The following is a 71,760-nucleotide window of genomic DNA, read 5'->3' as shown; positions in this document are numbered from 1 at the left end:
TGAGGAAACGTCGAGGCCATCTACCAGAAAGTCCCCGTATCATGACAACATAGCATAAATACTTTTCTAATCTATTATTTGAAACTATTGGCATACTTGTGCAGGATAGATATATTGATATGCAGTTTGCGCACTGGTTATACGTGCAATTACACTTCGATATTTTCAGCCAGAGAACGAATAATTCAAGCAGGTACAGACCATGTTTGTAGTCCTTGTACACCATGTTGCATTTTGTGTTTTTTGGTGCTTGCATCATTTAGTGTTTATAATATGAACTACTTTGGATCATTAGCTGGTTTTCAAAGTGCATGTAGCTTCACATTTCTCAAGTTATGTTGATTTTCGGAGTGCAAGTGCCTTCGTATTTTTTAAGTTAAATGTTCGCCCTTGGTAACTTGAATTCGTGGATCAACCACTGCACACAAATCATACACGAATGCCAGTACGAATTAAATGAAATGTAGGGACTTACGCTAGCTCGTTGTATAGGCTCACTGCATCTCTGCTTGCGCTTGGGATGTTCCATGTACAAGTCCATGTTACCACTTGCTTGGATGTGCAGGCCTTGTGCTCCTTGCATCCACCTCTGCATTTTTGACACGATGAATGGTTGATCAAATAAGAGGAATCGACCTTGATGTTGTACCGGAGGACAGATGCTTACAAGGTTATACAGGTGTGCAGGATGTGTACCAGATCCCGTAGCACCGTCATGCTTCGCTAAAAAATGGATTTGCTTGTTTCAGATGATATCTCCAGAAGAAATAAGAGTTAAAGTCATACTTGCATAGGCGTGTAAGCTAAGAGAGCAGTGAAAGGATATCCAAAGATCGTCGGAACAGTGCACAAGGGAGTGATGTGTGGATACCTAGATCGGGCCGGCGTTTGGGCATGCTCGCCTAGCTAGAGTGCGGGTCACTTCAGAGCCATTGAGGGTGATGCACTGGCGTTGGCTGGCCGCGCACGGATGCAGATCTTGAGTGGCAGCGGAGCGCTACGATGCGGTGGACGAGACCGTTGGTGAGACCGTTGGTGAAGCCCCAACGGCCTCGGGGGGCGGAGGTGCGACGATGTGCTCGGTGAAGTAGCCCCGGTGACCTGGGAGACGGCGTCGGTGAAGCGCACCTGATGTGGTGGAACTCGGAGTCTGTGAGGCACGTCGGTTGCGGCGGCCGACGTTGTCGGTGGACCACCCAGTGCGGTGGACGAGGGCGTAGATGAGGTAGCTCCGGTGCGGTGGTGAAGCGCGACCGTCGTCTTCGTCATCGTCATCCGGCACAGAGGTGGGGAACGGTGGGGAAAGAGACGAGACGAGGGGCGATTCGAGGGTTGGCGGCGAATTAGGGATTTGAGCAATCTGGGAGCGGAAGGGGACGGTGGAGAAGAGAGATTTTGCAGGGCTGGAATTGGGGCCGCCAGATATTTCAATCCGAAACGTGGAAGCACGAACTTATATTGTCGTTGTCCTTTTTGGGGGGGGAGGGGGGTGGGTGGTTGGGTGCTACGCGTTCGTCCAACACACGCAACCACCCCGACAGGACTATGCTTCGGTGCCTTAAGGCACCTGCCTTTGTGTCCATGACATGTGGACCCAACAGGTGGCTGGCCTACATGTCAGTGACCCAAAGGCAGTTGCCTTTAAGGCACCGAAGCAGCGTTCACCCCGACATGACCCTGGTCTGCCTGGTGCTCCTACATTTGAGAATGCAAACGAATCTTCTTTCATTTGCAAACGAATCTGTATGTATTACCATACCCGTGTTTTCCTTGCAATAATTAGTCATTCGAAACGAGATACTCCATCCGTTCACTTTTTTAAGTCGTTTTAGACAACTTAAAATGAACTGTTTTGCACATTGTCTGAAATGTCTTCAAGGTCTTATAAAAGTGAACAGAGGGAGTACTATAAATTAATTAATGAGGAGTTATTTGAAAAAAAAACTCGAAATGGTACCCACGCTAACGTGGGTTAGAGTGTGTGTCACATAATTAGTTATTTGAATTAGAGTGTGTGTCACGTAGTTAGTTATTTGAATTAGAGTGTGTGTCACGTAGCGATCTCCAATTCTAACGTGGATTTCGCATTTCACTGTATCCACGCTACTTTTTAATACAAATTCATATGTATATGATGAACACCATGGTAGTGAGAAAACTTTTGGATGGATTAAAACATATGACCTACAAAATAGCACAACAAACTGAGTCAATGTCAACTTTTCGAAACTTAGTATGGCACGAATTCGAAATAATTACCCGTATGCCTGGTCCTCGGTTCAAATCTTACAATGTACACCAAATTGAAACATTGATATTAAGTCTCGTACTATGTACATTCAAATGTTGTTTTTGCCCCCCCCCCCCCTGCGCGCACAAACGCTACATACTTCCTGTATCGGTCAATCTTCCTCTCCTAACCACCTTAGGAAGCTATCGGTTTCCAACACATGTTCATTCTTTCTCTCCATGTTTCGATCTCTAAGTCTCTCAACTACACAACCCCTTTTTCCACTCTATTACCAAATGTATTTACCTCACACACCCGCCATTGCACCCCATGCCGAGCTCTCTCTCCCCCCTCTCCCTCTCACCCTCTCGCGCTAAATACATGCATTGCCTATCTAGCCCCCCCCAACCTCTCGTGCGCACGCACGCACGTTGTATATCCAGGTCACTCCCTCGAGACTGTCTCACTCTTTCTTCCGCACGGCGGGCCACACTCGCTCAATCTCGCTCTCTTTATCTGAGTCTCATTTAACCTCGTTTTCTTTCACACACAAATGATATATCTCCCTGTTCGGGCCTCGATCGACACACTCTATACTCTCTCACGCAGATTGTCTATCTAGGTCAGTCCATCCAAGCCGCCGCCACTCTTTCGACCTCATGGTGGGTCACGCTCACTCAATCTCTCTCTCTATCTCTCTCTCTCCATATGTCTCGATTGACCTCGCTCTTTCTTGGACAAAAATGATATATCACCATGTTTGAGCCCAATTCGACCTATTCACATTGTATACTCTCTCACGCACATCGTCTATGTAGGTCACTCTCTCCAACCTGTCTCACTCTTTCAATCGCACGGCGACCCTATGTGATCGGTTGACCTTGCTTCCTCCCACGCACAAAATATATCTACACGTCTGTGACTGGATCATCTCTCAAGCTCTATCTTACAGCCCTCACCCTTGCCAAAAAGCTCAATCGGACAATATCTCTCCAGAGCATATATATTTGTTCAATGAATGTCAGACCATACTCACTTTGTCTCTCTATCTATATGTCTCTCGATTGACCTCGCTTTCTGACACCATATCTTCCACACGTTGAAGCTACTACCTCTCCATCCCTCGCAAAGCCAGAGCTATTTACATCGCGAGGGGCACTCCAACCTTGGATTAATTTGTGTAGGCATTTGTTTCGGTGGGTTTAGATTATATTTTCGTAGCATTCGGCCCACAACTACTCCAAACACCGTTGCAACCCACGCAACTCCCCTAGTTGATTTCCCTCTGGCTCGGTCATCGCTCTCTCGCATGTCCTTTCTCGCCTTCAATGTCGCACCATGGTATTATTGAAAAAACTATGTTTTTCTCTTTAATTATTATAAATAAGCTACAAAACTACACACTGATAGTCCACTTGGAATGGAACAAATTTCGACCCACAAATTAAAGTGCTACACACACCGAGGGGCCCACATGTCATGAAACAAATTTGGACCCATATACAAATTAAAAAATAAAGGACGAGGATCGAACATGTGAACGGGCCTTCAAGCCGCACGTCAATAGGCAACATACGTAGAATAGCAATGTTTGTTGTACCCCCTTTGTTCACATAATATTTTTATATTACCATAGCCTAATTAATGGATAACATGTAATATTATTTTTAGTACTATTCGCCTTCACTTACTGGTGGGTTCCATGTGTGCTCTCTCTCTCTCCTCCCCTTCTGCGTTTAGACGCACGGGCAAACAGGAAGAACTCGCGGGCGATGTTGCCGTTGACCATATCTGGACGCGTTCACAAGTCACGGCACCAGTTTCACGTACTAGCAGCACTAGTCAGTGTGTACGTGCAATGCACGTTAATTTGGAATTATATTAAGTGCATGCGGATATTAACTACTAGGATATTATTTGTGTGTTGTCATGTGATTAGCACTATTTTTGGCATGAAATTAACTGCACGCTAAACGTGTTGAGCGCTCGACACTGAAGCAGTCTAGGTCGTTGGATGACAAGGAATACATGTGGCTTGATGACGTTTTATATTTAATTTGATACGACTCTAGCAGAACATTCAATCGATCAAACCATACATTTCGTTCAGTCTGACTCCGACTTTAAATTATATGACGATCGATATAAAATAAACAGAAATGATAAACGTTCGGATTTTAAGCATGGCAATCCGAACGTTTTTCATGGCAAATTTAGATTACGCGGCGGCGGCGGGGGCGTCTCGCGGTGGGAAGTGGCTCCTCTGCCGTGATCTGTGTGTCGTTGGCCCACTGACCGACGGCGACGACGGCGTCTTGCACCGTTCTTGGCATACTCCTGGATGTTGGCCTAGCTTCAAGGAAGGCCAAAATGTTCTGGACTTTGGAGCAAGTCAACTAGCGGGAGGAGGCGACTGGCGTTGGTGCAAGGAAGGGTCGACGACGGCCATCCATGCCGCTGAGGGGGGCACTGGCACCCGCGCGGGGACATGCGCTGTCAACGGCGCGGCGGAGACATTCATGTGCACGGGCACCGGCACGGGCGCGCACGTCAGTGCACGCGCAGGCGCATGCGCTGGCAGGTGCACAGGCACCGGCACGAGCGTGCGCGTCAGTGCATGCGCAGGCGCATGCGCTGGCAGGTGCACGGGGATGGGTGCTGGCGCAGTCGAGGCAACGAGAGCCGAAACGGGAGCGGGGACAGGCGTGGCGTCTTCCCGCAAGGCCAGTTCAAGCTCGTCCCAAAGTGCCTTATGTTCTTGAGACTCCGGCTGGGTGTCTTCCTCAGGAAACTGGAACACTAAGGGCAGACCATCGTGATGCGGCATGGCGTACGTTTAGGTCAGGCTAGTTGGAGGTAGACGACAGGAAAATCGGAGAGGAAGATAGGGGATTGTAGCGATACCGGGTAGTGCGGGGTTGATTTTAAACTGTGGAGCCGGTGACATTAAAAGTGGGAGTAGTTGGGACAACGGTGGGCGGCGGAGCCTGGTCAAAGGGCTCGCCTCCCGGTGAGCTTGCACAATGGTCTGCTCGCACGCCTCCCTGACAGCCGGCGCAGCGGTCTGCTCGCATGCCTCCCGTCGACTCACACGCTTGCTCGGACGGCACCTGCCGATGAGAAGCAGGGACTCGTGGCGGCATGTAAATGCCCACGGTTTCAATAGTGAAAGCGTTCGCCTTAACGTGACAGGTCTTTGTTCCAAAATACCTTGGCTCTTCATTTGTGCAACTTGTCATAAGCAGCTTGTCTCAAATTGAAGAAAAAACTTATGAAGTAATATTTGTGCCATATCACGTGACCATACTTAGTTTCAAGAATTTATGCTCACTTTTGGATTTTATGAAATTTAAGATCCAGGATTCGAAAAAATATCATAACATGCATCCTGCGATAAATTTTCGAGCCATACATCTGTCATGTTGTATTTCTTAAGAAAGGATTTGGTCAAATATTTTGCTTAGTTAGACTTCAGACAAGTTATATATGCAGAGTAAAAGGATAATCCCTCTGTACCAGTGCATTGCCTGATATATTAACTCAAGTACTAGGCACGAACAAACGTGCTCAATTCTGTGCTCATACTGGTGTAGTAGTAGTAGTAGTACTAGGCAATGCAGTTGACGGGTGACCTTGATGAGCGGCGACCGAGGGAATTGAATCGTGCTCGGCACGGTAGGTAACGTTGTCTAGTTACTAAAGCATCCCTCCGTTGTTCATCGGTAGTCATTATGGACCGGGGACATGAGGGGAATTTCCTAGGGCTGGAATTATGGACGCCAGATATTTCGACTTGAAACGCTGAGGCTCGACTGGTTGGGGTTGCCTAATGTGCGTACCACGCACGCCACCGAAGGACACGAGCCCGGTTTTTTTTAGGATCAACACGAGCCAAGGTCTGGCTGGTACGCCGTTGGGTCCTACCATTCGAGAATACGAAAGGAACCTTTTAAATTGCCGAATGAATCTATGTGTATTACAATACCCGTATTTTCCTTGCAAATACTAATCTCAACGTGGTAATTGATTTATGACGAGTTGTTGAATTAGAGTGAGTTTGTGATATAGTGATCTCAATGTGGATTTCACATTTCATGGTATCCCTAGTAAGTTTTCCAATGCAAATTCTAATTTAAAAGATGAACAATATGGAGGTGAGAAAACTTTGTATGTATCAAGCATATGACCACACACACACACACAGACACACAAGCACGAACACAACAACAATCCAATAAGTATAGTGCATCTATTTTTCCAAACCATGCATGTATGACACGAATTCAAAAATACTCCTTCTGTTCCTAAATATTAGTCTTTTAGAGAGTTCAACAAGTGACTACATACGGAGCAAAATGAGTGAATCTAGACTCTAAAATATGTCTATATACATCCTTATGTGCCAGTCCATTTGAAGCCTCTAAAAAGACTAATATTTAGGAACGAAGGGAGTAAAATGTAAGACATCCATGGTCCTCAGTTCAATATTTAAAATGAACATGAAACTGAAACATGAATATTAAGTCTAGTAGTACAGTACATGCAAATGTTGTGTTTAGGCAGAGGTATGATTGTCGGGGGTCAACCCCTCGACCTTAGATAAAATTGTGGAGCTCTATTTAGGGTTGTTTAGATTATATTTGTCCCCACCCTCCCAACCACCGATTGGTTGTGCACCCCCACCTCTCCTCCCAGGGAGAATATCATGTGCCCCCATACCTTAGATGCTATATGCTCATACGAGTTGCTTGGAGCTTGTAGATCTGAGATATAGCAGCTCACATGATGTGTCTTAATATTTTTGCGGGAAATCTTGATGAGTTTGAGAATTGCACACAATTTGTACAAAAACTACTTAGATGCCCTTTGATCCCGTATCCAACGACCTCGAAGCTCGTATCACCGTAGCATCTAAGATGAAGGAGGACATCATATTCTCATGTATGTAAGAATATCATGTGCTACCACACCTTAGATGCTTTGGTGATACAAGCTCTTCGGAAGCGTTGGATTTGTGACCCAACACCTCCTCGGTGGTTCGAATGGTTTTTTGCAGAAAAGCCCCAAAAGAGTTTGGCCACTGCTTACAAGCACAAAGACTGCTCAGATGCCATTGGATCTCAGATCAAACGACCTCCAAGCTCGTATCACCGTAGCATCCAAGCTGCGATAGCACCTTATGTTTTCTCGCACGGGAGAGTATGAGGTGCTCCCGCACCGTAGATTCTATGGTGATACAAGTTCACTATGATCTAACGGCCCATAGTAGGAGGTTTTAATGTTTTTTGCAATATACGGCTGATAGATTTTGGGAAATGCGCAGAAAGTACAAGTACTACGCATGTGCCATCAGATCACTGATCATATGACCTATATGCTCATATCACCGTAGCGGGTAATTAAGCTACGGGGAGCACCTAATATGAGCACCGGGGAGCCGTTGGATCGAAGATGCAGCGGCACACACGAGGCCTGAATGTTTTATTTGCAAAAAAACTTTGGAGAGTTTGGAAATTGCGCATAATTACAAAGACTACTCCCAAGCCATTGGATCTCACTTCCAACAGTGTAAAAACTCGTATCACCATAGTATCTAAGCTGTGGGGTGGATGTGATATTCTATGCCGCTGCCATTTTTGTTCGTAAACTTGCAAAATACGTGTAACTCGTGCCGTTACTTGTCTAACCATGCAAAGTGTTTGTTCAAAAAAAAACCATCCTACACTGAAATATCGGAACAACACACGGGGATCGCACTTGTCATTAATCAAATTTGGACCTAAAACTAACAAATCTGAAAGACGATATTCGAACCGGCAACCTGGATTACAAAGCGTAAGTCGATAGCCTGAAAAAAAGAATGGTTGTTGGCTTTGTCCCATAACTTGATTTTATACAGTACTTGCATTGAGTAGAGTAGAGGGAGTGCCTCGTCAACACGTGCATGACCGTTGTCTCACTTACTGGTGGGTCCCAGGTCTGCAATCTCAATCTCTCTTCTCTTCATCATCTAACCTTTGCACGGGCACACATGAAGAGCGGCGCTAGCTTGCCGTGGTGTTATTACAACTAAAAAAAGCTTGGAAAATAGAAGAATCGCCTAGAACAAGAGACGTTGTGGCTTGTCGAGACGGAGCTAACCACATCTATCCTCCGTGCCATGTTTGCATGATGAAGCTGTGTGGCTAGTGGGTGTTTTCGACCGACTGGCTGGGTCCCGAGGTCGAACCATAGGTACTACATCTGATACAGTATATTTTCACACGCACATTTTTCCTCCATGCCGAGACGTGGCACACCCTATCGCGCGGTTTCGGGGTCCTCCCGTAGTGCCGAAGCAAGTAAATGAGTCATCAAATCACGAAAGACCACTTTTCCCGCCGAGTACATCAGTGAAGCACGGTGGCTAGCTAGTTGGGCTAGTTTGACCGATTAGCTAGGCCGCTGCCACATTTGTTTTTTCACCCCTTTTTTAATCTACTTGCCGGCAGGTAAATTTAAATATCCACCGCGGCGTTGCTCAGGTGTTTGGGTACGACAGGATTTTAATTTTTTGATTGACGGGAGCAGGCGCGGTAGGATTTTTAATTTTTTGATTGATGGGAGCAGGCGCGGAAGCAATTAGTCACGATGACTCCGCCTATAAAAACCCACTGCTCCCTGATGTGAGAAGTCGTCGACTGGTGTTTTACCATGGTGAAAACCAAAAGATTCCCCGCTCCCTCCGCCTTCCCGTAGATTGCATTGCCTTTCAGCCATTTCGCCCCCTTTGCTTCCTCTCCCCATTGCTTCTACCTGGTGCCATGGCGGCGGCGTAGATCACGGAGTCCGAGGTGAGGCTCCTGACACAGGAGCTCCATGCCAAGGATGCGGAGCTCAGGGCCAAGGACGTGGAGCTCCATGAGCTCAAGGAGGAGAGGAGTGCCATGCTCCTCCGTTATGTGCAGGAGTTCATGGAGCTTCAAAAGCGGCAGGCGTCCACCACAAAGATGCTCGAGGCATCGGCGGTGTTGCTGCAGAAAGCGGGAGATACGATAGGCCGTCAGGGGAGCCAGCTGGAGCGCGAGCGGGCCGATCGTGACGAGGTCCAGGATCGCCTCAGCCACTTGGTGAACCAAGTTTCCGCACACGTGTTGCGGCTGCGCGATGCCTACCGTCGTGGCAGCGCGGCGATGCCGGCTGTCGGGCTAAACCCGTTCGACCACCCGGTCGACTTCAACGAGCTGCGGCTTCCTGACCTGGTCTCCTTCTTCACCTATATCTCCGAGGAGCTGAGCCGTCTCCGCGCGATGGTGGGGGCTGAGCTGGACAAGGAGGGGTTACGGGCTGCCGTCATCGTTGCCAGGCGAATCCTTTCAGGGCTCCATCACCGGAATCCATTCGTGCCATTGGACGCCGTCTTTGACGAGCTGGCTCCCGTCGACCGGGAGCGGGCTCTACGGACGGTTGCACCCTGCATCACCAATGTTGTGCGCCTCGAGAAGCAGAGGGACTTCGGTGGTGTTTAGGCGCCCTCTGCATGGGCATGTCCATGTCTCGGCGCAACATGACCGTTGGATCAAACTCATACGGTGCAGATCAGTCACTGTAGCACAAAGCATGTGGATGTGTTTGGCTGCATTCTCATCTCAATATAGTTGTTTCCTCTTCGTGTATTTTTGTCAACCTACTAGTGTGGACTCATGCACCCTTCATGCACTCTGCCAAACACCCAAAAGTGGGTTGAGAAGGGAACTTTTGCTCCCATCTCGTGCACCCTTCATACACCCTGCCTAACACTATTCGTGCTTCATATGGTTTATGTTTCGTGGAGTACTGTAGCACCGTACTTTCCGTGCGCTGTGGACCTAGTTCTGTTAGCATTGATCTCACCGTTCATTCTTGACCGGACAGTCGAAAAAGCGGTACTATGTTACATATAGGAGTAGTTGACATGTGCACAACATCATTTGTTATCGTCATATCTTACTACACTAGCAACAAGATTGTGTAGTACTGACGTATGAACCACTGCACATGCCTAGTAGTAGGAGCACTATGTATGTTCAAGTGGCTGCCGTGTTTCGCACTCCTCCGTCGTAAGAGTGGAAATGCTTATTGTAATCATTTTTTTTCTTCAGAAAAATAGGGGACACGCTCTACCGTGCGGACCCTCCTCCAGCCATGCACTAAATTACTCAGCTTCGCCGACGTGTGGGACAGCCAGCACCTGGGTCCACCAGCCATGCACTAAATTACTCCGTAGTACAGTGACGGTAGACTACCCCGATCGAACCATCGCAGTAATGCCCAATGAGCCGTCAAATCACAAAACCCCCTCCTTTCCAGCAGTAAGTTGGACGGACGAAGCAACCATCATTTCACTCTTCTCTCTCAGCTTCCTCTCTTGAAGAAAACCCCCACTCGCTTCGCTTCTCCCTCATCTCGTTCCTCCTTTCACTCTTCTCTCTCAGCTTCCTCTCTTGGATGGACACCGGAGCACCAGCCGACGTGATGTCTATGGCTCTGGCCAAAACCGTCGAGGCTCATGGTACGAAGAAGCGCAAGCACCCCGCCGAGACTACCGCAGACAAGCTCAAAGCCATTGCCCTGTCCAAGCCCCCCTCTCTGGGATCCCTCATTAAGCAAGTCCAGGTAATGTCTCTTGTTGACGATCTTTTTCTCGATCTTGATCGTGTTTTTTTCTAAAGACACTAGACAACTTTCTGGGTGATCTTGCATGTGATTTTAGTGTGCCAAATGACGGTTCTAAATTCCTCTTTTGACCAAAACATGCGAGAGGTTGACACTGATTTCTTGTAGACTACTTTCAACTACTCCCTCTGTCCCAAATTTCTTGTCTTAAATTTTTCTAGATACGGATGTATCTAATACTAAAATGTGACTTGATACATCCGTATCTAGACAAATCTAAGACAAGAATTTTGGGACGGAGGGAGTACTTTATGAACATCAATGCTACCTTTTAAGAAAGTATATTTGCCCTAGTAACTTGTGTTATGGATATTGCATGTAATCCCTCTACTCTCATGCCTTTGAAGACATGTTCTAGTGTCTTTGTTCCCTCATTTCTGTGCGTATATGTAGTCATATATGGAGTATAATATCGAAAATCATCTTATATTTCTGAACGGAGGTAGTAATAAAATATGGTTTCTGTTTGAATTAGAACCAGGTCCGCGGTGGAGATGAAGTTCTCAAAGTCATGTCGTGTGAACTGGAAGACCTGATGATGAGTTCTACTGCTGAACTATCCAACTGTTGTGTCCTTGTCGCCACGTGTCCTGAACTAGTGTTTTCCTATAGCATTGTTGTCAGGCGTGTTCTCGAGGCTGTACTTAACCACAACAATTTCCTGGTTGTGCCTTCGATTACGAATGGTGTGGTTCTTGTAAAGCTTCCCAACAAATCTGATGCGGCATGTCTTCATCATCATGTTTATGAGTGGAAAGACCACTCTGTTAGGTTCTCCAAGGTTGACAAGATGGTGATGGTGCATGTCGACATCTCACACGAAGTCCATGGCCTATTCAGTTATGCGGGGTTCATCCCGTAGGTCGGTGGCAAGAAATTGTCTGCAGAGTTTAGTTAGTGCAACTTTGCTTGTCTGTAGTAAGTACTATTGTTCAGTACTTGATTTGTGTTTGTGAACCCTGTATTGTTTATTAGTACTGTCGCTTTTGGTGTGTGGTCAGTCCTGAGAACGGTCTACGTTAATGTTTGTCCACTCAATTCAGTCTGTATATTTTGAAGTATCCAGATCATATTTTTTGTGAGGATGGTTTATCAATTATGAATACACTCCAATATCTGTATGCATTGCAGGGTTTATCGCACCCACCAGGATTTCCAGTCCCATGAATGTTCGGTCCATACGATGTGTCACGACCTTTGGACTGTCCTGCTTGTGGGAGTAGGCAGGGCCCCTGCATGCCACGCGTAGTTGGACGATCAATCTTCTGTTTAGTACTTCAACATAGTGATTTCCTGGTAAGGATTCACTCGTGTCACATCAAGTAAATCTTATTGATTTACTATCTAAAATCTTATTGATTTAATGTCATGTTTTCTTTCTTTTCCTGCAATTTTACGATGCAGGTTTTGCCATGTGACATTCATCACAGAAAAAACCGTTTGGTTTGCTCTACGATGGCTATTTTTGCAGGTTTCACTTCTTATGTCGTGTCAGTAACGAAGGCACTGTCCATCACTTATATTACTGGAAAAAATTGGATCAGACTGTTGTCTGAGTACAAGCTGAATCCCTATGATGAACTGCAGTTTGGTTTAACAAAAACGCCACAATTAGTCCTTCTCGCGTTTAAAAGAAATGAAGAAAAAAACTGGATCACGGTCACGGATCCTAGTCAAGTTAGAAAGCTGATCATAGCAGACCAGACACGATCGCCGCTGTCTCGCACAGATCGAGCACCGGTAGTTGCTCTAGCACTGACAGCGGCAGCAACTCAGTCTGATCCAGCTGAGGATTGGGCACCGACCGCGTCAGCGGATCAGTCTGATCTACCGGAGGATCGGGCATCGACACCGGCACCAGCTCTACAAGGAGCACCATCTCCGGCAGCAGCAGCGGCTTCGGCACCTGCACCAACACTTGCACTTGCATCTGCTCCGGCCCGTGCAGTTGCACCGGCAACAGACTGGGCTGCAGTTCGCACTTCATATACCAAAGTCCTTACAAAAACCGACATGTCCACCTTCTTCGTAAGCATTGGCTGCCCAAGTGCTTCGTTCTTTTTTCTTTCCATGTTGTTTCACATGATTCACTGTGTTGATCTAACTGTTTGGGTATGTCTTCTTGTTTGCAAACAGAGAATTCCTAGAGCAACGAGGGAGTCGTTCAACAATTCGGGCGACCGCGGCCAAGTTTCTCTTGCCATGCGCAGCCTTGGTGTGAATGAACCTGCTCAATATACCGTAAGTACAAAGGATGGTCACATGATGATTGATGATAAAGGATGGTCAAGGTTCAAATCTAAATCATATCTTGCAGTAGGGGATGATGTCAAAATCAAACTTTCTCGACAAGGAGAGCTGGTCCAAATCAACTTTGAAATTCTTCAGTAGCAGCACGCAACTGCCGAACTGATCTATCCTCCGAGAGATTTTGATGTAATAATCTGGCATGGTGAAATAAGTGTCCTGTGTGTATAAGTAGTATGACAGTATTATTTATCACATGGTATATTGTTGATAGAATTGCAACTCTGATTGCTGGTTAGGAACTGTCGTTCGATTTCATTCCAACAGCTGCCGTGCTTTATTCAATTTTGTGTATTCGCCTTGCGACAGCATCTAAAACCGGTGCCGTACCGATTGCTTGCAATATGAAAAGCGCTGAGGTAGAACACATGGGCCCCCAAACATGCAGGGTCGCCCTGCGGCCCAAAGTCCAGAACCGTGAGCCTATTTGAGTATTATATTCTCAGCTGAACCCCCATAAAAAAAGCTGAACCCCCATGTGCGTTGCAGAGGGAGTATATTTCTCGGCAAGGTGAGCCTATGATATAAAAGATTTGTATATTTCTTTACAGAGGGAGTATCTCTCTGTCAAAAAATATATTTATGTGTAACTAGTTACTCCTGTCTTTCTACTTCCTTTCGCTGATATGTGGGGCAACCGGCAATAGGGTACACGTGCCATATGCACAAATTAGAGTGCACAACTTCACGGTAGACACACCCCGGTCGTAGCGCCGCAGTAATGCCTAATGAGCCGTCAAATCACAACCCCCCCCTTTCCAGCTTTAGCAGTAAGTTGGACGGATGAAGCGGCAATATTTCACTGGGCCTGAATCCCCTTTGCTTGTTCAGAGAAAACCCCCTCTCGGCGATTGCATAGGGTTTTCTCATGGAGAACCAGGTACGAATTCTTCATCCATCCCGATAAATCCAAGTCCCTTGGTCGCAGGTAATCCTAGGATGGCAGCCGCCGCCGTTGATGCATTTTTCTTCCTACTGAATCTAGTGTGTTTCATTTGTAGTGCCCAAAGTGCGAGTACCCTACAGGTTTCTGCGCCCTCGGCGAGACGCCACACTTGTTCCTTCTCATCCTAACACAGCATTTTGAAACGCGCACAGTATGTTCCTAGAATCCTCTTTTCTATCCGGGAGGGTGGGGTTTTTTTGAACATGCTGTGTTCTCATATTATTTTTCCTGCAGTGTATTATTTGCTCTGCCAGAACACATGTACTCAAGATGCTCGGCCTTACCATAACTAAATACACTAGTTCAATGGTCACAGTGAAGACAAGCCATGGATATAAGTTCCGAGTTGGGTTCATGAACCAAGAAGATCGCTGCTTTTTTATGGCCGAACTTGGATAAACTTTCTCAAGTGTTACGGACTGAAAGTTGGCGCACGAATGTTGATGGAAATAGCAGAACTTGGCCTCATCTTCACTGCGATCTTCCACCCCGACGTTGTTCCAATTGTTCATCCATGTTAGTTTTGTATCTGGTTCTTGCTTGTTGCCTCGATTACTTCTTAATCCACCTATTCTGTCTAATTAATCACAATTTAACTTTAGAAGTAGCAACGAATCTCTCACGAAGATGCTACTTCTAACTAATATTTTCTTATAATTGGTGGCACGTGTAGGTTTTTTCAGAGTTAAGCAGTCTGCTCGTTTGTTACTCTATAATAACTCAGCTATTACTAATGGCACTGAAGTTGACTGGATCGACATCCACAAGTTCCTACACTTTATTAATCGTCTTGAGGTCCTTGTGGGGCGTTTCAATGGTGGAAGGCCATGTGGGATATGTGTGCCACTGCTGCACTCGTTGAACAGGTTCAACTGTGTCGAGAAACTTATGGTACGAGCTGTTTTCTGTTATATATGTTGTTCATAAACTATTGCTTATACACCGTTTTACAGCTGTGATCTTCTTGAAACAGGAACGGTCGAGTTCTATTGTTCCTATACAGATGCCTGACCATGGTCGGGTCAGACTTGCGCTTGGTCACAACATGATGTTTATGTCGACCTACTCAATTCCCCTTGGAGGTGAAAAGATACTTATTCATGGGTGGTCTCAAATAATGAAGGCCCGTCCATCTTGGAGAATAGGACAGAAGATTATGTTCATGCTTTTCCATGGCTCTAAAGTGAATATCATGTTTATTGACCACGTTGCGAGATGAAGCCGCTTTCAGAAGGTTGTGGATGCGCGGGGTGGCGCCTGGGCCTTGTCCTAGGGCTTGGCGGCCTCACCCTTGGTTAACTGTAGGCAAAGTAGCACTGTTCGAGGCGTGCTTACGGTTAAACCTGTATAAGTACTCATACTGCTTTCAGCTTTGGTTGTTAAGTGCCCCTGCTGGTTTCAGTTAAGGTTGTTAAGTACTCCTGTTGCTTTTACAGTCTGTCGTGTTTCTTCAGTCCTGTCTTCCTCCAGCCGCCAAAACCAAACCAACGCCGGCGGGGCCGCCTGCTTCCGCCTCCCACAGCTGGCGCAGCGCACGCATCGCCGCCCCACCATCCCCAAAATCGTTAACACCGATGTCCTCCGCGCGCTTTGGTGTGCTCGCCACGGCGCCGCCCTCTCGCGTTGTCGACATGGTCAACAAACAACAGGAATCGGCAGAAATACGTGGAGAGGATGACAGTAGGGGCCCACCACGTCAGCGTATGGAAAAATAAAATGCTTCCTCCTAGTGTTTTCCTGACATCTGGGACCCACGACATTGTGAGCGTATATAGTCAATAGACAAGAGAACAACACAAGATCGACTGACACCTGGGACGTAGCTACTCGAGCAGTATTTTTTTGTTTGGTATTGTTGAGACGGAGTAGGGTTTGAACTGGGCTGTGGTCCGTCTAGCCCAGGCTTATATTTTATGTTCACCATGTGACCAGCCCAACTTTTTTTTTCTTTGTGAAAATGAGCCTAGTTTATTTTTTTCTGAAGAATACTCAATCCAGGCCTACTTATTTTTCTACACCCTGATGGGCTGCAACTCTTTCAAGACGCGTGCAAATCTTGAAACTAATATGAAATGGGTTGTAAATATAAAAACAGATGACAAATTGGCAATTACTTTATAATTTTTGAATTTTTTCACATTTTCAGATTCCTATTTCACTGGGCATTAACCTAATTTAAATATATCTTCAAAGTACTTTAAATATGGCTCGACATTTCAGTATTAAAAATAGTTTGGAACCCACAGAAATATGCGAAATTGGCCCTGGCCAACCAAAAAAACGACTGCAATAAATTGCATAAGAAGTTGCCATGAGCTATATATAAATTATTAAAAAAAGAGGGAGTGGTCTGACTTGTGGGCTTGTTTAGTTGACGCGTATGCAAGATTTTTTTAGTTATTATATACGTCAACAAACGATTCTAGCAGACGTAACCGTTGGATACATCCAACGGCCATCGTGTTTCTTCAATCTCTGATCTTCTTGCTCCAGCCGCCAAAGCAGCGCCGGCGGGACCGCCTACTCCCGCCTACTCCCGCCTCCCGTGGCCGGCAAAAAACGTTCCCCCCGTTGTCAGCTCGGACCCACCGGAAGTGCCTCCTTATTACGCACAAAAAAATGAATACCCCCTGCTACCTGGGACCCACCTTGGTGGGAGGCTGACTTGTGGGCCTACTAAGTTGAATGGGACGGAGGCCTTTGCCAACTTTAGTCAATATATGAACGATTCTAGCTCCAGTGACCGTACGATGTCCATCCAATGGCCGTAGTGCTTCTTCAACCTCTGGTCTTCTTGCTCCAGCCACCCAAAGCAGCGCCGGTCGTGCCGCCTGCTCCTGCCGCCCGTGGCCGGCTGTGATGCCGCGGAGGCCTCACCGCCCCTACTACTCCCACCGCTGTCTAGGCCATCCCTCTACGCACCCACACCCCCTGTTATTCTGCGGCGACGGCAGCCTCACACCGCAGCCGAACGAGTGAACCCTCATACTCCTCTATGCGTGGGCATCCACTATTGCGTCTTTCCCGGCTCCGCGTCGTCCCCTTCCTAGGACTCGCCGTCGTCCACCGCCATGGTGCTCTCGGCGCGGCGTGGTCAACGTGGTCAAGGAATGGCTTCCATCGGACATGGATTTTACGTGGAGAGGCTGACAGCTGGGTCCACGACTGCAGCAAGGAAGTGCCTCCTTATTACGCGCAAAATAATTATTCCTCCATCTGACAGCAGGGACCCATCGGACGGGCCACCGTATTTCACGAAAAAAACGTTTCCCCTGACTGCTAGGACCCACCAACTACATCTTCGCACGCAAGGAAATGCGTCCAAAAAAAACGATTCGCCCCCCTGACTGCTGGGACCCACCTACTACATCTTCGCACGCAAGGAAGTGCGTCCGAAAAAAACAATTCGCCCCCTGACTGCTGGGACCCACCAGCTACATCTTCGCACGCAAGGAGGTGCGTCCGGGCAAAAAAACAAAACGATTCCCCCCTGACTGCTGGGACCCAGCATCTACATCTTCGCATGAAAGGAAGTGCGTCCGGGAAAAAAAGAACGATTCGCCCCCTGACTGCTGGGACCCACCAGCTACATATTCGCAGGCAAGGAAGTGCCTGACAGTCGGGACCCACCTGGTCGAAGCATACGTAGCGTTGTTATTCTGGTCGCGAACGTGTACGGACATATATATTGGTCGATGTAGAGGCGCGCATGTGTCGTAGTATAGGCGCGTACGTGCCGTAGTAGAGGCGCGCACGTAGCATGTACACGTACATACAGCAGCTAGGGTGCAAGAAAGAAAATATGGCCACGTACGTACATACGGGCAGGGTCTCGAACACCTACTCGCGCATACGTACGGCCAGGGCTCGTGTACATGGCTGGGTCGGAACGGAGAAACAGCGTCGTCGTCGTGTTCATGGGGAGGCAACGAAATGCGTCGTGTTCATGGGGAGGCAACGGAATGCTCGTGTTCATAGGGAGGCAACGGAATGCGTCGTGTTCATCGGGAGGCAACGAAACGCGTGGGAGCCAACCGGCTGGGTCGGAACGGAATGCGTGGTCGTGTTCATCGGGAGGGCTTGGACGAAACAGGCGATGGAAACGAGGCCTGGCGTACCGCAAAATGGAGGAAACGGCCTTGTGTTCGACCGGCCACGTTCGAAATGGGATCCTGTTCATCGGGAGGGGTCTGGCGTACCGCAAAACGGAGGAAACGGACCTCCTACGGTCGAAACGGGGGTCCTATTGATCGGGAGGGGTGTGGAGTACCACAAAACAGAGGAAACAGACCTCCTACAGTCGAAACGGGGGTCCTGTTGATCGGGAGGGGTGTGGTGTACCGCCAAACGGACGAAACGGACCTCCTACGGTCGAAACGGGGGTCCTGTTCATCGGGAGGGGTGTGGCGTACTGCAAAACGGGACTCCACGAGATACTGTTCATCTCCACCGTCGACCTCCTCCAGCCTCCACGGGCTACCGTCGACCTCCTCCAGCCTCCACGGGCTCCTGTTCATCCAGCCTCCATCGCGCACTACTCCACTGGCTACTGTTCAACCACCCCTCCACGAGCACCCCTCCACCGTCTACTGTTCATCCAGCCCTCCACCACACCATGGGGTCCTGTTCATCCAAAGGCAACGCCACCGCTCACTGTTCATCCAACCCCCCCCCCCCCCGCAACGCTCACTGTTCATCCCAAAGGCAGCATCGATCGGCTTCAGTTAGCAGCAGTAGCGAAGGATCGCTCGATCGGGTTCAGTTAACATCCATCGATCGATCACTCGGGTTCAGTAACGCGTAGCTTGCAGTGCAATCGCTCGGGTTCAGTTAGAGCCCAACACCTCGCTCGGGTTCAGTTAGAGCCAATGCCTCGCGCACACGCGCGTACGTGTACGAGAGAAACGTGCATCGCTCGGCCCCCGACCTCCCACCGTAACCGGGAACTCCCCGAAATTTTCCTCCCCCTCGCTTCTACCATGGTTTTCTCCGTCATGTACGGCCCAAAGAATGTTATGCAGCTGCGTCTCCGGCCCGCCCATGACGAAAAGCCCATTTTCTATCATGATTTTTTGTCATAGAAGTAGGAGCCCACCACATCTATGATGATACCGGGTTTTGTCACAATTATCGCCATAGAAGTGTCATATGTATGACAGAAAAAAAATTGTTCGGCCCAAAATGTCACGGATGTGTCTTTTTTTGTAGTGCATTGTCACCACAGATAAGCACATGCAAGACATACATCAAGTGTTCTCAAATCCTTAAAGACTCAATCCGATAAGATAACTTCAAAGGGAAAACTCAATCCATTACAAGAGAGTAGAGGGGGAGAAACATCATATGATCCAACTATAATAGCAAAGCTCGCGATACATCAAGATCGTGATGAATTAAGAACACGAGAGAGAGAGATCAAACACATAGCTACTGGTACATACCCTCAGCCCCAAGGGTGAACTACTCCCTCCTCGTCATGGAGAGCGTCGGGATGATGAAGATGGCCACCGGAGAGGGATTACCCCCTCCGACAGGGTGACGGAATGGGTTTAGATTGGTTTTTGGTGGCTACAGAGGCTTGCGGCAGCGGAACTCCCGATCTAGGTTTCTTTCTGGAAGTTCGGGTATATATAAGAGGTGTTGGAGTCAGGAACAAGTCGGGGGGGTCCCCGAGGCGGCCACGAGGTAGGGGGCGCCCCCCACCCTCATGGGTGCCTCGGGACTCTTCTGGCCCATCTTCGATACTTCGTGGGCTTCTTCTGGTCCAAAAATATTCTCCGTGAAATTTCAGGTCAATTGGACTCCGTTTGGTTTTCTTTTTCTGCGATACTCAAAAACAAGGAAAAACAGAAACTGGCACTAGGCTCTAGGTTAATAGGTTAGTCCCAAAAAACATATAAAATAGCATATAAATGCATATAAAACATCCTAGATGGATAATATAATAGCATGGAACAATCAAGAATTATAGATACGTTGGAGACGTATCAAGCATCCCCAAGCTTAATTCCTGCTCGTCCTCGAGTAGGTAAATGATAGAAACATATTTTTTTATGTGGAATGCTACCTAGAATAATTATCAATGTAATTTTCTTTATTGTGGCATGAATATTCAGATCTGAAAGATTCAAGACAAAATTTTAACATTGACATAAAAATAATAATACTTCAAGCATACTAACCAAGCAATTATGTCTTCTCAAAATAACATGGCCAAAGAAAGATATCCCTACAAAATCATATAGTCTGGCTATGCTCTATCTTCATCACACAAAATATTTAAATCATGCACAACCCCGATGACAAACCAAGCAATTGTTTCATACTTTTGATGTTCTCAAACTTTTTTCAATCTTCATGCAATACATGAGCGTGAGCCATGGACATAGCACTATAGGTGGAATAGAATGGTGGTTATGGAGAAGAAAAAATGGAGAAGACAGACTCACATCAACTAGGCATATCAATGAGCTATGGAGATACCCATCAATAGATATCAATGTGAGTGAGTAGGAATTGCCATGCAACAGATGCACTAGAGCTATAAGTGTATGAAATCTCAAAAAGAAATTAAGTGGGTGTGCATCCAACTCGCTTGCTCACGAAGACCTAGGGCATTTTGAGGAAGCCCATCATTGGAATATACAAGAAAAGTTCTATAATGAAAGATTCCCACTAGTATATGAAAGTGACAACACAGGAGACTCTCTATCATGAAGATCATGGTGCTACTTTGAAGCACAAGTGTGGTAAAAGGATAGTAGCATTGCCCCTTCTCTCTTTTTCTCTCATTTTTTTGGGCCTTCTCTTTTTTATGGCCTCTTTTTTCTCTTTTTTTTATTTTTCGTCCGGAGTCTCATCCCGACTTGTGGGGTGATACGTCTCCAACGTATCTACTTTTCCAAACACTTTTGCCCTTGTTTTGGACTCTAACTTGCATGATTTGAATAGAACTAACCCGGACCGACGCTGTTTTCAGCAGAATTGCCATGGTGTTATTTTTGTGCAGAAATAAAAGTTATCGGAATGACCTGAAAATCAACGGAGAATATTTTTGGAATATATAAAAGATACTGGCGAAAGAATCAAGGCCAGGGGGCCCACACCCTGTCCACGAGGGTGGGGGCGCGCCTACCCCCTGGGCGCGCCCCCTGCCTCGCCCTGGTGCTCCACCAACCTCAACTCCAACTCTATATATTCATGTTCGGGGAGAAAAAAATCAAAGAGAAGGAATCATCGCATTTTACGATACAGAGCTGCCGTCAAGCCCTAATCTCTCTCGGGAGGGCTGATCTAGAGTCCGTTTGGGGCTCCGGAGAGGGGAATCCGTCGCCATCGTCATCATCAACCTTCCTCCGTCACCAATTTTATGATGCTCACCGCCGTGCATGAGTAATTCCATCGTAGGCTTGCTGGATGGTGATGGGTTGGATGAGATTTATCATGTAATCGAGTTAGTTTTTGTTAGGGTTTGATCCCTAGTATCCATTATGTTCTGAGATTGATGTTGCTATGACTTTGCTATGCTTAATGCTTGTCAGTAGGGCCCGAGTGCCATGATTTCAGATCTGAACCTATTATGTTTTCATGAATATATGTGAGTTCTTGATCCTATCTTGCAAGTCTATAGTCACCTATTATGTGTTATGATCCGTTAACCCTGAAGTGACAATAATCGGGATACTTACCGGTGATGACCGTAGTTTGAGGAGTTCATGTATTCACTAAGTGTTAATGCTTTGGTCCGGTACTCTATTAAAAGGAGGCCTTAATATCCCTTAGTTTCCAATAGGACCCCGCTGCCATGGGAGGGTAGGACAAAAGATGTCATGCAAGTTCTTTTCCATAAGCACATATGACTATATTCGGAATACATGCCTACATTACATTGATGAACTGGAGCTAGTTCTGTGTCACCCTATGTTATAACTATTGCATGAGGAATCGCATCAGACATAATTATCCATCACTGATCCATTGCCTACGAGCTTTTCACATATTGATCTCTGCTTAGTTACTTTTCCATTGCCACTATTACAATCACTACAAAACTGCTACTGTTACTTTTGTTACCGTTACCGCTACTATCATATTACTTTGCTACTAAATACTTTGCTGCAGATATTAAGTCTTTTAGGTGCGGTTGAATTGACAACTCAACTGTTAATACTTGAGAATATTCTTTGGCTCCCCTTGTGTCGAATCAATAAATTTGGGTTGAATACTCTACCCTCGAAAACTGTTGCGGTCCCATATACTTGTGGGTTATCAAGACTACTTTCTGGCGCCGTTGCCGGGGAGCATAGCTCTATTCTTTGAGTCACTTGGGATTTATATCTGTTGATCATTATGAAGAACTTGAAAGATAAAAGAACCAAGATTTTTCCCTCAACTACGAGGGGAGGTAAGGAACTGCCATCTAGCTCTGCACTTGATTCACCTTCTATTTTGAGTAAACTTGCGACACCTACTCCTGCTATTCATTCTAATATGTCGCATGTTATTGATGATGCCACTTCTGCTTTGCATGATACTTATGATGAAACTACTTCTATGCTTGATAATACTGTGCCATTAGGTGAATTTCTTGATGAACAACTTGCTAGGGTTAGAGAGAATGAAATTATTGAAACTGATAATATTGATGAAAGTGGTGATGAAGATTCTCCCCCTAGATATGAATTTCCTGTTGTGCCTGAGGGTTATGTTATGGATGAAGAAACTGCTAGAGACTTCTTAACTTGTCCATCTTACTACTGAACTGGTTCACCGAAATGAGTTTCATATACTACATGCTAAACCCATTATGTGTCTGCTTGTTTCTTCTTTTAGAATGCTGACAGAATATTGGGGAGAGTACCTTATTAAGCAGTGGTAAAAGGAAGTAATGCAGATAAGGTTCATGATAGTGAGACATCCTTGTTGGTCTCCAACAAAGCTGATAAAATAGCGAAGGAAAACTATCTTGAAGACAGTGAGACAACCCCAAAGTCCTGTTTGGGTGTGGTGTTCGAGTTACTGGCCACTACCACTGGCACAAGCTCTTCGAACTCACTATCTGAATCAGTTCGGTTTCTTGAGTCTCAACTACAAGCTAAAAGACATCGATCAGCTGTGCTACGACAAGAAGCCGAAGGACTGTAGAAGTCCCTGGAGAATTCAGATACATACTTTCTGGTGCAATAACAAGCGTTGGAGGATTTTAGCACCAAACAGGAGAAAGCTAATAAGCTTTCTAAGCTTATTTCCAGCATGGTGGATACCCATGATAACATTTCTTGAGCTCTTCTGAAGTTGTTTCAGTTATGGATTTGTTTTGCTGACGCGTTTATTTTTAACTTGTGGCCAATTTAGATGGCCAGTGTATGTAATATGCTGTTTTGTTCCCTATATTTGCACTGGTGGCAAACTTTGATGCCCAGGGGATGTAATGTGTGTAATAGCCATAATAGCTTAGAGTTAGTTGCTTGCTTATTTATTTGTTTCCTTGTTGTCTTGTTTAGTTGTTTAGTTGTAGTCACTACAGTTCTTTTTTGCGTTTTCCTAGTGGCCACAATAACCTATTTTTTATAACTAGGCCACAATAACCATGGGCAACATATGGACCATTGTAACCATGGTCCTGCTACCTGCTGTAATGACCATGGGCCTCCTACGGGCCATGGGATCCATGGGCCTTCTACTGGCCATGTAATCAATGGGCCTTCTATGGGTCGTATGATCGATTGGCCTAACATGGGTTGTACTAAAATGGGTTGTAAACGGGCTAGAGTGGAAATTGTATGTTTATGCCCAACCATAACAGGCCATTAGTAGGCCGAAATGTATAACAGGCTTAATTCTATCGACATGCATCACGGGTCGTTAATGGGACGTATTTGATAACGCTATGAAAACAGCCCAACGAGTTAACAGGCCACAAACGGGCCCACTGTAACTACGGGCTGAATTTGGCCCACAAGCGGAACAAGCCAGTAACGGACTGTAAGTAACTGAATGCTGGAAATGAGCCCAAGAATAAATGGGCCCTTAGAAGGCCAAAAGTTAACACGGGGTGGAAACGGCCCAACGGAATAATGGGTTGTTGATGGGTATAAAGCGATACACTGTTCATTATGGGCCAGTTTCACCACGGGCCTTTAATGGGCCCAGAGTTACAAAGGGCCTCGTATGGGCCGAAAGATGTCATGGGCCATACATGGCCAGAAGTTACAACTGGCTGGAATCATATTGGACGGCCCACATGACGCTATTGGGCCTAATTCGGATAGGCCATAACGGGTCGTGAGTTAGCGGGCTGTAAATGGGCTATATGTGAACATGCCGTTAACAGGCTTTCCGTGGGCCGACCTGCTACCTTTTACCAAGTCAAACGGGCCAGCCTTTTCACCTGAATGGGCCTCTGTTGGGCTATGCCATGTGTCGGCATATCATAGGCGCCTCCCGTCCAATGAGTGGATGACATTTGTCCCAACGCTGAGCTGACACGTGGTTCCTCTGGCCATTGAGAATTTTACACATGGAAAATCCCCATTGGTTCAGACTATTAACGGGTTATCGGATCCAAACCGAAACCCGATAGCTTAACGGCGACCCGTTAGGGTGGATGCCACGTGTCGGTTACCCTTGACAAAAGCACTTCCATGATGCGCCATTTATTGTCATGGAAGTGGACACTTCCGTGATGATAATTTTGGTATTGTCATGGAACACTTCTACGACAGCACAGGTATGACTATCTTGATTCTGTCATAAAATCGTCATGGGTGTACATGCATGACAGAAAACGTGACCTACTATGACAAACACATATCATCACGGAAGTGGTTTTTTGTAGTGATTGGCATCGGTGTTAGTCCACCAATCGGAAGAATGACATACTGAAAGAATGGTAGGAAATTTACCATACCCGACATCTTTCATCTCAACATTGCCAATAACAACATTAGCGGTCTTGCCATTGTTCTCATTTCGACGCATGTCCCAGCGGTCCTTCCAGGATGAAGCCCAATGTTCTTCACTGCCACATACATGGCACTTTCCTTTCTTCTTATAAGTCTCCTTTTTCTTCTTGAAGTTGACAGGTTGTGGGGCATTGTACTTGCCATCAAATTTTCCTTTGCCCGCATAATTGTTTTTGTTCTTGGGTTTGTGGGTTTGGAAATTTCTCTTTTGTACCAAATTGGCACTAGGATTCCCTCATGGAAACGAGCATGTGTGTCTTTTGCCCTCGCCTCCTCTTCTACATCAAGAGTGCCAATTAGATTGACAACAGTAAAGTCTTGCCTCTTATGCTTCAGAGAGGTAACAAAATTCCTCCATGAAGGAGGAAGCTTGGCAATGATGCCTTCGGCAATGAATTTGTCCGGTAACACACAATTAAGATGCTCAAGTTCTTTTGTGAGCGACTGAATCTCATGAGCCTACTCTACAATGGAGCGGTCATCAGTCATTTTGTAGTCATGATATTGCTCCATGACATACAACTCACTTCATGCGTCTGAGACTCCAAATTTGGCCTCAAGTGCATCCCACATATCCTTACCGACCATGATGGTCATGAAGGGGTCGGCAATCTTGTCGCCAAGAACACTTAGAACAGCACCTCAGAAGAGGGTGTCCATAGCCTAGAAAGCTTGCTCCTACTCATCAGTTATCTCTCCATCTGGCTTTCCCTTAGAGGCGTGAAAACAGTTCATGGTGGTAAGCCAAAGAGCTGCCCTCGCACGCCACCTCTTATAGTTCGCACCATCGAACACATAAGGCTTAAGAGTAGCGGCAGATGCAATTGGAGAAAATTGCCTACACACATCAGGTTTTTGGATTGTCGAATAATTAGGTATTTTCTGGTTTAGTTTAATCCAGCAAATAGCGGATAAAACATGAATAGTAATATAGTGGTGAAACTAGAAACTAGCAACAATTCGTTGAGACTAGTCATGCAATCAAAATCATAAGCAAAATGCATCATATCCATGTCAATCTCTACTAGCAATAAACCAAATGCTAGCCCTAACAGTGAGGATAAGATGGCATACGACATAGTAGCAGAAAGTGTAGATGTCCCGATCATCATGTCGCTGAGGAGGTCATTGACGTTGGTGTAGAAGTCGTCGTTGGGAAACTCGTCGTCGGTGATGTCGCCGTTCGCGACCACGATGAACAAGAATCCAGCAGTCACGCAAGGACGCTCCCCAAAAACCAGATCACCCCTCTCCCGTACCGGATCACAAGAGGCGGAGTTTCGGAGGCCTGCTGTCTCACTCTCCGGTGCACGCCGGGAAGCGAGATGGGAGTGCAATGCTCTGGAACAATGCGAGGAGTTGTTTCTCGTCGGGAAGAGGAGCGACCTCTTATAGGAGTTTTTTTGATAAAGGGTAGAATTATTGACTCAAAATGAAGCATCAAGAGGATATAAACACAATGAGCGCACACCCGACCTCTGCATAGTTAGGATGCACACAACCAACATGAACACACGCACACAAAAACATGCTAGCAAATAGCAAAATCATATAAGATCAAAGGTATGCTTAAGCGAGAGAAAAAAATAAAGCGATCATGGCAGCAAACATCAAACTACAACATTAGCCGTATTCGCACCAACCATCTTATGACACCACACGGACGACGTGGTTCTTCAACAGCAACGCCTTCAGGAAGGAAATGACGCTCAAGCGCCGTCGTCACCGAATCCAACCACCCAAGATTAGAATCTAGGTTTTCACCCTGAAGAACCCGTCTGAGTATATCCGAACAATGCCTTCAACGAGGTAACGACATAAAAACATCGCCATTGCAAGGTATAATCAACTCGGGTCAGACCTAGGCTTTCACCCCGGAGCTCTAGACCGGGTGCTCAAGTAGCATCACCATGTACGTCCCATGTGTTGTCGCAGCGACATGTGATATGCGATCGTTGTTGTTGCACAACTATCCCTCTTATAGGAGTAACTAGATGAAACTGAAATGGACGCAGTAATTCTCATTAAGGAGAGGAGAAACAAACGCACTAAAAATCCTATTAAGTGGCCAGTTTCGTCTCCCATTAGTAGGCAAATCGTTTCAAGTTCTTGCATGACAAAATATGCTAGCAAGCACGGTATGATAAAACCAATGTACTTAATGAAGAAATGAAACCGAAACCAAAATATTGATGCCATCAATAAGGAGATGAATGTCATCATTCACCACCATTCGGTTTCATTTTCCACTAGCGCAAAAAATTTAGCTTCTTTGTTATCATGCATGAACGTGCCACATTGGCCTATGGGATTTTCCTAGAAATTATTCGATATAACAGCTGATCTAAATCCCAATAATTCTAACAATAGAAAGATGACAATTGTTCTTTTGCATCACCAGTTAATATCTTTAACCGACAATTGCATATCATTTCCTTGTTTGAGTTCCTTAAATCTTATCCTCTGGCATATGGTTGATTTCGTGCAATTGCCCATGTGGCGTAGATTTGGTATCTGGTATTTGCCTGACACCGAGTGGACGGAGTTGCACCTGCCACACCAAGTGACCAGTTTTGTAAGCTATCAAAATAAAAAGGTTGCATGTGCCAGAGTATAGCGCCCTATACTAGTACCTCGCGCTAGACTATAGCGCCCTATACCAGCAGAAGGTGCAGATGTACTACCTTTGGGTTAGGCCAACTTCATCGCGCGACCCCAAACGGACGTATGTTTTGTTCGGATTCTGTCCGTTTGGGTAGAGCAATGGGGTCGTGTTCGGGCGTGTCCTGCGATGTGGTGGCCATGCACCCAGCGCGCGGCCCCATCCCTTGCCCCATCCTGTCCGTCAGGGCCAAAATGCCCATATTTTCATCAAAACTAGTTTTACAACCCAAATTTTTGTCTGAAAATTAAAATAGTTTTACAACCCAATTGAAATTGTCTTTAATAAATTAGTTTTACAACCAAATCAAAATTGTCTTGATTGAACATAAAATGGACCAATAGATCTATGATTGCCAATGTGATCCCACACGTGCTCAACCAAGTCATTTTGAACATTCAAATGAATGTGTCAATCACGCATCTCACGGTGGAATTGGGCAAACTGTTCAAATGTGGCCGGGTCTTGGTGCAGGGGCTCAATATTTTCACCTTGATAATCAAATCCTTGGTCGAAGATACTCTCATCACGCTCGTCCTCGACGATCATGTTGTGCATGATCACACAAGCAGTCATCACCTCCCAAAGCTTCCTTTCATCCCATGACAGTGTAGGGTTTCGAACACCCCACCGGGATTGAAGCACACCAAAAGCACGTTCTAGATCCTTTCTAACACTCTCTTGCATTTGGGCAAATCTCTTTCTCTTCTCACCTTGGGGTTTCGAGATTGTCTTCACAAAAATTGACCACTGAGGATATATACCATCTGCTAGATAGTATCCCTTGTTGTACTGGTGGCCGTTGATCTCAAAGTTGACAGGTGGGGAGTGGCCTTCTGCAAGCCTCGCGAAGACTGGAGAACGCTGCAGCACGTTGATATCATTGTGAGAAGCTGCCATGACGAAGAAAGAATGGCATGTCCAAAGATCATGTGATGCCACCGCTTCTAATATGATAGTGCACCCGTTGACATGCCCCTTGTACTGGCCCTGCCAAGCAAATGGACAATTCTTCCACTCCCAGTGCATACAATCTATGATGCCAAGCATTCCTGGAAAGCCTCTAGCCGCGTTGGTCGCCAACAATCTCTCTGTATCAGCGGCAGTTGGCTGCCTCAAGTACTCTAGGCCAAACACCTTGATCACAGCCTGGCAAAACTTGTACATTGACATCAGACATGTTGTCTCACTCATACGCACATACTCATCCACCAGATCTCCTGGAATTCCATATGCAAGCATGCGGATGGCCGCGGTGCATTTCTGGTAAGAGGAGAATCCAAGCTTGCCAAGGCATCCGTCTTGCACTCGAAGTATGGGCCATGAGCAACCACTCCCTCTCGGATATGATTGAACACATGTCTTGCCATTCGAAAACGGCGACGGAATTTATACGGCTTGAAGAGCGAGGTGTTGGCAAAGTAATCGGCATAAAAGCAGGGCGTGGCATCTCTCCCTGTTGCGGTTCAGGTTGGGAGCACGGCCAGGGACTGACCCCCTGTACCGAGGAAGCTGCCGTTGAATGTGGTCGTGAACGACCAGTGCAACCACCACAAGATCTTCATCATCCGACGACGAATCATCCGATCAACAAAGAAAGTGATGGAAGAAAAACTCGTCTCCGCTGTCCATACCTTTGTGGGCAACATGCCGAACACCTTGCGGTCGTGGTGGCGAAGAGGCCGTGATGATCACCTGGACGTAGCAGGGGTGGTTGCCGGCCGGCTACTGGCCGCTTTGGAGCTCTCGTCGGAAGCTGCCGAGGCCGCCGTGGTACGTCGCCAGCGGTCGTGTCCCCTCTGCGACCGGCAAAGAAGGCGACGGCCAAACCTCGGATCGACGACCAAAACTACGGCCAAAGCGCGGGCGTGGTGGCGGCCATGTCGAGACATGGTTTGGTAGGGACGGCCGGGAGCTGCGCGGTGAGGAGGCAGCGACGCCGGCGGTGGGGCGGGGCGGGAGAGAGAGGGTGCAAGCGTTGGGAGCGGATGGACTGTTAGTGTCCCCGACAGGCGGGCCACGGGGGGGACAAGGGCGTGCGTCCAGGCCGTCCGCGCGCGTCCGTTTCACCCCAAACCGAGCGCAAGTTTGGGCCGAGGATGAGTCGAAAACGGACGGAATCCGGACATTTGTCCGTTTGAGGCCGCGCGCTGGGCCGCGCTATTCGTCCGTTTTACCCCAAACGAACGCGCGCGGACAGGATGGGGTCGCGCGGTGGAGTTGGCCTTAGCTATAGCTAGTGCGTGGTGCAGCACCCATACATTCTCCCTATCACAACTCAAGAGGAGGCCCGCATCGCCCACGCAAATGCCGGCAATGCTACACGTACAAACAGTTTACAGGCTTTTACAGGATGGTTAGTTTTCATTGACAACAGATGAGCGGGACGGTCCATCCCCTGAAAATCAGGAAGGGAGGAGAGATTTGTGATTGATTGTTAAATGAAAAGAGTCTGTAAAAGCCTGTAAATCTTTGTATGTCTAGCATTTTTACGCAAATGCCTGATTGTTCCGAGCAAACGCCGTTCTTGGTGCAATCTGCAATTTAGTGCAAAAGAACTTTTTACTACTCATGTGCAAAGTATTAGGTGCTGTTCCGTCAAAAAAGAAAAAGTAGTATTAGGTGCTGTATGTGCAAAGATTGCCGGTCTTCAGCGAGAAAGACGGTGCAAACTGCTGCCTTCCTCACCAGCTGGGCCTTGGTAGATCTAGCAGTGAGCAACGACAACACATGAGTAGGCCCACTGAGACCAGTCAGCGTCTACTGAACCGTTCTTCTTCTATCGTAAGTTTCCACAAAACCCCGTCGCGCACGGCCTCCCCGCGGGCCCACCTCGCGTCGAAACCTCCCTCGTTTCTCTTAACCACTCATCAAGTCTCATAAGTCCTCCCTTCCGTCTCCTGCCGCTCGCCGACCCTGTCGCCGTCGCCGTCGCCCTCGCTGGCGTGCGCGGGCGCGATATTTCGCCGAGCACCTCGCGCGCCGCCATGTCCGGCAGGGGGTGCCTCCCGGCGGGCGAGCTCGCCGCGCTGTCCAGGGTCTGCCGCGACGGGGCCGCGGCGGCGCGGCTCAAGACGGGCTCCCTGCTCGCCATCCTCATCGCCAGCGCCGTCGGCGTCTGCCTCCCCGTCGCCCTCACCAGGGCCTTCCGCGGCCGGGACGGGTACGCGCGGGGCCTGCTCCTCGTCAAGTGCTACGCGGCCGGGGTCATACTCTCCACCTCCCTCGTCCACGTCCTCCCGGACGCCTACGCGGCGCTCGCCGACTGCGCCGTCGCGTCGCGCCGGCCCTGGAGGGACTTCCCCTTCGCGGGGCTCCTCTGCCTCGTCGGCGCGCTGCTCGCGCTCCTCGTCGACCTCTCCGCCTCCTCGCACCTCGAAGCCCACGGCCACCAGCAGCCGCAGCAGCAGGAGGACCAGCCCTACGCCCCAATCCCCACCACCAAGAAGGCCCCCGCCTTCGAGCTCACCGGCGAAATGAGCCCCAGGAAACGCGCTTTCTTGGACGAGAGTGTCCGCGACGACCCGGCGCCGCGCGCCGACAAGAATGGCGGCGACCCGGACCGGGACGACGTGGCGCTCTTCGGGCCAAAGAAAGGCGCCCGGCTGCCTCGCAGCGATGAACCCGTGGTCCCTATTGTCGGGTGCCATGGCGCTGGGCATGAGGTGGTGGAGGTCGGGGAGGGGGAGGAGGAGGAGGCGAGGAAGAAGCAGAAGATGGTGTCCAAGGTGCTTGAGATTGGGATAGTGTTCCACTCGGTCATCATCGGGGTCACCTTGGGGATGTCGCAGGACGTCTGCGCCATCCGCCCGCTCGTCGTCGCGCTATCCTTCCACCAGGTCTTCGAGGGGATGGGCCTCGGCGGCTGCATCGCACAGGTCAGAGTCCAACATATGCCGCTCAATTTGGTGTGATGTTTCTGTGCAATTGGAGAATTCATCACTGAATTGTTATGTTATTAAGAGAATTCATCATTGAAAAATTAGTCTAGTACTCCCTCTGTTCACTATTATAAGATGTTCTAAGCTTTTTTCTGATTCGGATGTATATATACGCATTTTAGTGTGTTTGTTCACTTGTTTCAGTCCGTATGTAGTCCATATTTGAAATATCTAAAACATCTTGTATATTTGTGAACGGAGGGAGTACAATTTTGTTCATATTCTGACTTTCAGTGTGAGTGTTGTGTGGCATATTTGCAATGGTATGAATTACGAAGTCGGCAGCTTATTTAAAAAATTTCATGTCAGTGGTGTCTTTCCTGTTGACTGATTTTCTTAAGAAAGACGAGCCTATCATGGACCTGTGGTCATACTTTATAGATTGAGTATAATAATACGTGATTAGCTACCTATGTTGATGTCTAATACAGTATTAAGCTAATGCTTTGCACATACGAACGACAAGGATTTGTTCCCTTGTATGTTGATTTAGATGTTTGTTTCTCTGTCTTTGAGTAATCCTGTCATGCCATTGTTTTAGTTCAGAGTTGGCATGTTTGCCATATACTGTACCACTTTGTCAGCCAAGAAATACTTATAGTTGAATATGATTTGTTGAGCTCCTTGTGTTACCCTGAACCCTCCGGGTAACTTTGGAGGTGATTATCGGTGGAAGGATCCCTGCTGTACAGCGAGCCCTTTTTTCTCACAGTTGCATTTACTTTAGCAGCCAAAGTTTTGAGGCCTCAACTTTCTGTATGATATATACTCATGGAGGCCTAACTGTTTTGGTAGACAATTTTTTCCCTTTCAATTCTGTTCGTCCATGTCCGCGTCCATTTTGTTTTTCCAAATTGGCACTAGATGAGGCTGATGTGTTATGCACAGAGGAGAAGGGGCAGAGGAATAGCACTTGGTAAGTCTTCAAAGTCCTTTTTAATTTGGTGGTATTGCGCTGGAGAGCAATATCCACAAAGCACTTTGACATTGGTAGGATGACTGATCAATTGAAACTGAAATCTCCAGTTTTAGCAAAGGCACTAGTGCAATTCCTATCCTTTTTTCGGAGTCATTGCCATAATGTACTCCCTCCGTTCCGAATTACTTGTCTTGGATTTGTCTAGATACAGATGTATCTAGACTCATTTTAGTGCTAGATACCTCCGTATCTAGACAAATCTAAGACAAGTAATTCCGAACGGAGGGAGTATCAAACAGAGCCACCTGCAACACTCATTTTGTATGTATGTGTGTTAAATAGTCATAACTTTAGATGGTACGACCCCCGTGGAGCAATTTCCAGCTGTATACCTTACCACTTTCTGTATATGTGTATTCGTTTATAGTCATCCATACTTGCCATATGATGATTTGCTTTAGAAGTTCTCCTCTGAAATTGTAGCACCACATAAACACCAGTTAGAAGGGTTTTGTGAAGTTCATTGATGACTGAACGCATACTTGTCTATTTCTCACAGGCTGGTTTCGGAATGGCAACAGTGGGTTACATGTGCATAATGTTCTCAGTGACAACACCATTGGGAATACTTCTTGGGATGGCAGTCTTCCATATGACTGGTTATGACGATAGCAGTCCAAACGCCCTAATAATTGAAGGCCTTCTTGGTTCACTCTCTGCCGGAATCCTTGTCTACATGGCGCTCGTCGACCTTATTTCTCTTGATTTCTTCCACAACAAGATGATGTCATCATCTCTGAAACTGAAGAAGGCCTCTTATATTGCATTGGTGCTTGGATCTGCTTCTATGTCGATATTAGCTCTCTGGGCATAGGCCATAGTGAAATGTATAGAGGGATCATTCTCAGGTTCCACATCTTGCAGTGCATATCTATGGACTCATACTTCCCTATGTATATCTGAAATGACACGTTATGGGGAACTGGAAATGGAAATCGACCAATGCTTCTGTTACTTTGCAGCTTATAACTTATGCCTGTTATACACTAATGTGTATAACCAACACCCTGATTTACCTTTCAGTTGATACCGTGCACTGTAATAGACTGGACTTTTCTTAAAGATGAAACCGGCTACGCTGTTTATATTTTTGCCAAATTTGGAATTCATGTTCAGAAGGAAGGTGCATCCTTGTGTGTAGAGTTAGTAAGTTCTTTGTATAGCTGCAATTTGCAAATTCTGCCTTACTTAATTAAGAATGTTCATCATCAAGTTTCTGCCCAAGAATTGCTCTCTGGGCTAAAGGCTGACATTTTACCACCAGTAAGTATGCCCGCCATGATTTATTTATTTTGAACTATCCCACTATTGCTCATTTTGTTCTGCATTTAGTTTTTAGAGAAAAATACTAATAATTATCCTAGCATTATATTATCATCTACAGGCAAGGTGATAATTTACCATTACATGTGGTAGTGGTTCCGGACAAGGCGGTGGATGCTTGCTTTAACTTGGCAAGTATGCTGCCCTTCATACTTTACAATTATATATCTCTGTGTATTTCATGTACAACACCATTAGATCTTGGAGCCATTGATTTTAGTTTATCAAACCTGTCTGAATTCACATTCCTGATAAATTGTTTAACCTAGGTCAATTGCTTGCAAATCTGAAAGCTCCTCTCAATTTCTGCTGCCCTTTGAGATCAATTACCGAGTCATGTCAGTTCTTAAATCGCAATGCAAGAATTCTAAGCTGTTGGAAGTTTTCCAAGCCACGGTGAGAAATGGTCATTAAATTGATTGCTAATGCTCCTTAGATTAAGAACCTAGAAATTTCCTTTCATAACCTTACCAAAATGGCGTCCAAACCAAAGTATTCAGAATTTCAGATACATAAATGGAGATGTGGTTTTTGAGGTGCACGATGCCTATGGCAGTCTGATTGATGAAGTTGCCCCTGGAGAGGTTAAGATTGGTGAGGCTGAGAGGGCTTCAGGCATCGGACAAGGTAAGTAAAGGTTAGGCCATAATGCTAACATCAAGAGAAAATGCCCCTGGAGAGTTTTGAACTAAGGCTAAAACTGCGACACTTATTTTGGACTAGTGGTTAGCGACACCACCCCTGTGACGCCGCTCAAGAGAGAGTTGTGCACACGTTTTCATTTTAAAAAATACATGGAGTCCTCGCCCCATCTAATTTTTTTTAAAAAAATCCTCACGTCCTTGTAGAAAAAGAAGTAAAAAAGAACAACGCAGCCTACCAGCGATCGTCACTTTGCGTAGCCCTCTATTAAAAAAATATGTGCAATCATCACCTCCATATAAAAAAGAAATAAAATTTTAAAAATTCCTCGCCTTCATCTAAAAATAATATCACAAAAACTTTTTTACCACGACTAACCAGCTTGCGCCACGTGGCATAGCTGGTTGGCCATCCATCACATGACGCTTAATGGGTTTAATAATTGAAGGGAGTAATAAATAATAACAGTAGTAGAACATGTTTGCTTGGGGCTCTTCTGATAATTAAGTGCGACCTCTTTGGGATATTCGATTCTGAGCCCAGGCTCAGCTGCTCCCGAAATCTCAGCCGCCAACTCACATTCGGATCAGTGCTCCTCAATGTATTCGTAGCTGTATTCCAGTAGGTATTTCGTCTGAAGTTTTGATGGGCCTAGGCGCATTCATTGTGACGGAGGCATCGTCCAGCGGACGGATCAGGCTTTCAGCGCACGGTCCACCATTCTTCCCGAGCCATCCCAAAAGTCGTCCCCTCGAACGAACCTCCATCCGCACCAACTCAGCAGACACCACTCAAAAAAGAATAAAACCAACTTAGCAGACCTTTCTGATGAAAAACTGGCTCTCGCCGATGCTATGATTCATACCTCCTCCGTAGCCACTGCAGATTCAACCTACGCCGCTGTCGTGCTCCATGCGTCTGCTGTAGACCCCGTACTGAAGCTGCCCGAGACCTGCAAATGTTGTGGAGAAAATTCCTTATTTGACACTATCTTAAAATCTGCTTCCTTATTTGACACCGGGAAAAAATTTCTTCCCTATTTGACACAAGTTCTAAATTTTATTCCCTATATGACATTTCCGTTCATTTTAAGCCTAAATGACACCTGAAAAGACTCTTTTGCCCCTCATGTGGTATGTGTGTGGGGGGCAATAGCGCACACACGCGGCACCAGTGCGAGGGTAGGAGCACACACGTAGCAACACATACACATGCACCAACACACACGCAACAACACGCACGCGCACGTGTACACACACACGCAGCAACACATATGCACGCGCACACACACGCAGCAACACACACGCACGCAGCACACACGCACATACACACACACACGCAGCAGCAGCACACACACAGCCAGCACATAGGCACGCAACAGCACACACACACGTGCACGCGCGCACGTACACACGCAGTAGCAAACACACACGCAGCGGCGCACATGCACACACACATGCAGCAACAGCACACATGTGCGCGTGCACCCTGTCGATGATGAACGACACCTATGGAATCACAAGAATCCCTACTACGGTTGCGGGGCGCGGGGTCGTGAGAAGAGCGGATCAAACAGATAGCACACGGTTCGTTTATCCAGGTTCGGGCCGCGAGGATGCGTAAAACCATACTCCTGCTTTGGTGGATTATATATCAGTGTTCTTGAGCTAGCTATGGGGCGTGAGGAGCTCCAAAAAGCCGAATCCTTCTCCTGGTCGCCTCGGGCCTCCTTTTATAGGAAAAGGGGTAGCCACAGTGGCACACAGGAGGTGGAAAGAGAACAGTGATGCGAGGTTATCCCCCACATTACATGACAAGGCGCATTTAATGCGTCTTGCCCAGGTGTCCTTGCTTTATCGGGGACGGGGGAGAGCCCTGTCTCGTCCGTCGCTGCTCCCTCTTGTGTTGACACGCGCCCTGGCCAGCGGCGCCCGCGCTGCCATGTAGGCAGGCAGGCAGCTGAGGTGGCGCAGTGGTAGGTCTCCACGAAGATCTACATGCCGCCACGCAGGTGCCTGCCCAGCTGGTTGGGTCGGCAGCTGCATGCGAACGGCGGTGGAGGTTTGACTGGCGTGGGCCTGATGGTGGCCCTACGGGCGTTCTCGGCAAGGGCTTTGCCGGGGCCCCGGCAAGGGTCTTGCCGTGGCGCCTGCTGTCATCCCCGGCAAGGCTCTTGCCGGGGGCCTTGTGGTCTTCCTTGGCTGAGATCCCGCCAAGGATCATCATCTTCTAAAGGGTGTATCTGATCTTGAATGCCTTCACAAAGATCTGCATGCCACCACGGGGATGTCTCCCAAATCCTTGCCCCATGGGGGCAGTGGACTCAAGGGTGACTCACTCCGTAGGTGTGGGGCGAGCTGCCACGGCAAGGGTCTTGCCGGGCTTGGTAGAACCGCCTCCCGGCAAGGATCTTGCCGGGGGGATCCGCTTCGTCCCTTTTGCTCTTTGTGGTATTGGTCTTGGCGTCGTTCTGCTTCTCCTGAGCTTCGGCCTTACCTTGGCTCACCTCCCTTGCCTTGCCTAGTGTGGTGGTGCCCGTGGCTCAGACTGCCCGTGCACAATTATAGGTGTACAAAAAGTGTACCCCTCTTTTTTACACCGACACACCCACACACGCAACAACACACGCGCGCTCACACATACCGCATGAGGGTAAAATCGTCTTTTCAGGTGTCATTTAGGCTCAAAATGGACGGAAATATCGTATACGGAATAAAATTTAGGACTAATCTTAAATAGGAAAGAAAAACTTTTTGAATCAGATTTTAAGACAGTATCAAATAAAAAAATTCTCAATGTTGTGTTACAAACACAGCCTTCATCCTGACAAAGCAATGGAACAACGGAAACGAAACGCAGCTGAATCTCGTCACCGGCACCCACGACATGCTTCATCAAGCCCGTCTCGCACAAAATCTTTTCTGGGATGCACACCAACAATGCAACAGCTTGGAAAATGTAGATGCGACGCCCAACATTTTTTCTATCATAATTCTAAAGTTCTGCTGAGTTGCTGACTTACAGTACTTCCTTCGTTTTTATTTACTCCGCATATTAGAGTTAACTGAAGTCAAATTTCGTAAAGTTTGACCAAGTTTATAAAAAATAATATAAATATTTACCATAACAAATTTATACTATGTGAAAGTATATTTAATAATAAATCTAATGATGTTGATTTGTTATTGTATATGTTAATATTTTTGTTTATAAAATTGGTTAAAGTTTACAAAGCTTGACTTTGACCAAACCTAATACGCGAACTAAATAAAAACGGAGGGAGTACAACACTATGCAATACAACAGCACTAAAATTAATAAGCATCGGAGGAACAAGCCTGGAGCATGGCTCACAGCACACACCAGAAAATCCTCGAATCGCACATTACACACGAAATTTTAAATCTTCTCGACTACATCTGTGCACCAACCAGTGGGCGTGTGCACGTGTTCCTGCGTCGCCCTTCCATTCAATAGTTCTTGCACTTTCCGGGCTTGCGGGGCTGTTTAGGTGCATCTCCACGATCAGGACATGTCAGTCCGCTTGTGGCCTTCGCGGGGGCAGATGCTGCAAAACCTGGTACGCTTGCTCAGACCCTCGTGTGGTGATTTCTCCCCTACTGTTCGACGGCCTCCCTACACCCCTCTGCTACTCCAGTGGTGCTAGTCCTTGAAGCGCATTCACGCTGATGGACGCCCCGACACTACCTTCCTGGGCCTCCAAATTTTTGGACGGGGCTCCAAAACATAGCACGAGTGTACACTTTGATTGCATGCTGCTCTATTGCTAGATTTGTTCTCCTCACGACACCTCCCTGCCACCACCAACACACATCAGTTTTACTGACAATGAAAAATTGAAAATTAATCAGCAACGGTGAATAACGAACAGACACAACAGTTTTTCTGACAATTAGTCATCTACTCTTCGTAGCTTTCCTCCCTCTCACGTTCAATCTGGAGCCTCATATACTGCCTCACAAAAATGTGCATCGGGCTAGCAGGTGGCATATAACCCTTCAACATGTTTCCACTTCATTGGGTGCTTGTAATTTTAGTGCAGAACACACATTTTAGTACAGCTTAGCTCACTTAGTTCGGATTTCATATATCTGGGTCATGTATGGGCTTCCTCAAATTGTATTTATCAAGCAGCATATCCATGCGGACTCGAACTCATCGATCGTCAACATGTGATTTATAAACTTATAGAACTCATCCCTGAACTCGTTATTCTTCGTATACAGAGGGCCTAGGCTCTCCTTCGCCTTCTTCTTATGTACCGCACGAACTGTTATTCTCCGCTTCCGGCTTCCCCTGCAGCACACACACATTCAGCTGCCAAAGAAGGCTCTAGTCAGTACAAGCCATCGACTCAGCAATCAGAAGAAATTTACAACAACAGTGCAATTCTCACCGAGCAGCCACAAATAATTTCCTGCATCGACTTCATCCTCTCAGCATTCGATCTGCTTTTGCCAAACCTAATCCCGAAGGAAAAAGCTTACTGTCATCCGGCGGATTGTAGTGGCCGCGTCCGCCACCTCCGCTGCATGACACGCGTCCAAATGAAGGCTTGCATGTCATCCTTTATCGAACACGAAACAGAGGCTATGTTTCTGAAACAAATGCGGTGTTGCAATTGTTTACGACGGGTCTAGTTTTGCAACAAAGCAAAGCCCAAAAATATTTCTACAACATGACATATGTTACAAATATTTTCCGCAACACAACTTCTGTTACAATTTTTTTTACAATATATGTGCTGCAAATATTTCCGCAGCATCACCTATGATCTTTGTTGCAGAAAATATTTCTATAATAAACTCTGTTGTAAATAAAATTCTATAGATGTTTCCGCAACACGATCTTTGTTGCGGAAAATATTATAACAAACTCTGTTGCAAAAAAAATCTACTGACATTTCTGCAACATGCTCTTTGTTGCAGAAAATTCTACAACATAATCTATACTGAAAAGGTTAAAATGCCCGTCAGACATTTGATGACATTGGTGTGAGGGGGATTTTTTTGTTTGTGCAACAGGCCTCTTGTTGCCAAGGGAACGAGCACACAACACTATGTTTGTTGCAACGGGGCAAATGTTTTTTTCTATAACAGAAATCTTGTTTCTGAAACACAGGCCTTGTTTCAAAAAAAAAAAAACAGTTCGGCAGGTGCGCAACACAAGCTTTGTTGCAAAGGTTGATGCACGCTCAATGAAAGAAGATCAGACTGTTGGCTTGCTCATGATCCTACGGCTACTAAGGCGGCGGATGTTTTCTAAATATCACCCGGCAGACGCATAGCTGCCCCCAATCCCAAAGCCAATCTCCCAAGAATACAAGTTGTAAAAGTCGTATGCCTCACCAAGTGAATCAAAACTCAATCCTCGATGCGCAAGGTGCCCTGTCAGGTGGTGCAATACTAAGCCTCAACCTCGAATTATGTAAGGAGTCGCTTCAGTTTTTCTATTTTTCAGTGCATATACCACCATCACCCACAACCACACACACATGTCTGCATCCACTAATTACTGATTTAACACAAAACAGCAGTGGAGTTCATGGCCCAAAGGCAATGTGCAGTTTTAACCAAACAACTGATCAATGTATTACTACCTTTTAGTCAGCCGGGTGCTTCAGGATTCTTCCTGTTAGTCGACTGTGCCGACCTGATTGGAGATACATTATTTCTTCATCGCCCCGCTCCTCCAACCCTCACAGGGCTCCCGGCACCGGACCCGACATTCAAATCAGCCACCGTAGCAGCTGATTAGGTCGCAAACGCTGTCAATCGGGCGGGGGGGGGGGGGGGGGGGGGGGGGGGGGGGGGGGGGTCCACCGGCCTGGTCTACGAACACTGAAGCGCCCCTAGAACCAATCTACGGAAAAATGAGCATGGATAAGCGAGGAACTCACCGGTCAACGGGATCCAACAGGAACTCTAGCCGCTCCTCTGTCGTTGCCGCACAAGCCGCCGCCGAGAGCAGGGGAACGAGGGTTTGCAAGCCTTCCTGACCCACTAGAACTGTCCACAGAATTTTCAATTCCCAGACCCGCGGTACATTTACGACTAAAAACGGCCTAGGTTTCCCGCTGACGTACTGGATTAAGGGCATGTACAATAATTGATAAAATAGTCTTATCTTAAGTTTTGCATGTAATTTAGAGATAACAAAGAAAAATGTCTACAATGGGTCATCTCTTAGTCTTATCTTCAATAACTAGCAATTTCTAAAAATATGGTGAGACATATTGTGCTAAAAGATCATCTCTTGTCTTATCTTAAATAAGAGAAGACAAGCCTTCTCTTATGAGTTCTCTCTCCTCCACCTCATCATTTATCCTACGTGGCACTCCTAAGATAGCACCATTGTACATGCCCTAACAATCCGGGCCAGGGCACAACACACCATCGGCCTCCTGGTACACGGACCAGGAACGGAACAGGGCTGACGGGTGTCCACCGCTACTAGCAGGGCCCGCCAGCGCGCACTGTTACCGCACGTATACGCGCAGTATCCTAATTTTCCTGCGCTCAAACTCCGACACGGCAGACCTATTTTCTAGGATCCCAAAGCAGCAGCGGACGCTAGCGATTCCGGGAGCATATGAGCTCGAGCATCGAATCGCTGCTTCCGACCTCTTTATGCTACTGCTTTGTGTAAGGCTGATTGTAATGGGAAGTATCATATACTAGTATCATGCATATGATACTAGTGTGTGATACTACCTCCCTAATGCATAGTAATCATATATTAGTATCATGTAGTACTTTATTTATTGCCATGCATGACACAAAGTAGCATATCATTTATTATGACACGGTATCATGATATGATACTACATTCTCTCTTTCATCATTTAATGCTATGCCACCTCATCAAAATTGCTTAGTTGGCATGCATGATACTACCTATGATACTACCATTACGACCAGCCTAAAGAAAAAGGTAGTTTGGATGATAGTACGAGAACTAATTACGAAAATGCTAACATCAAGAGAAAAGGACGGCACATTCAATAAATAGCCGTCCAGTTTAGAAAGTAGAGACTGCTATAGATAATACCCTAAAGCCTTTTGTTATACTTTTTTTTCATGCAAAAAGTGGCAAATACCAGACTTGTGGAACTGAAGAATTGAAGATTTCGAGTAATTAAGATTAAGAGGTGTGTGTGGGGGGGGGGGGGGGGGAGTAGTTTTCGAAGCATAAGGAAGCAGCTTCCTTCATATGGACATATACTGGTCATGGTGTATGGTTGGGTCTGATTGAGCAATTGCAGAGTTATCAATCACTCAAATTGAGAAAGAAAATCCCTACAATTTTGAGTGCCACTCATAGCCAATTGATGTAAGCTTGAAGCTAAGCTAGGAAAATCCATCTGAAGCAATTCAGTTGCTCTTAACTCTGTTATTTTTTTGAAAAAGTGGTTGAAACAACTTACGGAGCCTTACGTAACTTTCCTTTACCATATTCTCTCTCCCCCTTTATTTCTAGGGGGTGGGCCCCTCCTCCCCTCTAATCACAATCACAGTTTGCCTTCTGGTTATTTATGTAAAACTTAACGTAAGTTTTAGTAGATGTAGCATTGCTCTTCTTTTAAGATCATCTGATTGTGGTTTCGCTCATGCGGTTTTCCTGGGAGATTTATTCGATTTGTACTGTTTTCTATAAGGAAAAAGCTAGTGGTCAACCGACCGATCTTTCTTCTCACATCCATCACGTTCTACGCTTGAGACATGTCTTGAAGGGCCAGCGCACCGCTTCTCTCCTTCATCCCTATCTCTAGTGAAATGGCTGCATATTTTTATCTCTCGTGTCCATGCGTTGAATCTCATTTGACCATGCAGAGCGCTCTGTACTGCAGTTCTTGCAACTGGGCACCTGTTTCGAAAAGGCATACTGCAACAAATGGGGTGATGCAGAGACCATGGGGTGCTCTCCCCGTTGCAGTCGTCGGCGTTCTTGCAAGTTTTCGCAACAACAATCTTGTTGCAGGAATACATAGAAGAAGTTAGAGATGTTGGGTCCTATTGCAATGAAGGTTTTGCAACAAGAGTCTTGTTACAGAAAAATAAAAGAAAGTGTTTTGCATCAAGGGTCTTGTTGCTGAAAAATAGAGAAGAAAAAGTTTTGCTGCGGTAAATTAAAGAAGAGAATATTTTGCAACAAAGGTCTTGTTGCAGAAAATTAGAGAAGAGATTTTTGTAACATGACTCTTGTTGCAGAAAGTTAAAGAATAAGAGGTTTCACAACAAGAGCATTTTTGTAGAAAATTAAAGAAGAAGAACGAACGACTCGCATTGTACAATCGGATGGCTCGTGAGGCGGCTGATCTTTTTAAAAGATCCGTCAGCCGAAGCGTAGCACTGCCCTATTTTCTATAAATTCCAGCATGTAATCCCAGAACTTTGATGGAATTAATAACCTTAATAACAAGACAAAACAAAAAGAACAGAAAACCATAAGGAAGCAACTTCCTTCATATGGACATATACTGGTGATGGTGTATGGTTGGGCCTGATTGAGCAATTGCGGAGTTATCAATCACTCAAATTGAGAAAGAAAATCCCTACAATTCTGAGTGCCACTCATAGCCAATTGATGTAAGCTTGAAGCTGAGCTAGGCAAATCCATCTGAAGCAATTCAGTTGCTCTTAACTTTGTTATTTCTTTTCCAAAAAGTGGTTGAAACAACTTACGGAGCCTGAGTAATTTTCCTTTACCATATTCTCTCTCCCCCTTTATTTCTAGGGGGTGGGCCCCTCCTCCCCTCTAATCCTAACCACAGTTTGCCTTCTGGTTATTTACGTAAAACTTAATGTAAGTTTTAGTAGATGTAGCATTGCTCTTCTTCTAGGATCATCTGATTGTGGTTCCGCTCACGCGGCTTTCTTGGGAGATTTATTCGATTTGTACTGTTTTCTATAAGGAAAAAGCTAGTGATCAACCGACTGATCTTTCCTCTCACATCCATCACGTTCTACGCTTGAGACACGTCTTGATGGGCCAGCGCACCACTTCTCTCCTTCATCCCTATCTCTAATGAAATGGCCACATATTTTTATCTCTCGTGTCCATGCGTTGAATCTCATTTGACCATGCAGAGCGCTCTGTACTGCAGTTCTTGCAACTGGGCACCTGTTTCGAAAAGGCATACTGCAACAAATGGGGTGATGCAGAGACCATGGGGTGCTCTCCCCGTTGCAGTCGTCGGCGTTCTTGCAAGTTTTCGCAACAACAATCTTGTTGCAGGAATACATAGAAGAAGCTAGAGATGTTGGGTCCTATTGCAATGGAGGTTTTGCAACAAGAGTCTTGTTACAGAAAAATAAAAGAAAGTGTTTTGCATCAAGGGTCTTGTTGCTGAAAAATAGAGAGGAAAAAGTTTTGCCGCGGTAAATTAAAGAAAATAATATTTTGCAACAAAGGTCTTGTTGCAGAAAATTAAAAAAGAGATTTTTGTAGCATGACTCTTGTTGCAGAAAGTTAAAAAATAAGAGGTTTTACAATAAGAGTATTTTTGCAGAAAATTAAAGAAGAAGAACAAACGACCCGCATTGTACAATCGGACGGCTCGCGAGGCGGCAGGTCTTTTTAAAAGATCCGCCGGCCGAAGCGTAGCACTGCCCTTTCTATAAATTCCAGCATGTAATCCCTAGAACTTTGATGGAATTAATAATCTTAATAACAAGACAAAACAAAAAGAACAGAAAACCATTGCCAGCCGTCTATAGTTTACCCATGTACACTGCACTCGGCAGCTCTAGCTAGCTCACGGGGCCAGCCACTCAGGCCACCGGCGCCGCCCCATCCTCCTGCATCCTCACCGCCGACCTGCAGACCGGGCACGTGGAGCTCAGTCGGAGCCACGCATCGATGCATCCGACGTGGAACGCATGGCTGCACGCCGGGAGCAGCCTCCCCAGCTCGCCGTCCTCCATCTCCCCGAGGCACACGGCGCAATGCTCGGCGGCGGCGGCGGCCGCCACCTTGGCAGACGAAGACTCCCACACGAGCACCGGCAGCGCGCCCAGCTCCTTGGCGCCCAGCCCCGCTGGCTCCGGCGCGCACGCGGCGTCGACGGTGATCACCTCGAGCTCGTAGCCGTCCGGCGGCCGCTGCAGCGCCAGCGCGAGCGCGTGAGGGTTGCTCAATGCGGCGGCGGTGGTGGCACGACGCTGCAGGAAGCACCGGGCGTAGAGGTGGAGCGCGGCGACGAAGGCGATCGCCGCCGAGAGCGCGGTCACCGCGGCCAGGAGGACGTTGGTGTTGTATGGAGGCGCAAACGGCGACATGGCTGGATGCTGGTGCGCACGGTGCAGTGTGCAATCATGCATATGGCAGTCCGGTGACCAGCGACTGAACCATATGTATATATATCTGAAGGCAGCGGGTAACGAGCGTCTCGGTTTCTTCTCACAAGTTGCAGATTTTGTTATCTTTAACGAACTCGTGTCTGCGCTGCGTTTCAATGCCAGCATACCCCACATGTCATGGACGTGCCATCGACGTCAAATGCCGCCTTTTGCTCGCCACATAAACTATGGCTTGCCTACATACCTTTCTGCACAAAAACTATTGGCAACTTGTGGCGACCGGCCAGCCAAGCATACGTCCGTCCGGCCCCTACAGCCTTCGTAGATGCCGCATGAAATCGTGGGAGGTTTTGGCACACTGCTGCGCCCCGTGCCACCGAGTTTCTGGAGCAAGAGACTGAAACGTCTCGTGTCCTCACACGGATACGGGAACAGCACAGCACAGGAGGTCCACAGCTCGGTGGGCAGGTCTCATGATGGCCCGAGAGTCCAAGTGAGCAGTGATCCTGCATTTCCTTCACTGACATCAGCCACAGGGAAACCAAGGGAGGACAAGGAACAATCCTTTGACTTGTTACTTTCAAGATGAACCTGCATTTTTCTTATCATTACCAGCAGTAACATCTTCTGGTACAGTATCTTTTTACAGTTCCTTATTAGCGGTATTATATGTTTTTTTTACAGTGACCAATAGGTGTTTTCGGTCGAATAGTTTACACCGGAGGGGTTAGTTTTACTTTCAGGCCGTCCGGAGAGGAGAGATGAATAGCTGGTTACTGTATTGAGTTAACTGTATGTATATACTGCCTGTATGGTTGTATCTAGAACAGCCAATCCGGAACTTGCTGTTGTGCTGAGCCTACCTGTATCTCAGATTCTCAATCCATGAGCTTGTACCTCTTCTCCTCGACACCGGTGACGCCCATTTGTATCTCGATTATGGTATGGAGTGGCATCTAAGGTACATTAGAAATGTGTTCAATTGGTTTAGCAATGCTTTTGCCAGTTTTCAAATACAGCGTTGATGCAACAAGAGAAGATCAAAATGCCATGTTACCTCCATGTCTGGAACTTCCCTCAAAGGCCTGTCGGCGAAATACGAGTACAATGCTCGCAACACGGCCTATAAATAAGACAGACATTTTAAGATCAGCGCTTCTGCACAAGAGAGTTTCATCAACGGTAGCAATTTACCTGGTGGGATATAACGACCACTGGTGCTCGCTGGCGTTCGAGCTCGATGATAACAGGCTCCAACCTGAGGATTGTTACCAGTGTAGCACGTTGGTTAGGATGGAGGTAATAACAGAACTGATATCCCCCCCCCCCCCCCCCCCCCCCCCACACACACACACACAGTTTTATGTATTGTAAAGTCCAGTAATACCACACAACATTCTGAATAATTCAGCAGATTGTTTTACCTCTGAATCACATCAAGGTAAGACTCCCCACGTGGGTACCGATAACGCAGCTTGTCCTTCTTGCGTGACCTGGTTGCAAGTTGCAGCACGCATTACAAAACCATCATAACAGCATGTTCGAATAATATATATTCAATAAATATGTAAAGGCCAAAATATTGTGGAAGAAATCATGCAATATACAGGTCCGCTCCGTTTAGCAACTCAGATATGTCTAAATGTCTAATGTAACTTCTACACTTTAGCATGGCATGATTAATAGGGAAAACAATGTAGCTTTGTAGCATGGTAATTAACAAAATGGCATGGCACTGTACATAAACTACCAATAAGATATTCCAGAACACTTGTTGCAAAAGTTGCAGAGAAATGTTACTACATACTCATATTCCTCAGGCATAATTTTCTTTATCTCTTCATACGTCATCCCATCACATACACCAGAATTGATCTCATCAAGAGCACGCCATTGTATCTACAAGGTTGAACCTATGTCAGTATACATAGGTAGCAACAGGTCTGTAAGAGAACTCACAATCTTTCAAGGAACTACCTTTGGGAATCCAACAATTGGAGTTGCTGTCAAAATTGTTCTCTGTAGAGTGCTAGTCCAAATCTAAACAACAGGACAGCCACAAAATAAAGCATCTTGCTCTGTTAGCTCTCTTGATAGGATCACAGACATCATCTGTTTCTTAAGTAAAATACTGACAACACTAAGTTGCCCTTGCAAAATAGTGTAACTAAATTTAAGGGGATTACTTACAGTTGCAGTTTTCTCATTTTTGAGGCGCTTTTCAATAAAGTTGGCTAGTTTCTTTGAGTAAAGCTCTCCGTCTTCACTGCATAATTATCAGGCAGGTTGAAGTGGTCTTCGTTAGGTGAATACAATAGGCTAATTCCCATAAGAGGAATGATTCTGCCTATGCTTTCTTGACAAATAAGGCCTCTTTTGGTTCATAGGATAGGATTATCGTAGGAATAGGAATCTTGTAGGAAATGAGATGACATGTATCTCAAATCCTATGAGTAGGAATAGGAAACAAGATGTCATTTGGTTGACACCAAAGGAATTTTTCCATTGAGTCTAGGCTCATTTTTATTTTCCTATGAAATGTGGAGGATAGGAACCAATCCTATGTAGGAATAGGAATCCATTCCTATGAACCAAAGGGCTCTAAAGGAAAAAATCCTATAAGAATCCTATCATCTAGAAATCCTATGAAATTCCTATAAACCAAAGGAGGCCTAAAATAATCAAAATTTCTAATGCAAAATTTCCATATATGTTACCACTTGCCCATTACTCCAATAACTAAAAAATGGTGACTTAAGCATATAAAGGTATCATCTGAAGGTATCAGATTAGAGAAGCAAACCTTAGCACCGTGTCACCGCCAACTCTTCCTCTAACATTGTGTAAACTCTCACCATGCCTGGTAAGCAAAATAGGCCGAGGCGCAAGATGAGAATTCACCTGCAGTTGCATATTAAGGAAGGATGTGTCACAAATTAAAAGTGCACTAATGACACTCCATTGTTAACACTCCAAATAAACTTTGAAGCAACCACAACATATGAGCATTTCCATAATGGGAAGATATTATACTTGCTTCCGAAACGGCAATTGACTATTTATATTGTAAGAAACTAAGCATTGAAGTACATACCAAGAAAAAGACAATGCGCCCAGGGAGATAGCCACTGATATTGTTCACCTGGTACAAGGTGGCAAGAAGTTAGAAATTCGAAGAAACAAGTACCAAACAAATTTAGAATGCTAAGTTTCAAAATTTACAAGCCCACGATGACAAAACTCAACCAAAATGCTCGGTTTTGTGTAAAGAACCTAGTTTTCCCAGTTATAAAGAGGAGCCAACCCTAGAACACTTAAAGGTATAACTGGAAACCTAGCCACCCTTTTTACAGGAATAGGAGATAGCAGTATCATCTTTGTTACCTGCAACTGGCCACCCTCCCCTTTTACCATATCAATCATTTTGATATATGAGCCTTCCTGCACTGGCTCGTAGACCTGCAAGAGGAATACTACTTGGTTCAATATTAAATAGTTCAGAGAGCTCAAGAACTTTACTTGACAACACATGCACTACTAGAACATAATATAACTCGCAGAGCATTGAGACCTTTTCATAATTTGTCAAACGTTCAAGGAAGTCCTGCAATCCAGCTTCATAATCCGGCCTACAAAATTTTACACAGAAATAAGGTTATGTATATTATATTTGTAAGTACAGGGCGAGTTTTGAGGGATTGTCGGTTTCTAACTGGTCAGCATAATCAGGGCTTTGCTGAATTTTCAGGCGTACATTCCTTTCGATTATGTTTCGATCATTACATATTGTCTCCAGAAATATTATCTGCAGAAAGTGCATCCAGTTAGCAAGCATTGTCCAAGATGACAAATGACAGAAATGTACCCAATGCACAAAAACACATTAATTAGACTGACCCACAAACTGTCAGTGGTGTGACAGTATTATATGTTATAACTTTCATCAACATGAAACAATTTTAGCTCAAGATAATCACGGAAGAAAGGTCAAAGAACCAAATCTACTGTAAATCCAAATGTTACGAAATACCTTGCAGTTCCCTTCAGCCATCTTCATTAGCATATATCTTCTTTTCCTTGTGCTGTTTGTTGCATCAAATATACCAACCTACACACGATAGGAACTGGTCAGAAGAAACATTACATTGTTAGAAGACCACGCAGCATAAAGCCAGCTTACCTGACCTCCTCCGTGCATCCAGTCTATCATGTCTTCCATTGCTAAAGCAGCCACCTGGAAACATTTCAGAGAGAAAGATAATGTGGAAACTTGCTTACACAAAATTCGTTGTTAATATTCATCTTGTGGTGCTGTTGGTCAGCCAATCAAAATTTACATCTGAAGTAGTATGCTAAATTGAATTATTATGGCCTATATGGAACTTTCAAGAGAAGCATTCAGAATAATCCAAGCCAAAGAACATAGCATGAGTTTAAGGGGGCAGAGCAATCTTAGTATCAAATCCTAATACGTTAATGGGAAAATGTGAGTATAATATGACAATATTGCAGGTTCAAGATGTGCCAAATACTCCTGTTCATAAATAAATTTTGGTCTAGCAATCACAAGGACTAAATTGTTCAAACTACCATGGTAGCATTTATTAGTTACCTAAATATGTGTATAAAACAAGTTGTTAAATGGGAGGGTATAAAACAAAAATTGTGAGGCATTCGTGTTCAAAACGTAGAATGATGTATTTGTGAGCACGAAGAGTTATATAGAATTTAGAGTTTTACTTAGCAACAAATTGTAGAACAAAGTCTGCTGACCTCATTACGTGCCTCGATCCCCTCTTGGTTATCAGGGCGGAAAAAATCTGCAGACTGAACCAATGAAACTACAAAATTGTCAGATTTCTCTACAGTAAACTGTAATTTTACTAACATAGACGCAAATAACTGCATTGCAAAAAACAAGATATAAACGCATGCATGTGACATGAACAAGCAGTATCACAACAAGAATGAGAGCCAAAGATATATTCATGTGTACAGTAACAATGTAGATAGAAGTATGAACAAAATAATAAACTTGCTCAGCCAATGTGCGAATGAATTTAATAAATGCATAGCTGGTGACATTCAATGTTTACTGAGAAGACTGATGGACCTATATACACAATACGAAAAAGATGTTAAAAGTTATTTTCTTTATACCAGTGAACAATGAAACAGCATGATAAAAAGATAGCTGTGATAACAATCATTATTAATACACCAACAGATCAGTGATGTATAAAGGCAAATATGGATAGAGTAACTGAAAATAAAATACGGTGTCATGTAAAGAATATAAATGCCATATACTTAAACAAAAAAGTGTGAAGATAATGTATCAAATGACAGATCTTAGTACCTGATTCGCTCCATGCTTCAGACGGCGGTACTACACATACAGTTTCAACAGAGAGAGAGTGAGTTCAGTGTATTTTCCATAATCCAAGAATATCTACCGGTTGTACACGATAAATAATGTGGACTAGAATATAATCACCTTTCCAACGTTGAAATGTTTTGTTTCATGACCTAGCCAACGAAGGTACCTTGTAAGCTTAACTGCGGTGAAGGTTTTCCCACGAGCTGGTAGGCCAACCTAATTAGGAGTAAATAAATCAGAAGGAGATCTTCCCAAAGAAGCATAGAAAACACTATATGAGTGTGCTCCAGCACAATAGTGAATCTTAATACATGATGCCAATTATGCTCAGCAGCAAGCAAATCATACTCCGTCAAGGGGCATCAAAATTGCCAGTTGTAATATACGGACATTATGTCTAAAAACTCCTAATAATCCCTGTTAAAAGAAATTGCACTAGTCCAAAATCTCACATGCGAATGGCTCAGTTTCCAGATTTCAAGTTTCCTGAAAATCACAACTAATTTGTGAGCAGTGGAAAAATAACAAACCCAAGAACTTTTTCAAAACCTGAATATGCCATTCCAGCTCCCCAGTTCTGTTTTTCCACCCAGACCACAAATGAACACTTTTTTACATAAACTTGCAGGTACATGACTCGTTACCTCTGATATCTACGCACTGGAATTTTTTTTCTTCATTTTCTCTAAAACTTTTTGCCTCAGTTTTTAAATTTTGTGAAAAAAGGAATCATGTGATCCCAAGAGCCAAAAATCTGTGTCCACATTACTTTTCCTGATTAAACAGTATAACAAGGTTAAACTGTATAACACAGAATAATTGGAAATTTATTTTATCCATGGAATTATTTATTTGTTAGTAAGCATCTAGGTGTTACGTTATTAAGGCAGCTAGATATTATAAAAGGAAATGGTAGGTGCTATGTAGTAACAATGCAACAGTCAAATATTTATCTTGTGATGGTATCTGATGATCATAATTACCAGAACAATAGCCAGTTTCCGGTCCTCCTTTGATCCGTGCAACCTATCAGCTACAGCTGCAGCTGCAACAGCTCCGGCTGCTTCTGGCATGGCCTTCAAATATGTCAACAATAAGAAAGAATCAGGTATAAACTTTATTCAGTAATCTGGTAAAATATTTGTTCAACTACATCAAACCAAATAAATGAAGAAATGGACATAATAGAGGTAATTGTACTAGCAATATCTGAACCTTTCATGCGGGTTCAGTTTATTACATCAACTTACAAAATGCAACTAACTAGTCCATAAACTTGGCCTGCAGTATCAATTTGATCCAAATCACACTAGCTTGTGCTAACAAAGCATACGTGACATGCCACGCTGGTGCACAAGAGCCATTTCTACACCCATTCCAGCCCAGGAAATTTGCAAATAACGCTCTGTTCTATCTTTGAATTGCATCAGATGGTCCTTCTCCTCTATCTCACTCTCCTCTCTTTCGAAATTTAGGGCCCAAAATTGCAATAACAACGGCGGCCCCTTGGGGTGACGGCAACGGCGACTGAGGGGCTTAATCAACGACGACGCCGTGTGTCGCTCCTGGCTCCCCATCTGCCCCATCTCCGCTCCCTTGGTGGCGTACTCGCAGCAGTAATTTGTACTGAGATGGGCTCGATCAATGAAGGATCATGGGTTAAGGTCACCTCAGTGATGTATTACAAGTTTACAACCAACATGTGCGGGTACAGATCTATGATTTGCTCAGTTTGGGTTAATTTAGACCGCGCCAAAAATCGTCAGTGCACCACATGCACATCCTTTGCCAACCATGTGGACACAGTTAGCCTGAGCTAGCGCCATTTGGACCAAAATGAACACCCGAGCCAAGTTTGTGGACTAGTTGGTTACATTTTGCAAGTTCGTGTACTAAATTGCAAGTTCATGTACTGACAGTGCAATTACCTCATCATAATTTATTCAGGCTCGCACACAGCCACACACCTGTTCAACAATCTGAACTGGGCATACAGAAGTTTCTAGTTGTTCATTTGGGCACTTACTACACGATTTGCTCAAGACTGATTCTGGCAGAAAGCTCTTTACCGTTTAGGATCGACTGTTTTCCTAATTATTTCAGTTTTCTTTTGTTACCTCATACTGGTTGAGGATACGAACAATACTGACCTTTGTTGATCCAAAATTAAGGCCAGATGCCAGGGAACATGCACTAAATGATTTTCCAAGCTTAGGAGAGACAACACCCCTGTCAACGTATAGCCCTTGTGGCATGTCCTTCTTTTGCAGTTGTATTAAGGTACCAACTGATTTTGACTCTACCATTCCAGAAACTTGTAACTTCTTAGAATTAGAAGAATCTGCTATTGAAGCCTCAGTATCCTACAAAAGGACCAAAACAATGTGGCATGCTTCTTTTAGAAAACTAATTCTGGTTCGGAGAAACACATGATATATTTTACTGTGCATAACTTGGCAATGCTGATATAACAAAACAAAATACGTTTTCACTCAAAAATTTCAAAAACATGTACTCCCTCCGTCCCAAAAAAAGTGTCGCTGATTTAGTTGTACTAAATCAGCGACACTTATTCTGGGACTGAGGGAGTAATGGATATCAAATAAATATATATTTTAATGCACGTAACTTGGCAATGCGATATAACAAAACAAAATACGTTTTCACTCCGAAAGTCTAAAAACATGTAACTGCTATCAAATAAATATATTTTACTGCACATAACTTGGCAATGCTGATAAAACGAAACAAAATACGTTTTCACTCCAAAAGTCCAAAAACATGTAATGGATAACAAATAAATGCAAAGTAACAAAAAGATCATGAATCATTATATGAAATGATAACTAGTTAACCACACATGACACTAGTTCAATATTAGTTGGAGGATCAATTTCAGGGAACATGAAGTTAATTATACTAGTGAGAAAATGACAATTGGGAAGGATATATCAACGAAAAGTAGATGCATCAGACCTTTCCTTCAAGTACATCAGACCCTTTTCTTCAAGTACACAATATAATTAATAGTTACAGTATAACCAACATGTTCGAAAATTGCTTTTGGAGGCCGAGCTCCATGGAGGCCTCCTTTTGCAAAATTCAAAATTCATATTTTTACATATCATTTTTTTTTGAAAAAAATACAGATATACATGGAGGCATAATGTACATGTGTGTAAATTTTCAGAACAAAATACGGTGAAATGAGGGCCGTGTAAAAAAACAAATCTGGGGCTTTTTAACACATGGTACTATTCATCCTCAAAGTCCAGAATTTGTCTTTTTTGTACAGGTCGCATTTCAAGGTATTTCATCCTAAATTTTTACACACGTATACATTTCATCCTTGTATACTTGCATTTTTTTTCAATTTTTTCTGAAACCAGGAATTTTGATTTTTTTTCAAAAATAAAGGACTCCATGGAGCTCGGTCACCAAATCGCCATTCTCCAACATGTTAGCATACCAACTTTTCCAGATTAGATCTTACCTTATTATGGTAACTATCATCTTTAAAATCTGCAGCAGCACTTCTTGGACTCTGAATGCCATCACTAAGAAGCATATCATTTGTCCACGGTGTTTCAGGCTGATCTAAGGATGCTGGGGTTGCAGCAAGGTTTGCTGCATATTCAGTTGGTGGTGCAGTTGGCGTTGGAACAACATAATGCTCTAAGTCAAGTTCCAAACTAGAACCAGATCCATCCTGCAGAATGGCATGAAACCACAATACTAATTAGCTTGCTATCAGCATTGAAGTGCAAAAACAATGCAAGTGTTAAAATGAGGAAATGATAAGCATGTATTGATTTTGCTAGTGTAGAGATTATCTTGTTAAGCAATAGTACACAGAAGGTAGCACCAAGAACGTATGGAAAGGGAAGGAAATACGAAAAAATCAGCTCCCATTCCTGTCCTTCAAATGGCCAATTACATCGTAAAGATTGAACTTCAAATGAAGAAGTCAAAACAATTCAAAGTTGTTACCCTTTTTTTGTCTGCCTGTTCGACTTCAGAGATACTTAGGACACCAATATACCAGCTATTTGAGCAGAAGGACGGTACAACAAAATGCAAGCCTAGTAATGAAGCATAAGCATTGCAAAATCGAAGTCAGGTGCCCATTTTTACTTCTGTTCTCACCTCGGTCGCATGAGTGGGTGCTTCATTTATACTGATATCAGGAATTCCTCGGACCTTGGAAGGCTGGAAATTTTCTTTGTATACCCTCCAGCTCGCGGCAAGATCAAGCGGAGACACGATGTCGGCCTTGTTGAAAACCCTAAACTCAAGCAACTCATCGTCTCCATTAAGCCTGAAGTTTGCAAGCCTAACATCACCCTCGAGCATGCCCCCGGTAAGAAGCCGCGTCGGCCCTTCCTCAATGATGCACGGGGTCTCCGCGTCCTTGGGCTTGAGCAAGAATTTGAAGTCGAGTGTTTCTGCAGTAAATTCCACAGAGCACAATTGTTAGGACCAGTGCACACGTGCAGCAGTTTGCAATAGAGTTTGCAAAAGTGAATCATACAGTTGTATTCAGTTGAGCCAAACAGACCGGTGGAACAGAATAGAGATTAGAGAATACTATAGGAAAACACAAAATCCTGATGGTTTACTATTGTTGAAACGAGAAACGCAACTTGAGAGGTACAGCAACTAAGCAGTTCAGTTCGGGTTTCCCAGACGAGATCACAAAGCCCACTTCATACCAAAATCAAACCGATTAAACAGGAAAGTGCAGCACAAGCGCAATTAGGTAGGTGGGTAGTAGGTGTGTAGCGTGCATACCATGGTCCGGCGGCACGACGAAGCTGAGCTCCCACATGGACGCCAGCTCCCTCTCCATCGCGAGCTGCGAAACCGGAACCAAATCAATGTAAACCGGAACTGTCAAGCACAGAAGTAGGAGTAATCAGGAGCTGGTGGCGGGGTCCGTACGGCGCGGGCGGGCTCCCATGAGCCGATGATGGGCTCGGAGCCGTAGACGTGCGGCACGAGGTCGCCGATGATCCGCGCGTTCTCCATCTTGAGCGAAACGTAGAGCTGCGCGCCGCCGTGCCACGACCCCGTCACGGCGCCGTCGCCCTCGTCCCCGCCCATTCCGCCCCCGCTGCCGCCGCCGAGCGCCGCCGCGCCGAGGCCCCCGACGCCGTCCAGACCCTTGGAGCCCGACGTGCCCATGGTTGCCGAGCGTGTGCGTGAGACCTGTGACTGTGGTGGTTTATGAATTTAATGGAGCAGGGGGGTTTGGCTCGGATTGGGGGGATTCGGGAGAGCGATGGGAGTGGTGGTGGTGCGGGTGCGGAGTCCGAGGCCTCGGAGCTCGCAGTCGCAGGATAAAATGTGGGGACCACCTGGCAGCGGCGGCCGCCCCTTTCCTGTGGACGTGGCGGGGCGTCGACGGCGCGCGGCGCGGCCGCTCCCCCTTCCCGAGCCGGAGAATGTGTCCTGCCGGCGTTTACGGCACTTGTGGTACTTGCTAACGATTACTCCACGCCACGAAAAAATTATACTCAGAATGAATGACCACCAAGATTTAAATCTAAATAGCCCTCAAAAAAGTTAAATCTAAATTCAACCGGCATATCATGGTTCCAATTCACAATGAATTTATTTGTGGGCCTGGACTCAATGAATCTAAATTTTGTAAATTTATATAGAGAACTAGAAGGTTTACAGTGGGAGAATTTTCTAGAGTCCACCCCCTCCCGACCCCGTCCTAGTGCCTCCTCCCCGGGCGCACGACCTCTCTCCCTTCCCCCCCCCCCCTCCTCCACCAATCCCCCTCGCCACCGCCGTCGGGCGCCCCTGGATCTGGCCCGGGTGGTGTCAGCGGCGTCGAGACCTTATGTATCCGCGCGCGGCTCTCCTTCCCGGGGCAGGGGACGGCGGCGGTGAGGCTCAGCTTGGCGGCGGCCCGACGACCTGGAGGCGATGGCCGGTAGCGGGTGAGGTGGGGGCGCTGCTCCTTCGCGGCGGGGCGAATTGGTGACACGGGGTGGCCGGCGGCGCGCCCCGGCCCAGATCTGGCCCTTAGGCCCCATTTGGGTCCTAGCGGGCCGGCTCCGACGCGGATTCAGGGCCTGGTCAGACCTGTGGGCCCACGGGCCTGGTATGTGTTGGGTTTCGTAGTAATTTCAAAAAAATTCCTACGCACACGCAAGATCATGGTGATGCATAGCAACGAGAGGGGAGAGTGTTGTCTACGTACCCACGCAGACCGACTGCGGAAGCGTTGACACAACGTAGAGGAAGTAGTCGTACGTCTTCACGATCCAACCGATCAAGCACCGAAACTACGGCACCTCCGAGTTCGAGCACACGTTCAGCTCGATGACGATCCCCGGACTCCGATCCAGCAAAGTGTCGGGGAAGAGTTCTGTCAGCACGACGGCGTAGTGATGATCTTGATGTACTACAGCAGCAGGGCTTCGCCTAAACTCCGCTACAGTATTATCGAGGACTATGGTGGCTGGGGGCGCCGCACACGGCTAAGGAATAGATCACGTGGATCAACTTGTGTGTTCTTTGGGGTGCCCTGCCTCTGTAAAGGACTAGAGGGGGGAGGCTGGCCGGCCAAGGGAGGGCGCGCCAGGAGAGTCCTACTCCCTCTGGGAGTAGGATTCCCCCCCCCCCAATCCTAGTTGGAATAGGATTCCTTGAGGGGGGAAAGAGAGAGAGGGGGCCGGCCACCTCTCCTAGTCCTAATAGGACTAGGGGAAGGGGGGAGGCGCACAGCCACCTTGGGCTGCCCCTTTCTCCTCTCCACTAAAGCCCACTAAGGCCCATATAGCTCCCGGGGGGTTCCGGTAACCTCCCGGTACTCCGGTAAAATCCCGATTTCACCCGGAACACTTCCGATATCCAAACATAGGCTTCCAATATATCAATCTTTACGTCTCGACCATTTCGAGACTCCTCGTCATGTCCGTGATCACATCCGGGACTCCGAACAACCTTCGGTACATCAAAATGTATAAGCTCATAATATAACTGTCATCGTAACCTTAAGCGTGCGGACCCTACGGGTTCGAGAACAATGTAGACATGACCGAGACTCGTCTCCGGTCAATAACCAATAGCGGGACCTGGATGCCCATATTGGTTCCTACATATTCTACGAAGATCTTTATCGGTCAGACCGCATAACAACATACGTTGTTCCCTTTGTCATCGGTATGTTACTTGCCCGAGATTCGATCGTCGGTATCCAATACCTAGTTCAATCTCGTTCGCGGCAAGTCTCTTTACTCGTTCCGTAATACATCATCTCACAACTAACATATTAGTTGTAATGCTTGCAAGGCTTATGTGATGTGCATTACCGAGAGGTCCAGAGATACCTCTCTGACAATCGGAGTGACAAATCCTAATCTCAAAATACGCCAACCCAACATGTACCTTTGGAGACACCTGTAGTACTCCTTTATAATCACTCAGTTACGTTGTGACGTTTGGTAGTACCCAAAGTGTTCCTCCGGTAAACGGGAGTTGCATAATCTCATAGTTATAGGAACATGTATAAGTCATGAAGAAAGCAATAGCAACATACTAAACGATCGGGTGCTAAGCTAATGGAATGGGTCATGTCAATCAGATCATTCAACTAATGATGTGACCTCGTTAATCAAATAACAACACTTTGTTCATGGTCAGGAAACATAACCATCTTTGATTAACGAGCTAGTCAAGTAGAGGCATACTAGTGACACTAAGTTTGTCTATGTATTCACACATGTATTATGTTTCCGGTTAATACAATTCTAGCATGAATAATAAACATTTATCATGATATAAGGAAATAAATAATAACTTTATTATTGCCTCTAGGGCATATTTCCTTCAGTCTCCCACTTGCACTAGAGTCAATAATCTAGATTACACTGTAATGATTCTAACACCCATGGAGCCTTGGTGCTGATCATGTTTTGCTCGTGGAAGAGGCTTAGTCAACGGGTCTGCAATATTCAGATCCGTATGTATCTTGCAAATCTCTATGTCTCCCACCTGGACTAGATCCCGGATGGAGTTGAAGCGTCTCTTGATGTGCTTGGTCCTTTTGTGAAATCTGGATTCCTTTGCCAAGGCAATTGCACCAGTATTGTCACAAAAGATTTTCATTAGACCCGATGCACTAGGTATGACACCTAGATCGGATATGAACTCCTTCATCCAGACTCCTTCGTTTGCTGCTTCCGAAGCAGCTATGTACTCCGCTTCACATGTAGATCCCGCTACGACGCTTTGTTTAGAACTGCACCAACTGACAGCTCCACCGTTTAATGTAAACACGTATCCGGTTTGCGATTTAGAATCGTCCGGATCAGTGTCAAAGCTTGCATCAACGTAACCTCTTACGGTGAGCTCTTTGTCACCTCCATATACGAGAAACATATCCTTAGTCCTTTTCAGGTATTTCAGGATGTTCTTGACCGCTGTCCAGTGATCCACTCCTGGATTACTTTGGTACCTCCCTGCTAAACTTATAGCAAGGCACACATCAGGTCTGGTACACAGCATTGCATACATGATAGAGCCTATGGCTGAAGCATAGGGAACATCTTTCATTTTCTCTCTATCTTCTGCAGTGGTCGGACATTGAGTCTTACTCAACTTCACACCTTGTAACACAGGCAAGAACCCTTTCTTTGCTTGATCCATTTTGAACTTCTTCAAAACTTTTTCAAGGTATGTGCTTTGTGAAAGTCCAATTAAGCGTCTTGATCTATCTCTATAGATCTTAATGCCTAATATGTAAGCAGCTTCACCGAGGTCTTTCATTGAAAAACTCTTATTCAAGTATCCCTTTATGCTATCCAGAAATTCCATATCATTTCCAATTAGTAATATGTCATCCACATATAATATCAGAAATGCTACAGAGCTCACACTCACTTTCTTGTAAATACAGGCTTCTCCGAAAGTCTGTATAAAACCAAATGCTTTGATCACACTATCAAAGCGTTTATTCCAACTCCGAGAGGCTTGCACCAGTCCATAAATGGATCGCTGGAGCTTGCACACTTTGTTAGCTCCCTTTGGATCGACAAAACCTTCCGGTTGCATCATATACAACTCTTCTTCCAGAAATCCATTCAGGAATGCAGTTTTGACATCCATCTGCCAAATTTCATAATCATAAAATGCGGCAATCGCTAACATAATTCGGACAGACTTAAGCATCGCTACAGGTGAGAAAGTCTCATCGTAATCAACCCCTTGAACTTGTCGAAAACCTTTCGTGACAAGTCGAGCTTTGTAGACAGTAACATTACCATCAGCGTCAGTCTTCTTCTTGAAGATCCATTTATTCTCAATTGCTTGCCGATCATCGGGCAAGTCAACCAAAGTCCATACTTTGTTCTCATACATGGATCCCATCTCAGATTTCATGGCTTCCAGCCACTTTGCGGAATCTGGGCTCACCATCGCTTCTTCATAGTTCGTAGGTTCATCATGATCTAGTAGCATGACTTCTAGAACAGGATTACCGTACCACTCTGGTGCGGATCTTACTCTGGTTGATCTACGAGGTTCAGTAGTATCTTGATCTGAAGTTTCATGATCATTATCATTAGCTTCCTCACTAACTGGTGTAGGTGTCACTGAAACAGTTTTCTGTGATGTACTACTTTCCAGTAAGGGAGCAGGTACAGTTGCCTCGTCAAGTTCTACTTTCCTCCCACTCACTTCTTTCGAGAGAAACTCCTTCTCTAGAAAGGATCCATTTTTAGCAACGAATGTATTGCCTTCGGATCTGTGATAGAAGGTGTACCCAACAGTCTCCTTTGGGTATCCTATGAAGACACATTTCTCCGATTTGGGTTCGAGCTTATCAGGTTGAAGCTTTTTCACATAAGCATCGCAGCCCCAAACTTAAAGAAACGACAACTTTGGTTTCTTGCCAAACCATAGTTCATAAGGTGTCGTCTCAACAGATTTTGATGGTGCCCTATTTAACGTGAATGCGGCCGTCTCTAAAGAATAACCCCAAAACGATAGCGGTAAATCTGTAAGAGACATCATGGATCGCACCATATCTAGTAAAGTACGATTACGATGTTCGGACACACCATTACACTGTGGTGTTCCGGGTGGCGTGAGTTGCGAAACTATTCCACAGTTTTTCAAATGTACACCAAACTCGTAACTCAAATATTCTCCTCCACGATCAGATCGTAGAAACTTTATTTTCTTGTTACGATGATTTTCAACTTCACTCTGAAATTCTTTGAACTTTTCAAATGTTTCAGACTTATGTTTCATTAAGTAGATATACCCATATCTACTTAAATCATCTGTGAAGGTGAGAAAATAACGATATCCGCCACGAGCCTCAATATTCATCGGACCACATACATCGGTATGTATGATTTCCAAAAAATCTGTTGCTCTCTCCATAGTACCGGAGAACGGTGTTTTAGTCATCTTGCCCATGAGGCACGGTTCGCAAGTACCAAGTGATTCATAATCAAGTGGTTCCAAAAGTCCATCAGTATGGAGTTTCTTCATGCGCTTTACACCGATATGACCTAAACGACAGTGCCACAAATAAGTTGCACTTTCATTATCAACTCTGCATCTTTTGGCTTCAACATTATGAATATGTGTATTACTACTATCGAGATTCAATAAGAATAGACCACTTCTCAAGGGTGCATGACCATAAAAGATATTACTCATATAAATAGAACAACCATTATTCTCTGATTTAAATGAATAACCGTCTCGCATTAAACAAGATCCAGATATAATGTTCATGCTCAACGCTGGCACCAAATAACAATTATTTAGGTCTAATACTAATCCCGAAGGTAGATGTAGAGGTAGCGTGCCGACCGCGATCACATCGACTTTGGAACCGTTTCCCACGCGCATCGTCACCTCGTCCTTCGCCAGTGTTCGCTTAATCCGTAGTCCCTGTTTCGAGTTGCAAATATTAGCAACAGAACCAGTATCAAATACCCAGGTGCTACTGCGAGCTCTAGTAAGGTACACATCAATAACATGTATATCACATATACCTTTGTTCACCTTGCCATCCTTCTTATCCGCCAAATACTTGGGGCAGTTCCGCTTCCAGTGACCAGTGTGCTTGCAGTAGAAGCACTCAGTTTCAGGCTTAGGTCCAGACTTGGGTTTCTTCTCCTAAGCAGCAACTTGCTTGCTGTTCTTCTTGAAGTTCCCCTTCTTCTTCCCTTTGCCCTTTTTCTTGAAACTAGTGGTCTTGTTAACCATCAACACTTGATGCTCCTTCTTGATTTCTACCTCCGTAGCTTTCAGCATTGCGAAGAGCTCGGGAATAGTCTTGTTCATCCCTTGCATATTATAGTTCATCACGAAGCTCTTGTAGCTTGGTGGCAGTGATTGGAGAATTCTGTCAATGACGCAATCATCCGGAAGATTAACTCCCAATTGAATCAAGTGATTATTATACCCAGACATTTTGAGTATATGCTCACTGACAGAACTGTTCTCCTCCATCTTGCAGCTATAGAACTTATTGGAGACTTCATATCTCTCAATTCGGGCATTTGCTTGAAATATTAACTTCAACTCCTGGAACATCTCATATGCTCCATGACATTCAAAACGTCGTTGAAGTCCCGATTCTAAGCCGTAAAGCATGGCACACTGAACTATCGAGTAGTCATCAGCTTTGCTCTGCCAGACGTTCATAACATCTGGTGTTGCTCCAGCAGCAGGCCTGGCACCTAGCGGTGCTTCCAGGACGTAATTCTTCTGAGCAGCAATGAGGATAATCCTCAAGTTACGGACCCAGTCCGTATAATTGCTACCATCATCTTTCAACTTTGCTTTCTCAAGGAACGCATTAAAATTCAACGGAACAACAGCACGAGCCATCTATCTACAATCAACATAAACAAGCAAGATACTATCAGGTACTAAGTTCATGATAAGTTTAAGTTCAATTAATCAAATTACTTAAGAACTCCCACTTAGATAGACATCCCTCTAATCCTCTAAGTGATCACGTGATCCAAATCAACTAAACCATAACCGATCATCACGTGAGATGGAGTAGTTTTCAATGGTGAACATCGTTATGTTGATCATATCTACTATATGATTCACGCTCGACCTTTCGGTCTCCGTGTTCCGAGGCCATATCTGCATATGCTAGGCTCGTCAAGTTTAACCTGAGTATTCTGCGTGTGCAAAACTGTCTTGCACCCGTTGTAGATGGACGTAGAGCTTATCACACCCGATCATCACGTGGTGTCTGGGCACGACGAACTTTGGCAACGGTGCATACTCAGGGAGAACACTTCTTGATAATTTAGTGAGAGATCATCTTATAATGCTACCGTCAATCAAAGCAAGATAAGATGCATAAAAAGATAAACATCACATGCAATTAATATAAGTGATATGATATGGCCATCAACATCTTGTGCTTGTGATCTCCATCTCCGAAGCACCGTCATGATCACCATCGTCACCGGCGCGACACCTTGATCTCCATCGTAGCATCGTTGTCGTCTCGCCAATCTTATGCTTCCACGACTATCACTACCGTTTAGTAATAAAGTAAAGCATTACATCGCGATTGCATTGCATACAATAAAGCGACAACCATATGGCTCCTGCCAGTTGCCGATAACTCGGTTACAAAACATGATCATCTCATACAATAAAATTCAGCATCATGCCTTGACCATATCACATCACAACATGCCCTGCAAAAACAAGTTAGACGTCCTCTACTTTGTTGTTGCAAGTTTTACGTGGCTGCTACGGGCTTAAGCAAGAACCAATCTCACCTACGCATCAAAACCACAACGATAGTTTGTCAAATAGACTCCATTTTAACCTTCGCAAGGACCGGGCGTAGCCACACTTGGTTCAACTAAAGTTGGAGAGACAGTCGCCCGCAAGCCACCTATGTGCAAAGCACGTCGGGGGAACCGGTCTCGCGTAAGCGTACGCGTAATGTTGGTCCGGATCGTCTCGTCCAACAATGCCGCCGAACCAAAGTATGACATGCTGGTAGGCAGTATGACTTATATCGCCCACAACTCACTTGTGTTCTACTCGTGCATATAACATCAACATAAATAACCTAGGCTCTGATACCACTGTTGGGTTTCGTAGTAATTTCAAAAAAATTCCTACGCACACGCAAGATCATGGTGATGCATAGCAACGAGAGGGGAGAGTGTTGTCTACGTACCCACGCAGACTGACTGCGGAAGCGTTGACACAACGTAGAGGAAGTAGTCGTACGTCTTCACGATCCAACCGATCAAGCACCGAAACTACGGCACCTCCGAGTTCGAGCACACGTTCAGCTCGATGACGATCCCCGGACTCCGATCCAGCAAAGTGTCGGGGAAGAGTTCTGTCAGCACGACGGCGTGGTGACAATCTTGATGTACTACAGCAGCAGGGCTTCGCCTAAACTCCGCTACAGTATTATCGAGGACTATGGTGGCTGGGGGCGCCGCACACGGCTAAGGAATAGATCACGTGGATCAACTTGTGTGTTCTTTGGGGTGCCCTGCCTCTGTATATAAAGGACTAGAGGGGGGGGAGGCTGGCCGGCCAAGGGAGGGCGCGCCAGGAGAGTCCTACTCCCTCTGGGAGTAGGATTCCCCCCCCCCCCCAATCCTAGTTGGAATAGGATTCCTTGAGGGGGGAAAGAGAGAGAGGGGGCCGGCCAGCTCTCCTAGTCCTAATAGGACTAGGGGAAGGGGGGGAGGCGCACAGCCACCTTGGGCTGCCCCTTTCTCCTTTCCACTAAAGCCCACTAAGGCCCATATAGCTCCCGGGGGGTTCCGGTAACCTCCCGGTACTCCGGTAAAATCCCGATTTCACCCGGAACACTTCCGATATCCAAACATAGGCTTCCAATATATCAATATTTACGTCTCGACCATTTCGAGACTCCTCATCATGTCCGTGATCACATCCGGGACTCCGAACAACCTTCGGTACATCAAAATTTATAAGCTCATAATATAACTGTCATCGTAACCTTAAGCGTGCGGATCCTACGGGTTCGAGAACAATGTAGACATGACCGAGACTCGTCTCCGGTCAATAACCAATAGTGGGACCTGGATGCCCATATTGGTTCCTACATATTCTACGAAGATCTTTATCGGTCAGACCGCATAACAACATACGTTGTTCCCTTTGTCATCGATATGTTACTTGCCCGAGATTCGATCGTCGGTATCCAATACCTAGTTCAATCTCGTTACCGGCAAGTCTCTTTACTCGTTCCGTAATACATCATCTCACAACTAACATATTAGTTGTAATGCTTGCAAGGCTTATGTGATGTGCATTACCGAGAGGGCCCAGAGATACCTCTCTGACAATCGGAGTGACAAATCCTAATCTCAAAATACGCCAACCCAACATGTACCTTTGGAGACACCTGTAGTACTCCTTTATAATCACCCAGTTACGTTGTGACGTTTGGTAGTACCCAAAGTGTTCCTCCGGTAAACGGGAGTTGCATAATCTCATAGTTATAGGAACATGTATAAGTCATGAAGAAAGCAATAGCAACATACTAAACGATCGGGTGCTAAGCTAATGGAATGGGTCATGTCAATCGGATGATTCAACTAATGATGTGACCTCGTTAATCAAATAACAACACTTTGTTCATGGTCAGGAAACATAACCATTTTTGATTAACGAGCTAGTCAAGTAGAGGCATACTAGTGACACTAAGTTTGTCTATGTATTCACACATGTATTATGTTTCCGGTTAATACAATTCTAGCATGAATAATAAACATTTATCATGATATAAGGAAATAAATAATAACTTTATTATTACCTCTAGGGCATATTGCCTTCAGTATGCTCATGTTGTTGCGTCCAGTCGGTTACTGTCGTTGACGGTGGAGGTTGGGCCCTCCCGCATGCCGACGGTGTTACAACCCCACTTCGCGGTCTCGTGGTGAGACGACGTGGGAAGCTTCAAGGTCGTGTTGGTGCAGGGTGGTGGATAGTATGGTGGCGAGCTCCGGAGCACCAGAGGTGAAGGTTGGGATCAGGAGAAATCCCTGTCGGCCTGGCCAACACCGACGCGGTGGCACCTGAGGGTGCCGTCGGACCTTCTTGGAGGGCGTTGGGGGCTACCCTTCCTTTCTCCTCGCCCCATACCGGGGGAAACCCTTGGCAGCAGCGTCGTCATCGTCGCGTCCGTTCTTGGGGGTGTTGATTGGTACCGACGCTTCGGAGTCTAGGAGCTTGGTGGGAGATCTTCGGTGGGCACAACGGTCGTGAGGCTTCTTCATTTTCGTTCCTTTTGTATTTTCTCTTTCGTTTCTTATGGGCGTGACTGTGCTGCTTCCGCCCCAACACCTATCGTGAAGGAAATATGCCCTAGAGGCAATAATAAAGTTATTATTTATTTCCTTATATCATGATAAATGTTTATTATTCATGCTAGAATTGTATTAACCGGAAACATAATACATGTGTGAATACATAGACAAACAGAGTGTCACTAGTATGCCTCTACTTGACTAGCTCGTTGATCAAAGATGGTTATGTTTCCTAACCAAAGACATGAGTTGTCATTTGATTAACGAGATCACATCATTAGGAGAATGATGTGATTGACATGACCCATTCCGTTAGCTTAGCACACGATCGTTTAGTATGTTGCTATTGCTTTCTTCATGACTTATATATGTTCCTATGACTATGTGATTATGCAACTCCCGTTTACCGGAGGAACACTTTGTGTGCTAGCAAACGTCACAATGTAACTGGGTGATTATAAAGGTGCTCTACAGGTGTCTCCGAAGGTACTTGTTGGGTTGGCGTATTTCGAGATTAGGATTTGTCACTCCGATTGTCGGAGAGGTATCTCTGGGCCCTCTCGGTAGTGCACATCACTTAAGCCTTGCAAGCATTGCAACTAATGAGTTAGTTGCAGGATGATGTATTATGGAACGAGTAAAGAGACTTGCCGGTAACGAGATTGAGCTAGGTATTGAGATACCGATGATTGAATCTCGGGCAAGTAACATACCGATGACAAAGGGAACAACGTATTTTGTTATGCAGTTTGACCGATAAAGATCTTCGTAGAATATGTAGGAGCCAATATGAGCATCCAGGTTCCGCTATTGGTTATTGACCGGAGACGTGTCTCGGTCATGTCTACATAGTTCTCGAACCCGTAGGGTCCGCACGCTTAACGCTACGATGACAGTTATATTATGAGTTTATATGTTTTGATGTACCGAAGGTTGTTCGGAGTCCCGGATGTGATCACGGACATGACGAGGAGTCTCGAAATGGTCGAGACATGAAGATTGATATATTGGAAGCTTATGTTTGGATATCGGAAGTGTTTCGGGTGAAATCAGGATTTTACCGGAGTACCGGGAGGTTACCGGAACCCCCGGGGGGCTTAATGGGCCTGCATGGGCCTTAGTGGAAAAGGAGGGAAGCAAGGGAAGTGTGGGGCGTGCCCCCCAAGGCCCAAACCGAATTGGTTTAGGGCAAAGGGGGCCGGCCCCCCTCTTTCCTTCTTCCCCCCTCCCAAGTCCTAATCCAACTAGGAAAGGGGGGGAGTCCTACTCCCGGTGGGAGTAGGTGTGACGCCCCTGATTCAATCATACACTAATCATACACGCAAACGTGTACGATCAAGATCAGGGACTCACGGGAAGATATCATAACACAACTCTACAAATAAAATAAGTCATACAAGCATCATATTACAAGCCAGGGGCCTCGAGGGCTCGAATACAAGAGCTCGATCATAGACGAGTCAGCGGAAGCAACAATATCTGAGTACAGACATAAGTTAAACAAGTTTGCCTTAAGAAGGCTAGCACAAACTGGGATACAGATCGAAAGAGGCGCAGACCTCCTGCTTGGGATCCTCCTAAACTACTCCTGGTCGTCGTCAGCGGGCTGCACGTAGTAGTAGGCACCTCCCGAGTAGTAGTAGTCGTCATCGACGGTGGCGTCTGGCTCCTGGGCTCCAACGTCTGGTTGCAGCAATCGGGTATAGAAAAGGGGAAAAGAGGAAGCAAAGCAACCGTGAGTACTCATCCAAAGTACTCGCAAGCAAGGAGCTACACTACATATGTATGCATTGGTATCAAATGGAATAAGGGTATCATATGTGGACTGAACTGCAGAATGCCGGAATAAGAGGGGGATGGCTAGTCCTATCGAAGACTACGCTTCTGGTAACCTCCATCTTGCAGCAAGAGAAAAGGGTAGATGGTAAGTTCACCAAGTATCATCGCATAGCATAATCCGAACCAAGTATCTGGCACTAGGAAGGGTGTGTTTTATTAAGTATCCGGTTCTAGTTGTCATAAGGTCAAGGTACAACTCCGGGTCGTCCTTTTACCGAGGGACACGGCTATTCGAATAGATCAACTTCCCTGCAGGGGTGCACCACATAACCCAACACGCTCGATCCCATTTGGCCGCACACACTTTCCTGGGTCATGCCCGGCCTCGGAAGATCAACACGTCCCAGCCCTACCTAGGCACAACAGAGAGGTCATCACGCCGGTCTAAATCCTATGGCGCAGGGGTCTGGGCCCATCGCCCTTTGCACACATGCACGTTGCGAACGCGGCCGGAGAGCAGACCTAGCAACCTCCATTACAAAGGAAGTTGCATTACGCGGTCCAACCCGACGCGCGTCGCTCAGTCGCTGACGTCACGAAGGCTTCGGCTGATACCACGACGTCGAGTGCCCATAACTGTCCCCGCGTAGATGGTTAGTGCGTATAGGCCAGTGGCCAGACTCAGATCAAATACCAAGATCTTGTTAAGTGTGTTATTTTGAAATAACCACAGACGCCGACCAGGGCCAGGCCCACCTCTCTCCTAGGTGGTCTCAACCTGCCATGTCACTCCGCCACAAAGATCCACCCAAAGGGCCGTCGGGACAAAGGTCCTTTCAGCCCCCAATCCGTGAATCACTCGCGGGTACTCCTCGAGCCAACCCGACTTTAGTTATCACATGTAACATGTATAAAGTATATAGTATATACCCGTGATCACCTCCCGAGTGATCACGGCCCGATAGTATAGCATGGCAGACGGACAAGAATGTAGGGCCACTAATGATAAACTAGCATCCTATACTAAGCATTAGGATTGCAGGTAAAGGTAACAACAGTAGTAGCAAGGACAGGCTATGCATCAGGATAGGATTAACGGAAAGCAGTAACATGCTACACTACTCTAATGCAAGAAGTATAGAGGAGAGTAGGTGATATCTGGTGATCAAGGGGGGGGGCTTGCCTGGTCGCTCTGGCAAGAGAGAGGGGTCGTCAACACCGTAGTCGTACTAGGTAGCAGTGGCGTCGGTCTCGGTGTCTAGCGAGAGAAGAGGGGGAAGAAACAATAAATATAATGCAAACAAATGCATGACGATGCATGCCATGACAAAGCGTGATGCTAGGTGTGCCCTAACGCGGTACGAGGTGGTACTGGTGAAGGGGGGAAACATCCGGGAAAGTATCCTCGGTGTTTCGCGTTTTCGGACAGATGAACCGGAGGGGGAAAGTTGCGTGTTGGCTATGCTAGGGATGCATGGCGGAGGAACGGGCTACGTATCCGGATTCGTCTCGTTGTTCTGAGCAACTTTCATGTTGAAAATAATTTAATCCGAGTTACGGATTAAAAGATATGATTTTCTAAAGATTTTATTAATTTCTGGAATTATTTTTAATTCGAAAATAATTGCTAAATTGCTAGGCACACCCAGCACAGTGTACACAAAAGTGTACCCAGTGACTGACAGGTGGGCCAGAGGGACCCAGTTGACTAGTCAACGTTTGACTGGTCAACAGGGGTGGGACCCCCTATCATTGACTGTTTTAGTTAATTAGGGTTTAGGTTAATTAGTTAGGCTTAATTAGTTGTTTTAGTTTAATTAATCAAAATTAATTAAGTTAATTTTTTTAATTTTAATTACGTTCTGGGGCGGGTCCCACTGGTCATAGGCCCAAGGGCCAAAGCAGGCTAACGGGCGTGGTCATGCGAGCGCTAGCGGGCATCAGTGCCTGGAGCGAACCCGAACAAGCGCTCGGCCCCAGCGGCCACGGCGGCCATGGTAGGGCGACCGCAGGGAGCGAGGGGGGGACAGGTTGGCGCGCCGGCATGGAGCAGCGGCAGGGCCGCCACAGGGCAGAAGCAGGGCGACGGCGGGTGGAGCCGGGCGATGACGGGTAGCGTCAGCAGCAGGGGAGGCAGTGCAGTGGCGGGAGCCACGGCGGCAGGTCGGGGCGCGGCGAGTGCGTTCCGGTGCGGCCCGACGGAGGTGGAGGTGGCTTGGGCGAGGCCAGGGAAGGCGGCGCGGGTGCGAGGCGCGCGAGGGGCCATGGGTGCGGCGACAGCGGGCGCCGGAGCGCGGTTGGTTGAGCGAGCAGTCGAGAACCGGGACGAGGCACTTGCGTGAGGGGGGGGGGGCGCGGCCGTGCGCGGCCGTGCGTGGCCGTGGCAAGTGCGCGCCCGGGCACTGCAGCGACGAGTAGAAGGTGAGGCAAGCGCGCTGTGGTCGGGACGGGCGACGGGGATGGGGAGAGCGAGGGAGGTGCTCACTGCGGGGCCGTAGGGCACAGGCAGTGGGCTCCGGGAGGTCTGGCGGGGCGGCACCGGCGACGGAGAGGACGGCGGCGTCCGACGCGGGGTCGAGGGCGCGGTGTAGGAACTGTGGCCTCTGCACGGGGCGAGGAGGAGGACGGGGATGAGTCGGCGATGGCGGCGTCGGCGGAGAGGACGGTGAGGCGTCCAGCGAGGAGTGGTCGAGGCGGCGCAGTGGGTCGATCCGGGCGGCGGGGTCATCGTTTCCCCCGATCCAGATCGGGGGGGGGGGGGGCGAGGGAGAGGGAGTGGGGGCGAGTGGGAGTAGTGGGGAGGGGTGAGGTTAGGGTTCTGTTCGATGGGGGGGGGGGGGTTGGGGGACCTAGTAGGGCGCCAGGGTGGGCCGGCCTAGTCGGCCTGATTGGCCCAGAGGCCAGCTGGGCCGTGGCCCAGAGGGGGGTTTCTCCTCTTATTTTATTTTCTGTTTCTGTTTTGTATTTTCTTTTATTTATTTTTTCCTTTCTGTTTTATTTTACTTTTAATTTCTTTAGTTTTGTAAGATATGACAATAGCTCCTAAATTAATGTCTCTGAATAACCCACGGCCTTACAAAGTTTGGTGACTACATAAACTAGTTTAACATTTGTTTATTAATTTAAAAGCATTCAAATAATTGTTTTCTACTGTTTTATTTAGTTAAGTGCATTTAACTTTTTATAAAGACTTGGTTTATCCACCAATACTACTTATGAATTATTTGGCACAAACCGAACATTTTTGTTTTATTTTTTGAAAACTTTTTTTGTATGCCATATTTGGAATTTGAATTTTGAATCGGTTTTTGAACTAACGAGGGATTAGCAACAGTAACGGAGGTGACGTGGCATCATTAGCAGAGTTTTTCTGTAGCCTAATTATCCGGGCGTCACAATTCTCCTCCACTACAAGAAATCTTGTCCCGAGATTTAGGAGCGGAAGTAAGGGGGAAGAGATTAGGTTACGAGATTCTAACGGATCTTCTCGGTTGTGGTTGCTCTTCTTGAAGAAGTTAATCCCTTTCGTTGATGTCTTCAGTTCTTTATTCCAATGCATCATGATGAAGTTGTCGTCCTTTCTTCGAGGGTTCCATCGTACTTACGAAAAAGGATAATGGGTATCTTCGGAAGAACGGACCTTACAAGGTTGACTATCTAGCAGATAACTCAGGGAATGTGGTAGAAAGTAACTCTTGAATAGATACTTAAGAAAATATCGAGAGTAAAGTAAGAAGGTACCCTAAGAAGTTTCAAACGGATAGGCAATCGTTCGATGTGTGAAACAACATGCGAAAGGGGTCCAAAGCAACGAGATTGAATATTGCGTCTGTTACCAGAATAGATTACTAGGACGGTGGCCCGTGAATTACATACGAGGCCACGCACGAGGAATAACTTTGGGAATAGGGGTTGTACAGGAGACTCAGGTTTCGATCCTGTGGAACTGTGGGTTATGGGCCCACCATGTGGTTTTTTTAATAGGAGCAGTGACATCTTGCACGGTCATGGTAGCAAGGCATGTCAGAGAGTACCATGTCAGTTATGTCGGCAACAACGTTGGTACCAAGGGCGAGGGATGAAGAGAACCATTTTCCTGCTCGTTGCAACGAGGCGGACCAATAGGCAAAGTTCTCGTCCATCGGTGGTTACCGGAATGTCATCAACAAAAGTAACAGGGTCTTACTAACAGAATTGTACACGAGGGGTTTACATAAGCAGGGAATTAATACTGCTTAGACCATAATGATCACCATAAAGGTTAAACCAAATAATGG

General features: G+C 46.0%; 4 protein-coding genes, 1 long non-coding RNA gene and 1 pseudogene across 6 annotated transcripts; 1 reads left to right on the top strand and 5 right to left on the bottom strand.

Moving 5' to 3' along the window:
* Positions 1 to 24,992: 24,992 nt before the first annotated feature.
* Positions 24,993 to 26,253, bottom strand: LOC147990318 (uncharacterized; annotated as a pseudogene).
* A 1,961-nt stretch (positions 26,254 to 28,214) lies between these two features.
* On the bottom strand, positions 28,215 to 28,970 carry LOC147990317 (uncharacterized). The gene has a single exon (XM_087538007.1). The coding sequence runs from the start codon at positions 28,968 to 28,970 to the stop codon at positions 28,215 to 28,217; it is 756 nt and encodes a 251-aa protein (XP_087394133.1).
* A 1,661-nt stretch (positions 28,971 to 30,631) lies between these two features.
* ZIP6 (ZIP metal ion transporter family) lies at positions 30,632 to 33,677 on the top strand. Its single transcript, XM_048713648.2, has 2 exons — positions 30,632 to 31,681; positions 33,223 to 33,677. Exons 1-2 carry the CDS (start codon positions 30,791 to 30,793, stop codon positions 33,535 to 33,537), a joined length of 1,206 nt encoding a protein of 401 aa, XP_048569605.1. The 5' UTR covers positions 30,632 to 30,790; the 3' UTR covers positions 33,538 to 33,677.
* A 4,304-nt stretch (positions 33,678 to 37,981) lies between these two features.
* On the bottom strand, positions 37,982 to 40,747 carry LOC147990316 (uncharacterized). 2 transcript variants are annotated; one of them, XR_015599310.1, is made up of 3 exons: positions 40,609 to 40,747; positions 39,106 to 39,237; positions 37,982 to 39,005 (listed from the first exon to the last, which is right to left on the bottom strand). It is a non-coding gene; the product is annotated as an uncharacterized LOC147990316 (long non-coding RNA). The 2 variants fall into 2 exon arrangements; XR_015599309.1 differs by having other exon boundaries at positions 39,106 to 39,307; positions 40,609 to 40,741.
* A 3,596-nt stretch (positions 40,748 to 44,343) lies between these two features.
* Positions 44,344 to 45,299, bottom strand: LOC125529911 (E3 ubiquitin-protein ligase ATL41). Its single transcript, XM_048694336.2, has one exon. It carries the CDS (start codon positions 45,182 to 45,184, stop codon positions 44,483 to 44,485), a length of 702 nt encoding a protein of 233 aa, XP_048550293.1. The 5' UTR covers positions 45,185 to 45,299; the 3' UTR covers positions 44,344 to 44,482.
* Positions 45,300 to 45,581: 282 nt separating this feature from the next.
* F2KP (fructose-2,6-bisphosphatase) lies at positions 45,582 to 55,677 on the bottom strand. Its single transcript, XM_087515351.1, has 23 exons — positions 55,332 to 55,677; positions 55,182 to 55,245; positions 54,537 to 54,835; positions 53,884 to 54,099; positions 52,541 to 52,753; positions 51,374 to 51,466; positions 50,508 to 50,606; positions 50,370 to 50,399; positions 49,784 to 49,837; positions 49,191 to 49,244; positions 49,041 to 49,118; positions 48,724 to 48,815; positions 48,582 to 48,639; positions 48,395 to 48,469; positions 48,105 to 48,152; positions 47,814 to 47,911; positions 47,201 to 47,276; positions 46,988 to 47,050; positions 46,818 to 46,909; positions 46,435 to 46,503; positions 46,205 to 46,268; positions 46,068 to 46,133; positions 45,582 to 45,966 (listed from the first exon to the last, which is right to left on the bottom strand). The coding sequence occupies exons 1-23, from the start codon at positions 55,572 to 55,574 to the stop codon at positions 45,889 to 45,891; spliced, it is 2,322 nt and encodes a 773-aa protein (XP_087371477.1). The 5' UTR covers positions 55,575 to 55,677; the 3' UTR covers positions 45,582 to 45,888.
* Positions 55,678 to 71,760: the final 16,083 nt, after the last annotated feature.

This window comes from Triticum urartu, chromosome 1A, assembly GCF_056163025.1.
Source record: "Triticum urartu cultivar PI428250 chromosome 1A, HENAU_Tu73, whole genome shotgun sequence".
NCBI lineage: Eukaryota > Viridiplantae > Streptophyta > Magnoliopsida > Poales > Poaceae > Triticum > Triticum urartu.
The sequence above is the reverse complement of the archived record's forward strand: the minus strand, read 5'-3'. Positions and strand labels throughout refer to the sequence as shown.

Excerpts from the sequence above, each read along its gene's own strand:
- LOC147990317 (XM_087538007.1), bottom strand. The coding sequence starts at position 28,970 with ATGTACAAGTTTTGCCAGGCTGTGATCAAGGTGTTTGGCCTAGAGTAC.
- ZIP6 (XM_048713648.2), top strand. The coding sequence starts at position 30,791 with ATGTCCGGCAGGGGGTGCCTCCCGGCGGGCGAGCTCGCCGCGCTGTCC. Across the intron at positions 31,682-33,222 it reads TCGGCGGCTGCATCGCACAG|GCTGGTTTCGGAATGGCAAC; the intron begins GTCAGAGTCCAA and ends TATTTCTCACAG.
- LOC125529911 (XM_048694336.2), bottom strand. The coding sequence starts at position 45,184 with ATGTGGGGTATGCTGGCATTGAAACGCAGCGCAGACACGAGTTCGTTA.
- F2KP (XM_087515351.1), bottom strand. The coding sequence starts at position 55,574 with ATGGGCACGTCGGGCTCCAAGGGTCTGGACGGCGTCGGGGGCCTCGGC. Across the intron at positions 48,816-49,040 it reads TGGCTGAAGGGAACTGCAAG|ATAATATTTCTGGAGACAAT; the intron begins GTATTTCGTAAC and ends CACTTTCTGCAG. Across the intron at positions 46,504-46,817 it reads ATTATGCCTGAGGAATATGA|GTCACGCAAGAAGGACAAGC; the intron begins GTATGTAGTAAC and ends ACTTGCAACCAG.